The sequence below is a fragment of the Schistocerca americana genome, chromosome 10, assembly GCF_021461395.2.
Source record: "Schistocerca americana isolate TAMUIC-IGC-003095 chromosome 10, iqSchAmer2.1, whole genome shotgun sequence".
Taxonomy (NCBI): domain Eukaryota; kingdom Metazoa; phylum Arthropoda; class Insecta; order Orthoptera; family Acrididae; genus Schistocerca; species Schistocerca americana.
The window spans coordinates 184606032-184678120 of record NC_060128.1 but is presented as its reverse complement, the minus strand read 5'-3'; the positions used below and the strand labels follow the sequence as shown (position 1 = coordinate 184678120).

Below are 72089 nucleotides of genomic sequence, written 5' to 3'. Positions count from 1 at the left end.
ATGTGCCGGACATCCATCATGTTGGAAGTACATGGCCATTGTGCCATGCAGTGAAACATCTTGTAGTAACATCGGTAGAACATTACGTCGGAAATCAGCATACATTGCACCATTTAGGTTGACATCGATAAAATGGGGGCCAGTTATCCTTCCTCCCATAATGTCGCACCATACATTAACCCACCAAGGTCGGTGATGTTCCACTTGTCGCAGCCATCATGGATTTTCCGTTGCCCAATAGTGCATATTATACCGATTTACGTTACCGCTGTTGGTGAATGACGCTTCGTCGCTAAATACAACGCGTGTAAAAAATCTGTCATCGTCCCGTAATTTCTCTTGTGGCCAGTGGCAGAACTGTACACGACGTTCAAAGTCGTCGCCATGTAATTCGTGGTGCATAGAAATATGGTACGGGCGCAATCGATGTTGATGTAGCATTCTCAACACCGACGTTTTTAAGATTCCCGATTCTCGCGCAATTTGTCTGCTCCTGATTTGCGGATGAGCCGCGACAGCAGCTAAAACACTTACTTGGGTATCATCCTTTGTTGCAGGTCGTGGTTGACGTTTCACATGTGGCTGAACACTTCCTGTTTCCTTAACTAACGTAATTATCCAGCGAACGGTCTGGACACTTGGATGATGTCGTCCAGGATACCGAGCAGCATACATAGCACACGCCCGCTGGGAATTTTGATCACAATAGCCATACATCAACACTATATCGACCTTTTCCGCAATTGGTAAACGGTCCATTTTAACACGGGTAATGTATCACGAAGTAAATACCGTCCGCACTGGCGGAATGTTACGTGATACCACGTACTTATGCGTTTGTGACTGTTACAGCGCCATGTGTCACAAAGCGAAAAAATTGGTCCAACTATAACATTCATATTTCTTTACGTACTACACGAATATGTAATAAAAAATGGGGGTTCCTATTTAAAAAAAAAAAAAAACACAGTAGATATCCGTTTGACCTATGGCAGCGCCATCTTGCGGGCCAACCATAACGCCATCTGGTTTCCCCCTTCAAGCTAGATGAGTGTCGTTCTTTGTAGTTTTTTCGTTTGATGCTTATTTCGTGAGATATTTGGCCCGGTCCCTATCAGTGGGCCACCCTGTATACTATCTTATTAAAAATGTATGTGTAAGTTTCGTATGAGGTTCATATAAATGAAAATGAAATTATCCTATGACATTTTTTGGCCGGGATATCCCCTTTGGGGTTCGGCCGCCCTATTTCAAGTCTTTTTAGTTGACTCCACTTCGGAGACTTGCGTGTCAGTGATGATGAAAAACACACAACACCCGGGAATCGAACCGGGGCCACCTAGCGTGGTAGGCGCCAACGCTTCCGCTGCGCTACGGAGGCGGACGACATTCGGAACAGTCGGATTATACAGCACTGTTAAGAGAATGACGTCCATTTCACGTAATAGTAGGCCTACACGTAGTGAAAGTTGGCGTCTCACGACAATTACTATTGGCTTAAAGCCGTGGCTAGCTACATAATAGACTACGACTATTCTCTTAAATAGCAGATTACATAGGAGAATGTGAGCTACCTTATTTTCAGGATAAACATGGTTCCTGCATGTACGGCTGCTGAACGAAGCGTAAATGAGCGCAATGGAGAGCAAATGAGAGAAGCGTTCAATGGCTTTGAAAGTAAGACGTTGTCGACCGACCTGAGTAAAAATCCTAAGTGATTTTCGTCGCATTAAAATCAGTATGTGGGTCAAAATTATCTATTCATTCTCTCAGCGACTACACCGGCGCCGAAACGGAAGATAACAGAGAGAAGGCCGAAGTACTGAATTCGGTCGTCCGAAGTTGTTTCACCGCGAAAGATCGTAACACTGCCCCTCCTTTCAATCGTCGTACGAACATCGAAATGGCAGATATTGAGATAACCGATCATGGAATTGAAAAACAGCTACAATCGCTTAGTAGTGGAAAGGCGTCAGGACCAGGTGAGATACCTGTAAGATTCAATAAAGATTATGCGAAAGAACTTGCTCCCCTTCTAGCAATAATTTGTCGTGTATTGCTTAAGGAACGAAAGGTACCTAACGAATGGAAAAAAGGGCAGGTCACTCCCGTTTTTAAGAAAACCTGTAAGACACAATTATAGACCTATGTCGTTGACGTCAATCTGTTGTAGAATTATGGAAGCTCTAGAAAATGGACATCTCCTCTTTAAAAAACCAACATGGATCCCGTAAAGAGAGATCCTGTGGAACTCAGCTCGCTCTGTCTCTCCATGAGATCCTGGATTCAACACTTTCTTGCAGGTAGAACTGAACACGTCGTTCTTAACGGAACTAAATCGACAGATGTAAAGGTAATATCCGGAGTACCACAAGGAAGCGTGATAGGCCCGTTGATGTTTACAATATATACAAATGATCTAGTAGAAAGCGTCGGATGCTCTTTAAGGCTATTCGCAGATGGTGCAGTTGTCTATACCAAAGTAGCAACGCCAGAAGATGGTAAGAACTTGCAGAACAACCTGCAGGGAATTGATCATCGGTGCAGGCCCTGGCAGTTGACCCTGAACGTAAATAAATATAACATATTGCTCATACATAGGAAAAGAAATCCACTACTGTACAGCTACGCTATTGATCACAAACAGCTGGAGATAGCGTCTGCCCTAAAACATCTAGGCGTAACTATCCAGAGCGAACTTAAGTGAAACGAGCATATAAAACAGATAGTGGGAGAAGCAGACACCAGATTCAGATTTGTCGGAAAAATCGTGACGAAATGTAACTCAGCCAATAAAGAAGTGGCTTATAAGGCGCTTATTCGTCCAATTCTTGAGTACTTTTCTTCTATCTAGGATCCCTGTCAGGTAGGACTGATATCGGAGATAGAGGTCCAACGAAGAGCGGCGCGTTTTGTTAGGGGATCGTTTAGCTGGCGAGAGAGCGTTACGGAGATGCTAAACAAACTCCACTGGTAGATGTTGCAAGGGAGGCGTTGTGCATCACGGAGAGATTTACTATTGAAATTTCGGGACAGCACTTTTCAGGAGGAGTCGGACAACGTATTACTTCTCCCCACATACATCTCACATATTAACCACGAGGAGAAAATTCGAGAAATTTTTTGAGCCAATACAGAGGCTTACCGACAATCATTCTTCCCACGCACTATTTGCGAGTGGAACAGGGTTGAAGGGAACAAATAGTCGTACCGAAAGTACCCTCCGCCACACACCATTTGTTGGCTTGCGGATGTAGATGAAAACATTTCTAAGGGGCTGAAAATAGTAAAAGAAAATGAGCTGCGTCGTTGTTTAACCTACGCAGATGACTGCTTCCTGGTGTACCTGAAATAATTTAAAATTCTGACCATATGTTCTCGTATTGCTTTCAGATTTTACTTCTCTTGATTAATGAAGCCATTGTTTAGCGAATATGTGGGCGCCACGCCCAGCTTTAGGTGAATTTAGAGAATTTAGCAGCAATAGTAGCCAACAATTAACGTACATCTGTTACTTAAAATGGCAGTAAATCGGAGGAAAGGTGCTTTACATCCATATGAACATGAAATAAAACCAGTTATTTTACGTTAAAGAACAATAATTATATTCTGAGACAACAAATAGAAATTGTCACATTACAAACCTTTCCATCCACGTAATACAAAGTTAGTGCAGAAGTTCGAGTCATAGTCTTCCAAGGACTCGAACAGAAGTAAGTTTTAGTAGTATCACAGTCTTTACACAATTAGTGTTAACAATGAACATTGTATTTTCTTTGATTTTATTGCGTCGCAGATACGACTGTCAGTTTATTGGATTTTGTGCTTTTGTCACTGCGCGTCTTTTCACACGCAAGGAAATATCTATCTTTCCATCCCCAGGCGACAATACAGTCCTTACCGCACTGTGTACCAGTTACGGCATATATCAGTATAAACTGTATAGATACGGGGAGACATGAGAAAGAAAATACATACGTCGTCCCATGCTAAGGCCGTCGTGCAAAACAAGAGCGGCGCATTGTCTGAAGACAGTACATGTTCCGGGTTTCCTGCGAAGACAGTTCTCCTGCGGTATGGATAACAAGTGTGTCACAGCGTGCAAGAGAAACGGTGTGGCACTAGATACGTACTCCAAAGCTGTAAGCTGCACCCGAGTTTACCGTGAAATACAGGCGGTATGTGGGACAAATGGAGAATCTCGTCCGGCCGTGGTTAAATGGTGCCAACACTTTGACCAAGATCGCACAGGTCTGGGTGAAGCTGATCCGGAAGTTATGATCTTGAACCGTGCGATTTCCATGTTTTCGGCAAGGTTCAAGAAAATCAGGACAGGGAAAAGGTTTTGCAACGACGAGGGCAAGGTTCAACAACATCCGGCCAGGGAAAAGATTTTGGAACGACGAGGAAGTTCGCACAGCTATTCCAGGAGCGGACGTCTTTCTTCGAGGAACTGAACGATTCGAGGAAAGTTCCATCAATTCTTTACAGGGACTCGGTCACTCATGTCCGCAGCTCGTGGTCTAGTGGTTGGCGTTGCTACCTCTGGACCACGGGGTCCCGGGTTCGATTCGCGGCCATATTGGAAATTTTTCTCTGCTGGGGAATTGGGTGTTTGTGTTGTCCTCATCATTCCATCATCATTTATGAAATTGACTAGATTGGATTGTGTACAGATTGGGACCTTGTACGAGCGCTGATGACAGCGCAGTTGAGCGCCCCACAAAACCAAACATCACATCAGTCACTAATTTCAGAGGTAGTGTCTTGTATCTGTGTCACTTTGACGTGTTCAAAATGGCTCAAATGGCTCTGAGCACTATGGGCCTTAACTTCTGAGATCGTCAGTCCCCTAGAACTTAGAACTACTTAAACCTAACTAACCTAAGGACATCACACACATCCATGCCCGGGGCGGGATTCGAACCCGCGTCCGTAGCGGTCGCACAGTTCCAGACTCGAGCGCCTAGAACCGCTCGGCCACTTCGGCCGGCTTTGACGTGTAGTGCAGAGATCTGTGAAAGTTACTTGGCCTGCCATAATAATGTGGAAGCCGGCCATTGCGGCCGAGCGGTTCTAGGCGCTTCAGTCCGGAACCGCGCGACCGCTACGGTCGGAGGTTCGAATCCCGCCTCGTGCATGGATGTGTGTGATTTCCTTAGGTTAATTAGGTTTAAGTAGTTCTAGGGGACTTATGACCTCAGATTTTAGGTCCCATAGTGCTCAGAGCCATTTGAACCATAATAATGGGGAACTTACTGTTTGAAGTCTCACAGTGTACAGGGTGTAGCTACGTAAATAACCTTTACAGACTTTGTGGACTGGCTCGTTCCCTCTACAGCCTTCAGCAGCGAGAGCTTTGCAGCGTACTTCCTCGTACACAAGGTGCGTGTCAGTGGGTTCTGAGAAACGGTGCCGGTACTGCCCCATCGTATTGTACTGTACGCCTCTGAACAGCAGTGGCTGATGAATGGCTCTGTCGTCGATGCATAGCACCTTCTGTCATGGGACAACGTAAATACGGTACGACAGAGCCACCTTATGGACAAGTAAAGTAAACAAAAACTGCACCGTGACTTCCTAGTAATCAGGCACGTCCTCCGCGTTTCCCTGCAGGGTATAAAAATGCACATTCAAATAAACAGCACAGTACGTGTAAATTTTTACGCATTTTACTTTTAAATAAGCTGGAAAACAGTAATGTTAGACGAGGCGGTAGACAAGTTAATTTCCAGAATGAGATTTTCACTCTGCAGCGGAGTGTGCGCTGATATGAAACTTCCTGGCAGATTAAAACTGTGTGCCGGACCGAGACTCGAACTCGGGACTTTTGCCTTTCGCCGACAAGTGCTGTACCACCTGAGCTACCCAAGCACGACTCACGCCCCGTTATCACAGCTTTACTTCCGCCAGTACCTCGTCTCCTGCTTTCCAAACTTGACAGAAGCTCTCCTGCAAACCTTGCAGAACTAGCACTCCTGGAAGAAAGGATACTGCGGAGACATGGCTTAGCCACAGCCTGGGGGATGTTTCCAGAATGAGATTTTCACTCTGCAGCGGAGTGTGTCCTGATATGAAACTTCCTGGCAGATTAAAACTGTGTGCCGGACCGAGGTTCGAACTCGGGACTTTTGCCTTTCGCCGACAAGCTACCCAAGCACGACTCACGACCCGTAATCACAGCTTTACTTCCGCCAGTACCTCGTCTCCTGCTTTCCAAACTTGACAGAAGCTCTCCTGCAAACCTTGCAGAACTAGCACTCCTGGAAGAAAGGATACTGCGGAGACATGGCTTAGCCTGGGGGATGTTTCCAGAATGAGATTTTCACTCTGCAGCGGAGTGTGCGCTGGTATGAAACTTCCTTGCAGATTAAAACTGTGTGCCGGACCGAGACTCGAACTCGGGACCTTTGCCTTTCGCGGGCAAGTGGCGCTGGTAGAGCGTGAGTCGTGTTTGGGTAGCTCACATGGTAGAGCACTTGCCCGCGAAAGGCAAAGGCTCCCGAGTTCGAGTCTCGGTCCGGCACACAGTTTTAATCTGCCGGGAAGTTTCAAGTTAACTTCCGTATCTCCTTAAACTGGCTTCTCCGACACTAGGTTCCATACTCCAAATTCTTCAGTGGAATATTCTCTATGCCCTGTTACATTTTTGCACGCTCTTACGGAAACATCTGCATCTATATCATACTCCGCAAGCCACCTAATCGTGGTGGAGGATAGTTTCGGTACCACTATCTGATCCCTCCAACTCTGTTCCACTCACGAATAGTGAGTGGAAAGAATGATTGTCGGTAAGCCTCTGTATTGGCTCTAATTTCTCGAATTTTTTCCTGGTGATCAATACGCCAGATGTATGTGGGGGGGGGGAGGGGGGGCGGGGGGGGGGGAAGTAATACGTTGTCCGACTCCTCCTGAAAAGTGCTGTCCCGAAATTTCAATAGTACATCTCTCCGTGATGCACAATGCCTCTCTTGTAACGTCTGCCAGTGAAGTCTGTTTAGCATCTCCGTAACGCTCTCTCGCCTGCTAAACCATCTCGTGACGAAACGCGCCGCTGTTCGCTGGATCTTCTCTATCTCTTGTATCAGTCCTCCCTAACAGGGATCCCAGATAGAAGAACAATACTCAAGAATCTGGCGAATAAGCGCGTTATAAGCCACTTCTTTCGTGGATGAGTTACATTTCCTTAAGATTCTTCCGATGAATCTGAGTGTGCTGTCTGCTTTTCCCACTGTCTGTTCTGTGTCGTCATCCCACGTTAAGATAGCTCTGGATAGTTACGCCTGGATATTTTACGGTAGACGCTGCTTCCAGCTGTTTGTCATCAATAGTGTAGCTGTACAGTAGTGGATTTCGTTTCCTATGTATGCAAAATATGTTGTATTTATTTACCTTCAGGGTCAACCGCCAGAGCCTGCACCATTAATCAATTCTCTGCAGGTCGTTCTGCACATTCTTACCATCTTCTGGCGTTGCTGCTTTCGTATAGACAACTGCATCACCTGCGAAATGCCTTGAAGAGCATCCGACGCTTTCTACTAGATCATTTATATGTATTGTAAACGGCAACGGTCCTGTCACACTTCCCTGTGGTACTCCGGATATTATCTCTGCATCTGTCGATTTAGTTCCGTTAAGAGCGACGTTTTGAGTTGTATCTGCAGAAAAGTCTTGAATCCAGTCGAAGGTCTGCTCCGATACTCCGTGACCTCGTATTTTTTTTTTTCATTAAACGTCCATGTGGGACGGTGTTAAATGCCTTACTGAAATCAAGGAACACGGCATCAGCCTGGGCGTCATTGTCCAGTGCGCTGTGGAACTCATGGAGGGACAGAGCGACACCCGCATAATCGTATAAAAGTAGACTCCATAAAATATAATTTGTATAAAATACTGTTCCGTGTCAATTATGAGGTCATTTACAGTGTGTCCAGAAAACCTGATTTCAAAATTAAATATCTCGAAAACAAAGATCGATAGAGGAATGCAGTAAACGGTATGTTTATTGTGAAAGCTGTAAGAAGTTTATACAGCAGTTTGAAATAATAGTTACAAAAGCTGCTAACAGATGGCGCTGTAATCGCCATCCGTAATGCCTAGCATAAATAGTGATCCGAAGCCCAGAGCGATCAGTTCCACTATTGAAACGTGAAAGGAGGTTAGCGTACCGAAGGAAGAGATTAAAACCATGTACTCCATTGAACAACGCGTTTTTCTGGTGCTAGAGTACCACAGGTTAGAAGAGGGTCCTACGGCAACAAGACGAAGTTTTCAAGCACGATTTAATGTTCCAAAAGGACCCGATGCGAAAACCATTCGTACGCTCTTCGCAGAATTTCAACGAACAGGCAGCGTAACTGATGATCTAGTGGGGCATGTTGGCCGCAAGCAAACCGCAGTTACGCCTGAAAATATCGCCACAGTTTCTGGAATTATTCAGCGAAATCCAATGTCATCCGTCCGTAGAATTGCATCTGAGACTGGTTTGAAGCGTTCCAGCACGCAGAAAATACTGAGAAAGAGCCTACACATGTTTCCATTCAAAATTCAAACGCACCAGGCCATACCCGTACGAGCTGTGCAACAAAGGGTTGCCTTTGCTAATCAGATGCTCACAATGATTGATAGTGAAGGATTTGATGTTGGCTGCATCTGGTTTACAGTTGAAGCACACTTCCGCCTGAATGGATACGTGAATAAGCAGAACTGGCGATTTTGGGGTTCCGAAAAGCCATATTGGTGTGAAGCGAAACCCCTGTATTCTCCTAAAGTTACTGTGTGGGCTGCAGTATGCAGCAGAGGCATTATTGGCCCTTTTTTCATTCGAGAAACGGTCACTGGTGCACGTTACGTTGCAATTTTGAACAATTTGTCGCCACACAGCAAACGTTAGAGGATCGACCAGGTACTGAATGGTTTATGCAAGATGCAGCCCGACCACATCGGACCGAACAAGTGTTTCGCTTTCTTGAGGAAGACTTCGGGAATCGAGTCATTGCTTTGGAATATCCCAAATTTATTGGTGCAGGCTTGGATTGGCCTCCATATTCGCCGGATTTGACTCCCTGTGACTTTTTATTGTGGGGCACAGTGGAAGACATGGTCTACCCGAAGCATCCCGCCACGTTGGACGAGCTTGAATCGCCGATCTCTATGGCATGTGAATCCATTCCTGTTGAGACACTACGAAATGTGATGGCGAATTTCATTCTTCGTTTGCGCCACCTCTGTAGTGCCAATGGCGAACATTTTGAAAACATGGTGATGTGATTGTTTGCAAAGATTGTTTTCATACGATTATTTCACTTACGTATGCTGATATCAGCTGTACAGCGTACAGCGCCATCTGTTAGCAGCTTTTGTAACTATTATTTCAAACTGCTGTATAAACTACTTACAGCTTTCACAATAAACATACCGTTTACTGCATTCCTCTATCGATCTTTGTTTTCGAGATATTTAATTTTGAAATCAGGGAGTCCATTTCTGGACACGCTCTAATATCTTGACGAGGTCTTTATGTAGGAGGTGTCGTAAAGATCGTGCACTACAATACGATGGAGCAGTGCCGGTGTAGTTCCGCAAAACTCACTGACATGCGCCTTGTGTTTGGGGAAGTACGTTGCATTGCTCTCGCTGCTGAAAGGCTGTACAGGGAACGATTTCCTAACACGCATCATCCGTCACGAAGAGTGCTTATTTCTGTCGATCAACGAATGCGAGAGACTGGCTCACTGGGAAGAAGAAACGAGGGACCTGGCAACGCGAGAAACACTCGCACACCTGATTTCGAAGATGCTGCCACCAGCCACAAACAAGAGGATTGCCGTGCGCAACCGCCTCCGGAAGATTCATGATCGGAAGATGATCTGATAAAAAGATCGAAACCGGACACCATTAAAAAAGTTAAAGCGATCAAGACTGCTTCCAGTTTATTTATACCAATATCCTTATTATGGAAATGGAAGAGGATGTAGATGAAGATGAAATGGGAGATACGATACTGCATCAAGAGTTTAACAGAGCACTGAAAGACCCGAGTCGAAACAAGGCCCCGGGAGTAGACAACATTCCATTGGAACTACTGACGGCCGTGGGAGAGCCAGTCCTGACAAAACTCTACCATCTGGTGAGCAAGATGTATGAAACAGGCGAAATACCCTCAGACTTCAAGAAGAATATAATAATTCCAATCCCAAAGAAAGCAGGTGTTGACAGATGTGAAAATTACCGAACTATCAGTTTAATAAGCCACAGCTGAAAAATACTAACGCGAATTATTTACAAACGAATGGAAAATCTGGTAGAAGCCGACCTCGGGGAAGATCAGTTTGGATTCCGTAGAAATGTTGGAACACGTGAGGCAATACCGACCTTACGACTTATCTTAGGAGAAAGGTTAAGGAAAGGCAAACCTACGTTTCTAGCATTTGTAGACTTAGAGAAAGGTTTTGACAATATTGACTGGAATACTCTCTTTCAAATTCTAAAGGTGGCAGGGGTAAAATACAGGGAGAGAAAGGCTATTTACAATTTGTACAGGAACCAGATGGCAGTTATAAGAGTCGAGGGGCAAGAAAGGGAAGCAGTGGTTGAGAAGGGAGTGAGACAGGGTTGTAGCCTGTCCCCGATGTTATTCAATCTGTATATTGAGCAAGCAGTAAAGGAAACAAAAGAAAAATTCGGAGTAGGTATTAAAATCCACGGAGAAGAAAAAAAAAATCTTTGAGGTTCGCCGATGACATTGTAATTCTGTCAGAGACAGCAAAGGATTTCGAAGAGCAGCTGAACGGAATGGACAGTGTCTTGAAAGGAGGTTATAAGATGAATATCAACAAAAGTAAAACGAGGATAATGGAATGTAGTCGAATTAAATCGGGTGATGCTGAGGGAATTAGGTTAGGAAATGAGTCACTTAAAGTAGTAAAGGAATTTTGCTATTTGGGGAGCAAAATAACTGATGATGGTCGAAGTAGAGAGGATATAAAATATAGACTGGCAATGGCAAGGAAAGCGTTTCTGAAGAAGAGAAATTTGTTAACATCGAGTATAGGTTTAAGTGTCAGGAAGTCGTTTCTGAAAGTATTTGTATGGAGTGTAGCCATGTATGGAAGTGAAACATGGACGATAAATAGTTTAGTCAAGAAGAGAATAGAAACTTTCGAAATGTGGTGCTACAGAAGAATGCTGAAGATTAGATGGGTAGATCACATAAGTAATGAGGAGGTACTGAATAGAATTGGGGAGAAGAGGAGCTTGTGGCACAACTTGACTAGAAGAAGGGATCGGTTGGTAGGGCATGTTCTGAGGCATCAAGGGATCACTAATTTAGTACTGGAGGGCAGCGTGGAGGGTAAAAATAGTAGAGGGAGACCAAGAGATGAGTACACTAAGCAGATTCAGAAGGGCGTAGGCTGCAGTAGGTACTGGGAGATGAAGAATCTTGCACAGGATAGATTAGCATGGAGAGCTGCATCAAACCAGTCTCAGGACTGAAGACCAACATCATCCTTGACTACAAAATACGAGGGTCATTCAATAATTAGACAATTTGGTCTGGGAAAAAAACTGTTAGTAGGGCACGTTTGGTACTTTTATGGCTTTAAGTTGGCACCACTGGGATGAGCCCTGATCAACTGCTGTATCAGCAATACATTTCAAGATGGCGAGTCCGCTTGAAACGTGCACATTTGTTGAACAACATTCAGTCATTCGTTTCTTACTTGCTGAAGGCGAGAAACCAGCGAATATATACTGCAGATTGTCTATAGTTTATGGTCAAGGTTGTGTGAATCGTGCAAATTTTTACAAGTGGGTAGAGCAGTTCAAAAATGGTTGCGACTCAGTGACTGACGAACACCGTTCTGGCCGACCAGTTGCAGTTTCCACTCCCTCACTTGGATATCGAGATGACATTATTCGTGCCGACCGCCGTGTGACTGTGAAAGTGATAGTTGATAAGGTTCAAGTTAGTACTTGAGCTGTGCTCACTCCGATCTATGCGTTTCCTTCAACTTGGCTGTCTGTGTTTGGTTTCCCGCCGTTGTTGCGGTTATGCTGTGGTTCTTCCTCCTTCTACGAGTGGCAGCAGCGATGTGTATCGATATTTGCACTGTGTACGATCTTTGGCCTTGTGCGTGTAGTTTCCGGCTAGGGGGTGTGCGGGCAGTCGGTCGGTTGGTGCGGACCAGGGAGGACATCTCCGTGTGGTGCAGTCGGCTGGGTCCGCTGACGGTCCCTGCGCAGTGTCGGAGCGTGTGTGGAGCTGTTCGATCGCTACGAGCTTCGTGGTTCACCGACCCAGGACGTCAAAGTTGAGTGGTGTCTAAAGTACCCAAGCCACGTCCATTCATGTTGTGTCGTTCGTTTCGGTGGTTCGCTGTTGGGGAGCTTTTCCTGTGAGCAACACCAAGTGTTTGTAGTGGTGAAATCGAACCGCCATGCCGTGGTATTAACTATATTGGTTCACTACATTTCAAGTGCACCAGCGGAATTTTCTAGTACTCCGGTTACCTGCCCTGGCAACTGACTTAATTTCAGGCAGCATCCTTTCCTCACCTGTTGTCGCCGTCTGACATGGTGTGTAGTTTTGACAGGTTAATACATATTTCATTGTGGATAATCATGTACGTAACAGTTTGGTCTTTGAGTTTTTATGTACCAATTGGTGGCTAGCGAGTCGTTTGGTCGCTCGGTCCGTGACTGTCTCTTGGTTGGGTTACCGACGGATCAAGTGTAGTTTGGCCCACCACCTGTGTCACCTAAGTGAACGTTAATGTTTCGAGGGCAGGACCCCCCCCCCCCCCCTAGAAGGCGTCTGACTGCCGTTGTCTATACTGCCCTTTTCATGGGTGTTTAATGGTCTGTTGGTAATCTATTATAGCCAATGCATTAAAAGAAAATGTTTTTATTGTGTTTTATGTAAATAAATTGTGGGCCTTCAGCCGCTTAAAACCTTATTCTTAAATTTAGTTATTGTCGTTGCGTGGCTTTTTCATTTAGAGGGCGTTCGGCCATTGAAAACTTAAACGTTAAGGTATTTTTGAATTTTTGGAAAATCAACTGTGGAGCTTTAGCCGCTTAAAGCCTTATTCTCATAATGTCCCCTTAAGAGAAAACTTTGCGGCCTTCTGCCGTAAAGGATTACGGTAATATATTTTAAAATTTTGACACTTTATTGTGGCCTTCAGCCGTTTGTATTGCACCTTGTATACTGTATGTTTGTTCTATCCAGTTTTGCCTTGAGGCTCTCCGCCTAGCTGTGATATATATATATATATATATATATATATATATATATATATATATATATATGTGCAATTTTAACTCCATATCTTCAGTCACTTGAAATTTATCTTGTTGCTTTTTTAAGATTTCTTGTTTGGAGGCGTTCAGCCAAGAAAGAACTGGATTTTGAAACAAGTTGTAAAGGTGCTATGTGCCGGTTGGTTTAAAAGTGGTATTAAATTACAACAAATTACAGTTTTGAAGTGAAACTGACCGGCACCTTATTTGACCCTTTCCACAATCCTGATCGCCTGTTCTGCCCAGCGTTTTAGCGGGCGTTTCAGTACTGGTACAGTCATAACATTGTCTGTAACAAGCTGAAGTACCGCAAAACATGTGCAGGATGGATCCCAAAGGAGTTGACGCGGCTACACAAGGAAACAAGGTTGAGAGTGTGCACAGAGCTAAAGGAAAATTACAAAAGGCAAGGTGAGCACTTCCTCAACAAAATTTTGACTTGCGATGAAACTTGATGAGCCAGAATCAAAAACACGAAGCATGCAGTGGAAGCACACCAACTCACTTGTCAAGAAAAAAATTCAAAATCCAAGCATCAGCAGGAAAAGTCATGCTGCCAGATTTTTGGGATGCTGAAGGTCCAGTTTTTTTTGTGATTATCTCGAAGAGCAGCTTACAATGAACGGCCAGCACTACTCGCCTTTGCTTTTGAACAAGGTCAAGCCGGCCATGAGAGAGAGACATCGTGGATCTCAGAGAAGGTGTGAGCCAGCCTTGGTGGCCGAGCGGTTCTAGGCGCTTGAGTCCGGAACCGCGGTACTGCTACGGTCGCAGGTTCGAATCCTGCCTCCGGCATGGATGTGTGTGATGTCCTTAGGTTAGTTAGGTTTAAGTAGTTCTAAGTCTAGGGGACTGATGACATCAGATGTTAAGTCCCATAGTGCTCAGAGCCATTTGAACCATTTTGAGAAGTGTGATTCTCCAGCAAGACAACGCACATCCTCATATTGCTCAACTAACCCGTGAAACTATCGACAAAATGCCTCATCTCCCTTACAGTCCTGATTTAGCACCTAGTGATTTCCATTTATTTGGTGCACTGAAGGAGGCACTGCGTGGGAAGAGGTTCTGGGACAATGAGGACGTGAAAAAATTTGTGAAAAATTGGTTCAAACATCAAGATAAAGACTTCTTTGCAGCCGCAACAAAAAGGCTTGTAGCCCGTTGGAACAAGTGCATAAATGTTCAAGGAGATTATGTTGAAAAATAGAAAAAGTGTTCCCAGAATGAGATTTTCACTCTGCTCTGAGTGTGCGCTGATATGAAACTTCCTGGCGGATTAAAACTGTGTGCCGGACCGAGACTCGAACTCGGGACCTTTGCCTTTCGCGGACAAGTGCTCTACCAACTGAGCTACCGAAGCACGACTCACGCCCCGTCCTCACAGCTTTACTTCCGCCAGTACCTCGCCTCGTACCTTCCAAACTTTACAGAAGCTCTCCTGCCAACCTTGCAGAACTAGCACTCCTGAAAGAAAGTGTTATTTTGTAAAAACAAACGCTTTTTTCTGCGGAACAATTTGTCTCTTTAATTATTGAATGTCAACGCTCGTACTGTAAAGCATACAGCTCCTATCTGTAACAGAAGAACTGCCCAACTGAAGTAAGTATTGTAATTGGACGAGGACAGGTTAAAGGGTAGCTAGAAGTCAACTTACTGCGAATTTTTTTTTAAAAAAAAGAAAAAAAAAAGAACGGAAATTCTGATGATGGTACAAGAGTCAGTTACATGCAAGTACTGGGCAAAGTAACCCAAAATCACGTAGTAAGCTACACACGAACACACAGCGTAAAATACAGGCCCTTATGAAAACTACCTGAGCGCCAGTATTCACGAAAGGCGGACCTGCCACTATAAAAGGAAATGGGGAGTGTTCTGTTATGAGTAGAGAAGCGGTAACAAATGGTTCAAATGGCACTATGGGACTTAACAGCGGAGGTCATCAGTCCCCTAGAACTTAGAACTACTTAACTAACCTAAGGATATCACACACATCCCTGCCCGAGGCAGGTTTCGAACCTGCGACTGTAGCAGTCGAGCGGTTCCGGACCGAAGCGCCTAAACCGCTCGGCCACAGCGGCCGGCTGAAGCATTAACAGCTGAATGGGTTCGTCAGGATAGCTTAGCGCCTTCAATCGTCTTCTAGTGGTTGGATGTCAACTGAGTAACAAATCCATCAGCGATATCTCATCGGAAACTGCTCAAGTTGCCTGTTGTGATTGTGAAGTAGAAACGCGAAGGAACAACCACTGCTAAACCGCGACCAGGTACATCTCAGGTAGTGACGGACGGCGACCATCAAGCATTGCGGAGGGTGGTTGTAGCAAATGACATAAAATCAGAGGAAGAAATCACTCCTGAGGTCCAAAGCGCTACCAGCGGTCTAGCTAGTACAGGAACTGTGCGTCGGTACCCGAAAAGAGTGGGGTACGACGGTGAACCAGATCTTCAAAAGCAACATACATTTAAGCGAAGCCGGCCGGTGTGGCCGAGCGGTTCTAGGCGCTTCAGTCCGGAACCGCGCTCCTGCTACGGTCGTTCGAACCTGCCTCGGGCATGGATGTGTGTGATGTCCTTAGGTTAGTTAGGCTTAAGTAGTTCTAAGTCTACGGGACTGATGACCTCAGATGTTACGTCCCATAGCGCTTAGAGACATTTGAACTACTTGAACTTATTCGAAAAAGAAACTGGTATAGGCATAAAAATTCAAATACAGAAATATGTAAACAGGCAGAATACGGCGCTGCCTATACGGCAACGCCTATATAACACAAGTGTCTGGCGCAGTTGTTAGATCGGTAACTGCTGTTACAATCGCAGGTTATGAAGATCTAAGTGAGTTTGAAAGCGTTGTTATAGTCGGCGCACGAGCGACGGAACACAGCATCTCCGAGGCAGCGATGAAGTGGCGTTTTTCCCGCACAATCATTTCACGAGTATACCGCAAATATCAGGAATCCGGTAAAACATGAAATCTCCTACATAACCGCGGCCGGAAAAAGATCCTCCAAGAACGGGACCAACGACGACTGAAGGGTATCGTTCAACGACACAGAAGTACGCAAATTTCTGGACCATCAACAAGTGTCAACGTGCGAACCATTCAACGAAACATTATGGACATGGGCTTTCGAAGCTGGAGGCCCACGCGTGTACCCTTGATGACTGCACGAGCCGGCCGCTGTGGACGAGCGTTTCTACACGCTTCAGTCCGGAACCGCGCCGCTGCTACGGTTGCAGGTTCGAATCCTGCCTCGGGCATGGATGTGTTTGTTGTCCTTTGGTTGGTTAGGTTTAAGTAGTTCTAAGTCTAGGGGACTGATGACATCAGATGTTAAGTCCCATAGTGTTTAGAGCCACTTGACAATTTGGCTGCACGATACAGAGATTTACGCTTTGCCTGGGGCCGTGAACACCGAAATTGGACTGTTGATGACTGGAGACATATTGCCTGGTCGCTCGACTCTTGTTTCAAACTGTATCGAGTGGATGGACGTGTACGGGTATGGTGACAACCTCATGAGTCCATGGACCCTGCATGTCAGCAGGGGACTGTTCAAGCTGGTGGAGGCTCTGTAATGGGAAGGGGCGTGTGCTGTTGGAGTGATATGGGACCCCTGACACGTCTAGATACGACTCTAACAGGTGACACGTACGTAAGCATCCTTTCTGATCACATGCATCCATTCATGTCCATTGTGAATTCCGACGGACTTGGGCAATTCCAGCAGGACAATGCGACAGCCCACACGTCCAGAATTGCTACAGAGTGCCTCCAGGAACACTCTTCCAAGATTAAACACTTCCACCGGCCACCAAACCCGTCAGACGTGAACATTATTGAGCGCCGCGCGGGATTAGCCGAGCGGTCTCAGGCTCTGCAGTCATGGACTGTGCAGCTGGTCCCGGCGGAGGTTCGAGTCCTCCCTCGGGCATGGGTATGTGTGTTTGTCCTTAGGATAATTTAGGTTAAGTAGTGTGTAAGCTTAGGGACTGATGACCTCAGCAGTTAAGTCCCATAAGATTTCACACACATTTAAACATTTTGAACATTATTGAGCATATCTGGGATGCTTTGCAACGTGCTGTTCAGAAGAGATCTCCACCCCCTCTTACGGATTTATAGACAGCCCAGCAGGATTCATGGTCTCAGTCCCCTCCAGTACTACTTGATATACAGGGTTATTACAAATGACTGAAGCGATTTCACAGCTCTACAATAACTTTATTATTTGAGATATTTTCACAATGCTTTGCACACACATACAAAAACTCAAAAAGTTTTTTTAGGCATTCACAAATGTTCGATATGTGCCCCTTTAGTGATTCGGCAGACATCAAGCCGATAATCAAGTTCTTCCCACACTCGGCGCAGCATGTCCCCATCAATGAGTTCGAAAGCATCGTTGATGCGAGCTCGCAGTTCTGGCACGTTTCTTGGTAGAGGAGGTTTAAACACTGAATCTTTCACATAACCCCACAGAAAGAAATCGCATGGGATTAAGTCGGGAGAGCGTGGAGGCCATGACACGAATTGCTGATCATGATCTCCACCACGACCGAGCCATCGGTTTTCCAATCTCCTGTTTAAGAAATGCCGAACACCATGATGGAAGTGCAGTGGAGCACCATCCTGTTGAAAGATGAAGTCGACGCTGTTGCCAGTTGTGGCATGAGCCAATTTTCCAGCATGTCCAGATACACGTGTCCTGTAACGTTTTTTTCTCAGAAGAAAAAGGGGCCGTAAACTTTAAACCGTGAGATTGCACAAAACACGTTAACTTTTGGTGAATTGCGAATTTGCTGCACGAATGCATGAGGATTCTCTACCGCCTAGATTCGCACATTGTGTCTGTTCACTTCACCATTAAGAAAAAATGTTGCTTCATCACTGAAAACAAGTTTCGCACTGAACGCATCCTCTTCCATGAGCTGTTGTAACCGCGCCGAAAATTCAAAGCGTTTGACTTTGTCATTGGGTGTTAGGGCTTGTAGCAATTGTAAACGGTAAGGCTTCTGCTTTAGTCTTTTCCGTAAGATTTTCCAAACCGTCGGCTGTGGTACGTTTAGCTCCCTGCTTGCTTTATTCGTCGACTTCCGCGGGCTACGCGTGAAACTTGCCCGCACGCGTTCAACCGTTTCTTCGCTCACTGCAGGCCGACCCGTTGATTTCCCCTTACAGAGGCATCCAGAAGCTTTAAACTGCGCATACCATCGCCGAATGGAGTTAGCAGTTGGTGGATATTTGTTGAACTTCGTCCTGAAGTGTCGTTGCACTGTTATGACTGACTGATGTAAGTGCATTTCAAGCACGACATACGCTTTCTCGGCTTCTGTCGCCATTTTGTCTCACTGCGCTCTCGAGCGCTCTGGTGGCAGAAACCTGAAGTGCGGCTTCAGCCGAACAAAACTTTGAGTTTTTCTACGTATCTGTAGTGTGTCGTGACCATATGTCAATGAATGGAGCTACAGTGAATTTATGAAATCCCTTCAATCATTTATAATAGCCCTGTATTAGTCGAGTCCACGCCATGTCGTGTTGCGGCATTTCTGCATGCTCGCGGAGGCCCTACACGATATTAGGCAAATGTACCAGTTTCTTTGGCCCTTCAGTGTATTTCTGTATTCAATGTTAAGCGACGCCTCTGACAGTGGATGCTGGTAGCGAGGGGATTTGAACTGATGAGTCACCAATACATGGCGCTATTGCTTGTTTTTAACTCAGTGACAGATGCATTTTTGGAAATTAATCTCAGAATTAAGCGCCAAAATCTTCTCACTACCAATACAAACTAACAGTGAATTTACTTGCCAGGGATATATGGATTTACAAATCTCACTTTGCGTATTAAAAACTCAGCCAATTTCTTTTCTTCTTTGTACAGGTTTTATTTATGTTCGACTCCTCCGCTAGCAAAATCGATTTTTTTGAGGTTGCTTTGTGACTTGGGTGTCTAATTATGTTTTTTTATTTTTGTTTGGAAATAAAAATGTCTATAAAGCGGTCGAGTGTTTCTCAGTACAAAAGGAAATGATAAAAACTGATTATGCATTCTCAAGAATCCAATGAAAATCGTGACGCGAGACTTGCTGCAGTTCGAGAAAGTCAGGGTTTAACTCGCTGTTTGAAAATTCCTTCCGAAACTGAGATGCGACGTGACTACGATAGAGAACCGTCATACATTATCTCGCTCCACAGAACCCTTCACTCACCTAGGCTTAAAGTTACTTCTCTCCAAGATAAGATAACATCTTAGATGTTATTTTGACAGGAAGTGGTGCAGCCAAGAGAGTTTTTATACGTTGAATCCCATTTATTGCTAAAAATTTACCGTTTCGCTTTGAACGTGTGCGATTCCTGGCGAGCTTACGTTATGCCTTGACCGTAAACAAAGCACAAAGCCAGGCGTTGCGTGTTAAGGGCGTGGACCATACTACCTGTTGCTTTTCGCGCGGCCAGGTCTATGTGCCTCTCTCCCGTGTTAGTGAAGCAAACAAACTCTTCGTTCATGTCCCCGATCATACCACTTGAAACGTTGTATACAAAGAGACTTTATAAGTAAAAAAAGAAATGTCCACGCATATGTAGTCTCGGGCACAGCTATCAATAGCTACCAAGGCAACAACGGGTTTCTCAGGTTTCTCAGCCAGTGAGTAATAACGGTATGGAGTACCCTTCGCCATGCACTTCGCAGTAGTTTACTGAGACTACGTAAATGCAGACATTTCCAGCGCCCCAGCCCACTGGATTTCCGCCTGTAGACTCTTCCTGTGGACGTTACCTAACAGCTTGCAATCCGTATCTGAAGTGACTCAGATATTTGTATCTTGAGAAGGTGTCTGGGATTTTCCCATTGTTCACTAAGTTATCACGTACACATCACAAGAGTTTCTGCATCTGACGCCAGCCTCTTGGCCAAGCTCAGGAAATTCGCATTTCGTTTGTGGTGTCACTTCATCCACGCGGGCACTGTACAGTGTGGAGCAGAAGCTATGGGGAAAAATGTCATGAAGCAAAGAACTAATTGCATTTATTCCGCCCTCTTCCCTGCAAGTCCTCTTGTTTACTTCTTTAGCTTACGCTGTTCGTCCTATTATTGATCTCACAAGACTGAGTGAAGAGAGGTGTAACCTCATTTCCAGCAAAAGCTTCCTTAGGGAAAACTTTGTTCAATGTTGAATACGCTCTTTGAATTTCCGGAGGTGTCGGTGCTATGATGTAATCACTCATCAAATAGTACAGGCTATAAAAATAAAATATGGCCAGTTGGTAGTTTTCGTGATCTTTCCAATGCACCTGATTGTGTACATGATAATACTCTCTTAGAAAACTCAAGTTTTATGGAACTGAGGACTTTACACACAGCTGGGTTGAATCATAACAAACATAATGCAAATAGTTATGTTGAATAATTCAGGCAATGTCGGGGTTGGCTGGAGAGAACTAAAAAAGGAAGCGCCATAGTGTACAATTTGGCTCCGCTCATATTCCTTATATAAATCAATAACCGTCCATTTAAAATTTAAAAACAGAATTCGTACTTTTTTCAGACGGTACTAGTGTTATAGTAAATCATATTAGAGAGACAGCAACAGAAGATATGGTAAGTTCTATTTTCCAGAGAATTATTAAGTGGTTCTACGAAAATACACCTCCTCTAAATTTTGTAAAAACACGCTTCATTCGCTTCCATACAACAAATTGAATCTCACCAACATGAGATATAGTACATGAGCAGCGTAGTAAATAGGGTAGTAAGGTCCAAATTTTTGGGTGGATGTATTGATGTAAACTTGAACTAGAAGAAGCATATAACTGAGCTCCTCAAACAGTTTGGCTGCTTTTGTTCTTCGCATCGTTGCTCAGCTACAGTCTGGAACCGCGCGACCGCTACGGTCGCAGGTTCGAATCCTGCCTCGGGCGTGGGTGTGTGTGATGTCCTTAGGTTAGTTAGTTTTAAGTAGTTCTAAGTTCTAGGGGACTGATGACCTCAGAAGTTAAGTCCCATAGTGCTCAGAGCCATTTGAACCATTTGAACCATCGTTACTCATCTTGGAAACAAAGGAATCAACCTCCTCACATGTTTTGCTTATCTCCACTCAGTAATGTCTTATCAAATAATTTTCTGAAGTAAGCCACAACTTAGAAAAAAAGTATTGACCGCACAAAAGCGACCAGTGGCAATAACATGTGGTGTTCACGTGCGATCGTTGTGTACGTACCTCATCAACGAGCTATGCATTTTGATTGCATCGTCACAATATGAGCATAGAGCACTATGGGACTTAACATCTGAGGTCATCAGTTCCCTAGAACTTAGAACTACTTAAAGCGCACTAACCTAAGGACATCACACACTTCCATGCCCGAGGCAGGATTCGAACCCGCGACCACAACGATCGCGTGGTTCCAGACTGAAGCGCCTAGAACCGCTCGGCCACATCGGCCGGCCGAATTTCACCATAAATAATTAATACAAATTGAGAAGTGGTGTTCATACTTAAAATAGTAGACCAAAAAATGACCTTGATTACCCATTATTAAAGCTATCATTGCCTAAGGAAAGAGTTCAATATGTACCAACAAAAATTTTTCATCATTTGCCCAGTAAGACAAAATGTCCGACAGGTAACGTAGCAAATTTTAAATCTAACTCTAAATCATACCTCCTGGTCAACTCCTTATACTCTGTCAACGAATTTCTTCTCGAAAAATAGTAGCCAGTAAATAAAACTCTTGTTTTTAAGTGTAGCTTCATGATGAGGAATAAGAAAATAATGAGTTCTTGAATGTTAACACTGATCCTGTATACACTCCCCGTAAACTAACTCGTTCCACATCATTTCGATAAGAGAATCAGATAATCTACGTAACACGTAACTACCCACCTAACTACACTCATGCTCATAGATTAAGGATAATTACAGAATGTTGTGCCACACAACGTGGCACTACACAAAACTGACGCTAATAGCATAGGCATGTAGGGAGCACACAGGACACATATCTGTAAGTCCGCGGTATTAGTGATAAGTTGAGAAAACTGTCCCGAAAAACATGTACTACAAAACGCCACTGTCTCCTGCGCATGTACCCCGACATCAATATGGGATATGATCACCATGCACACGTACACTGGCCGCACAACTGGTTGGCATACTATGGATCAGGTGGTCGAGCAGCTGCTGGGGTATAGCCTCCCATTCTGGCACCCGTGCCTGTCGGAGCTCCTGAAGTGTCGTAGGGGTTTGAAGGCGTGCAGCGTTACGTCGACCGAGAGCATCCCAGACGTGCTCGATGGGGTTTAGGTCTGGAGAACAGGCAGGCCACTCCATTCGCCTGATATCTTCTGTTTCAAGGTACTCCTCCACGATGGCAGCTCGGTGGGGCAGTACGTTATCATCCATCAGGAGGAAGGTGGGACCCATTGCACCCTTGAAAAGGCGGACATACTGGTGCAAAATGACGTCATGATGCACCTCACCTGTTACAGTTCCTCTGTCAAAGACATGCAGGGGTGTACGTGCACCAATCATAATCCCACCCCACACCATCAAAGCACGACCACCATACAGGTCCCTTTCAAGGACATTAAGGGGTTGGTATCTGGCTCCTGGTTCACGCCAGATGGAACCCCCTGTGAGAATCACTGTTTAGACTATACCTGCACTCGTCCGTGAACCTGGGACCACTGTTTCAATGACCATGTACTGCGTTGTTGACGTGAGCCTTTACGGGCTCTCCTGTGACCAGGGCTTTGAAACTGGGAATGTAATAAATGTGTATAATGTTTCACTTTTCGACAACGGTCTTGCCGCAGTGGATAAACCGGTTCCCGTCAGATCACCGAAATTAAGTGCTGTCTGGCGTGGCCAGCACTTGGATGGGTGACCATCCGGGCCGCCATGCGCTGTTCCCATTTTCCGGGGTGCACTCAGCCTCGTGATGCCAATTGAGGAGCTACTCGACTGAATAGTAGTGGCTCTAGTCAAAGAAAACCATCATAACGACCGGGAGAGAGGTGTGCTGACCACACGCCCCTCCTATCCGCATCCTACTATGAGGATGACACGGCGGTCGGATGGTCCCGATGCGCCACTTGTAGCCTGAAGACGGAGTGCTCTGTAATAATAATATCACAATGTTTCATTTTTAAATAATGAAACCTGGCTTATCTAATCTTAAAAATCTCGTAATGAAATATTAATATTAGCAGACCTGCGAAATGAATTATCCCGAAAAATATCTCTAATTTCTCGCCTAGCGCAAAGTCTCTAGTGACTCGAAAAAAGCGCATGTGACTCCTGTATATAAGAAAGGAAAAAAGAATGGACCCCCATAATTACAGACCAATATCCCTAACATCGATATGGTGCAAAATCTAGAATACAGCCTGAATTCGACTACAGTAAATTTCCTTCAGGGGGAAAAGCTTCTGTCTATATATCTGCGCGGCTTTAGGAAGCAGTGCTCGTGCGAAACTCAGCTTGCCCTTTTGTCAAATGATATACAGCGAACCATGGATGAAGGTCAGCAGGCAGATCCCATACTTCTAGATTTCCGGAAACAATTTGACGGTGCCCCATAGCAGGCTGTTAACGAAGGTACGAGCACATAAAACAATTTCACATATATGTGAATAGCTCAAAGACTTCCTAAGTAATAGAGACCAGTATGTTGCCCTCTACGGCGAGTGTTGACCAGGGAGAATGGTACCTTCAGGAAAGCCCAGGGGAAGTATAACAGGACCGCCGTTGTCCTCTATATACATAAACGATCTGGCGAGCAGGGTGGGCAGCAATCTGAGATTGTTTCGCATGAAAGTTCTGTACACGAAGTTCTATTGTCATCGTATTTCTCAGAACCTTGAATAGATGAAAGGAACTTAATCTGGATCTCAATCAGTTTATGAAATTCACTGCAACTTACATTTTTCATATTGTACTGTATTTGGATCATTGCATTAACTGATTTTACTGTTAACCTATTCCTTTCTTCTGTCCACTGAGAATTCATGAGGGAAAAGACTCTCTCTACATTGGCGTCATGACTGGCAATCGAGAAACAAAATTCCACAATTTTCAGCAACTCTGAATACTGCTCACTAGAAATACAATTATGAATGAAGAACACCCATTTCTTATGTGACATCATATTCTCAAAACTTTCATCTTTGACCTCCCCCAAAACAGACTTTAATTTCAGTACTTGGTCAAAGAGAAGGGACTCATTCAATTAACAGCTTGTGTTTTCATGCAAAGTTGAGTGACTGTAGGAAGATACAAGACGGCTTAGACAAAATTTCCAATTGGTGTGATGAATGGCAGCTACATCTACATCTATATTTACATGGATACTCTGCAAATCACATTTAAGCGCCCGGGAGAGGTTTCATCGACCCACCTTCACAATTCTCTATTATTCCAATCTCGTATAGCCCGCGGAAAGAACGAACACCTATATCTTTCTGTATGAGCTCTGATTTCCCTTACTTTGTCGTGGTGATCGTTTCTCACTATGTAGGTCGGCGTCAACAAAATACACTCACTCTCATAAATTAAAGATAATGCTGAGCGGTTTGCGAGTTTAAATCACCTCGGTGTATGACCATGTGGTGCATTTGACCTGCAGTCGTCGCACGGTGGCGCTGGCAGCAGTCCACATACGCAGAGGTGTGTTGGTGCATGTCAGAGTACGGTGCAGTGAGTAAGTGTAAAGATGTTTTCAGACGTGCTAAAGGCGACTGTGTGTTGAAAATGGCTCAGAGAACACATATTGATAAACGTTATGAGGGGTAGAATACTAGGGCGACCGGAGGCTTGTCAAACAGAGCAGGTCGTAGCACGGGCCCCCCGTGTGCCACGAAGTGTGATCTCTGATTATGGCAATGATTCCAGCAGACAGGAAACGTGTCCAGGCGCTACAGTACGGGACGTCCACAGTGTACAACACCACAAGAAGACCGGTATCTCACCATGAGTGCCTGCAGACGGCCACGGAGTACTGCAGGTAGCCTTGCTCGAGACCTTACCGAAGCCACTGGAACAGTAGTCTCCAGACACACAGTCTACAGACGATTGAACAGACATGGTTTATTCGCCCGGAGACCTGCAAGGTGCATTCCACTGACCCCTGGTCACAGGAGAGCCCGTAAAGCCTGGTGTCAAGAACACAGTACATGGCCATTGGAACAGTGGTCCCAGGTTCACGGACGAGTCCAGGTATAGTCTGAACAGTGATTCTCGTTGGGTTTTCAGCCCATTAATATCCTTGCAAGGGACCTGTGCGGAGGTCGTGGTTTGATGGTGTGGGGTGGGATTATGACTGGAGCACGTACACCCCTGCATATCTTCGACAGTGGAGCTGTAACAGGTGAGGTGTATCGGGAAATAATTTTGCACCAGTATGTTCAGGGTGCAGTGGGTCCCACCTTCCTCCTGATGGATGATAACGCACGGCCCCAAGGAGCTGGCTCGAAACAGAAGATATCAGGCGAATGGAGTGGCCTGCCTGTTCTCCAGACCTAAACCCCATTGAGTACGTCTGGAATGCTCTCTGTCGACGTATCGCTGCCCGTCTTCAAACCCCTACGACACTTCAGTAGCTCCGACAGGCAATGGTGCAAGAATGGGAGGTTATAACCCAGCAGCTGCTCGACCACGTGATCCAGAGTATGCCAATCCGTTGTGCGGCCTGTGTACGTGTGCATGGTGGTCATACCCCATACTGATGTCGCGGTACGTGCGCAGGAAACAGTGGCGCTTTGTGGCACATGCATTTCGGGACGGTTTTCTCAACTTATCACCAATTCCGTGCACTTACAGATCGGTGTCGTGTGTTCCCTATGTACCTATGTGTTAGCGACAGTTTTGTGTAGTGCCACGTTGTGTGGCACCACATTCAATCCTATCTGGTAAGGATCCCACTCTGCGCAGCAGTATTCTAAAATAGAACAGACAAGTGTAGTGTAGGAAGTCTCCTTAGTAGGTCTGTTACATTTTCTAAGTGTCCTGCCAATAAAAGGCAGTCTTTGGTTAGCTTTCCCCTCAACATTTTCTGTGTGTTCAGAAATGGTTCAAATGGCTCTGAGCACTATGGGACTTAACTGCTAAGGTCATCAGTCCCCTAGAACTTAGAACTACTTAAACCTGACTAAGGACATCACATACATCCATGCCCGAGGCAGGATTCGAATCTGCGACCGTAGCGGTCGCGCGGTGCCAGACTGTAGCGCCTAGAACCGCTCGGTCCACCTCGGCCGGTTTTCTGTGTGTTCCGTCCAATTTAAGTTGTCTGTAATTCCCAGGTATTTAGCAGAGGTTGAAAATACCGCTTTAGTTGTAAATTACTTTATTTTCACACGTCCGGTTTTGGACTGTTATAAGCCCATCCTCAGGTGTCGTGTTCTGCGCTCATAGGCAGCACACCGCGCGTGGTACACTCGGCGCTCAGAGACCACAGCACAGTTTCGACACCTCAGGATGGGCTTACAACAGTCCGAAACCGGTCGTATGAAAATAAAGTAATTTACAACTGAAGTGGTATTTTCAACCTCTGCTATAATGCTCAGTTGCGGATGTTCTGCCAACAGGATTGTTCGTCGGTACTTAGTTGAATTTACGGCCTTTAGATTTGATTGATTTATCGTGTAACCGTAGTTTAACGAATTTCTTTTAGCACTCATGTGGATGACGTCACACCTTTCGTTAATTAGGGTCAACCGTCAATTTTCACACCATTGTGATATCTTTTCTAAACCGTTTTGCGATTGGTTTTGATCTTCTGATGACTTTATTAGTCGATAAACGACGGCTTCATCTGCAAACAACTTAAGACGGCTGCTCAGATTGTTTCTCAAATCGTTTATACGAATAAGGAACAGCAATGGGCCTATAACACTGCCTTGGGGAACGCCAGAAATTACTTCTATTTTACTCGATGGCTTCTCGTCAATTACTACGGACTGTGATCTCTCTGGCAGGAAATCACAAATCCAGCCACATAAGTGAGACGATAATTCATAAGCACGCAATTTCTCTACAAGCCGCTTGTGCGGTACCGTGTCAAAAGCCTTCCGGAAATCCAGAAATACGGAATCGATCTGAAATCCCATGTCAACAGCACTCAACACTTCATGTGAATAAAGAGCTGGATGTGTTTCACAACATCTGCATCTATATCTACATGGATACTCTGCAAATCACATTTAAGTATCTGGCAGAGGGTTCATCGAACCACCTTCACAATTCTGTTATTCCAGTCTCGTATAGCGCTGAAAGAAACAGCTATATCTTTCCGTACGAGCTCTGATTCCTCTTATTTTATCGTGGTGATCGTTTCTCCCTATGTAGGTCGGTGTCAACAAAATATTATCGCATTCGCAGGAGAAAGTTAGTGATTGGAATTTCGTGAGAAGATTCCGTCCAACGGAAAACGCGTTTCTTTAATGATGTCCAGCCCAAATCCTGTGTCATTTGTGTGACACTGTCTCCCAAGGACGATGTTTTCTAAATCTGTGTTGGCTCTGTGTCAATAGACTGTTCTATTCGAGGTAATTCATAATGTTCGAACACAATATATGCTACAAAATTCTGCTGCATATCGACGTTAACGATATGGGCCTGTAATTAAGTGGATTACTCCTACTAACTACTATAGCAGACAAAATCAGTATGGGACTTCTAAACAGCCCGTCACCTTCGCGTTATTTAACAGCCAGGTACTACATTTTTCTGTCAGTACAACCTGACATGTTATACATTTAACAGGAACTGATGGGAAACAGAACTGTAAAGATTCTACTTAAAAAGGTTGTTATATCAAGTACAAGACAATAGAGATACTGATCCTGATTTGCGAGTGGAATTGGTGGCTAGAATAGTTGTCTAATAATCGGCTTGGGTATGAATCTTGAGAGGCATTGGTCTGACAAGGTCACGTGAGGACGCTAACTTGTCGAGGAATGAACTGCCGTAGTATTTCTCATCATTACGAATAACACTCTGAATGTAGTTGACCAGTTCGGAAATAGACACTGGGTTTCAGTTTGACGTATTTGTGTTGTTTCTGATAACTGCTGAATTTCTTAAGTTAACGTTTACATTACACACGTACACTCCTGGAAATTGAAATAAGAACACCGTGAATTCATTGTCCCAGGAAGGGGAAACTTTATTGACACATTCCTGGGGTCAGATACATCACATGATCACACTGACAGAACCACAGGCACATAGACACAGGCAACAGAGCATGCACAATGTCGGCACTAGTACAGTGTATATCCACCTTTCGCAGCAATGCAGGCTGCTATTCTCCCATGGAGACGATCGTAGAGATGCTGGATGTAGTCCTGTGGAACGGCTTGCCATGCCATTTCCACCTGGCGCCTCAGTTGGACCAGCGTTCGTGCTGGACGTGCAGACCGCGTGAGACGACGCTTCATCCAGTCCCAAACATGCTCAATGGGGGACAGATCCGGAGATCTTGCTGGCCAGGGTAGTTGACTTACACCTTCTAGAGCACGTTGGGTGGCACGGGATACATGCGGACGTGCATTGTCCTGTTGGAACAGCAAGTTCCCTTGACGGTCTAGGAATGGTAGAACGATGGGTTCGATGACGGTTTGGATGTACCGTGCACTATTCAGTGTCCCCTCGACGATCACCAGTGGTGTACGGCCAGTGTAGGAGATCGCTCCCCACACCATGATGCCGGGTGTTGGCCCTGTGTGCCTCGGTCGTATGCAGTCCTGATTGTGGCGCTCACCTGCACGGCGCCAAACACGCATACGACCATCATTGGCACCAAGGCAGAAGCGACTCTCATCGCTGAAGACGACACGTCTCCATTCGTCCCTCCATTCACGCCTGTCGCGACACCACTGGAGGCGGGCTGCACGATGTTGGGGCGTGAGCGGAAGACGGCCTAACGGTGTGCGGGACCGTAGCCCAGCTTCATGGAGACGGTTGCGAATGGTCCTCGCCGATACCCCAGGAGCAACAGTGTCCCTAATTTGCTGGGAAGTGGCGGTGCGGTCCCCTACGGCACTGCGTAGGATCCTACGGTGTTGGCGTGCATCCGTGCGTCGCTGCGGTCCGGTCCCAGGTCGACGGGCACGTGCACCTTCCGCCGACCACTGGCGACAACATCGATGTACTGTGGAGACCTCACGCCCCACGTGTTGAGCAATTCGGCGGTACGTCCACCCGGCCTCCCGCATGCCCACTATACGCCCTCGCTCAAAGTCCGTCAACTGCACATACGGTTCACGTCCACGCTGTCGCGGCATGCTACCAGTGTTAAAGACTGCGATGGAGCCCCGTATGCCACGGCAAACTGGCTGACACTGACGGCGGCGGTGCACAAATGCTGCGCAGCTAGCGCCATTCGACGGCCAACACCGCGGTTCCTGGTGTGTCCGCTGTGCCGTGCGTGTGATCATTGCTTGTACAGCCCTCTCGCAGTGTCCGGAGCAAGTATGGTGGGTCTGACACACCGGTGTCAATGTGTTCTTTTTTCCATTTCCAGGAGTGTATTTGACAGTATTCGGTTTACAAGACGAAAATTACACTCCATCTAAAGTGGGAGCAATTTGCAACCATGCCTAACCACGTCTGTTCTCTACGACCACATACAAAATACTCCTACATAAACTCTTACAAGACACACTGTAAGCAAATACAGCACGACCCGTTGGCGTAGTGAGTCACAGACGAATATTTACACAATGTTTATGTTCATATCCACCGAAAAAAACGATATCAAGATCTAAACAGATTTTATAGTACTAGTTCAATTAAATAACCTTGGGTATAATTGTTATAATGTATTAAGTGCATAAGTTCGTAGATATTTGTTTTCCATGTTGGTATTTCCTTTGCTATGAGTTTATCGAGTGCCATTTTTTATTTGTAGTTGACTGTTGTTATTCAAGTTTACATTTTGTCATTTGGAGATAATGTATGGAGTTGCCGTCTCTAGAAAATGGCGTTGCAAGTGGAGAAATCGGAACGTTTTGCGACACATTCTTGTGTTTGAGTTCTATAGAGGCGCGACAGCAGGGGAGGCAGCCAGAAACATTTTCGCCGTATATGGGGATATAGCCATTGGACAGAGGGCGACAAAAAAATTGTTTTCTTGTTTTAAGGAGGATCGTTTTGACATTGGTGACTCCTGCTGTTCAGGAAGAGCTTCAGGCTTTGATGAAGATCGTTTAAACGTCTTGCTCCACAATAATCCGCATCAGCGTACTCGAGAACCGGCAGATGTGATGAGGAGTGATCATTCCACCATGGAGCGACATTTCCAACAGCGGGGCAAGTTTCAAAAATCAGGTGTTTGGGTACCGCACACTCTAAGCCATAATCACAAAAATCAGCATGTAGCCATACGTGCGTCTCTGCCTGCGCGTCATCTATTGGCTCGTGAGCGTCACCGACCATTCCTCTCACGTACCGTTATTGGTGACGAGAAATGGTGTCCTTATGCTAACGCAAGGACAAGAAGGGAATGGTTGATCCCAAACAACGCAGCAACTCCCCTCACTAGGAATTGGTTCTCCGAGGTGTAGCATCGCTGCTGACATTTATCGTCAGCTACTGAGACGCCTTGCAGACGCAGTCCGAGAACAACGACTGAAACATCCCCTTAGAAAAATTTATGAATTACTGTGCTGATAAACCTCTTACATTATTTGATTTTCAAACAGCTGAGCAGAACTGAACGTACCCAGACATTTCTCTCTTTACTTATTCTGATCAACACTAAACTGACACACAATATTTTTAGCGCAACGCAATCTGACTTTCAAAAATCCCTACAAAAGAATGGCCCTGACTAACAATAACCTATACCTTTCACAAATCACTTACCTGACAAAAATCTTCGTTACTCGAACTACTGCAATACTGCGAGCGCCAATACTGCCAGTTCACTAAAAGATTCTACTGAAGGCACTAACTACTGATAGGCATAGTCAGCAAATGAAAGATTTTGATAGCGATCAAACAATGTATTTACCTTAATAGTGTTCAAAAGTCATAATATATATATAGCAGTTCATGACATCCAGTCTTACAAATTTACTGTCTCTGATGGACACACGTCCAGATCGTTCGCTCTCAAAACTCCGCCATCTCTCTCCCCACATCCACCACTGCTGGCGGCTCACCTCCAACTGCGCAACGCTACGCGCTGTTAACAGCCAACTGCCCAACACTACAATAGCATATACTCCAACAATGCAAACCAGCCACAGACTGCACACAGCACAGTCAGCGATTTTCATATGGAGCGCTACGTGGCGTTACAAACATAAAAACCTAAACAGCCTACTTACACGAGTCCCAGGGATACCGCGTGAAGTGATGCTACTCCAAGACAACACCCGCCTGCGTTCTGGTTTGCTGGCAAAAAACATTCCTCAAAATCAAATGATTTCTGCAGCCCCGGAATCGAAAAATTACCCAGCGTTAACAGACTATTGTAAGCAGTGAAGGTGGATATGTTATTGATGACTTAAGTCTCAGTTACGTGTATCCGTTGTGTTTATTAAATTTGTGGAAAAACGTTGCAGACTTATGCACCAACCCAGCAGTTTTTGTTGCTTAAATAGTTGAATGCTCAAACGACAGCCAGTTACTGACGAAGAAAGCAGATGTGATTTCATACGATAATTAACGTTTTCATAAGTAGCACAAAAGTGAAAGTAATGAATTTTGAAAACATGATGGAAAAAATTATAATAAATTACGAAATTTCAAACATTACTCGCCAAACAATATAATGCTCCCGAAAATTCCCACAATGAAATTGAGATTTGCGATTTTCAAAGAGAAATAGCCAGAATAAAACTAGTATCGAACTGTTCGTTTAAGAGAGATGTATCGTCAGCTCCAGTTGGTCAGGTGACACAGTGGTGCAGATTCGTTTCGGACTCAACACATAGCGGAAACTTTCAAACTGCTTTTCCGGATTACAAAGGCAGCCGGCTGGGTGGCCGTGCGGTTCTAGGCGCTTCAGTCTGGAACCGCGTGGCCGCAGCGGCCGCAGGTTCCAATCCTGCCTCGGGCATGGGTATGTGTGATGTCCTTAGGTTAGTTAGTTTTAAGTAGTTCTAAGTTCTAGGGGACTGATGACCTCAGATGTTAAGTCCGATAGTGCTCAGAGTCATTTGAATCATTAAGTCGCGGAAGTGGCGTCAAATCGAAAGACTTGCATTCGGCGAACGGTCTACCCGACGGGAGGCCCTAGTCCCACGACATTTACATTTACGTTTTTGCTGCCGTTTTGACTCTGGTGTGTAAGGAAGGATGGATCCTGGTTTCATCAACAGTCGCAAATCGGCGCGAAAAGTCTTGCAGGTTGAGATTAAACATCGCCAGACGTTGTGCCGAAATGTTGTGCCGGACGCGTTTTTGGTCGACGGTGAGCAATCGCGGCACAGAGCTGCTTCACAGCGGAGTACGATATTATGCACTCGCTCAGCTGAGATGCCTACAGTCTGAACAATCTCACGAATTTTTATTCGGCAGTTTTGCGTTACCATACTAAGGATTTTGTCAATGGTTTGCTTTGTGGTGACCTCAATTGGACGCATTTCGTCTTCAGCGCGTGTCCGACGACGTCTGAATTCACAAATACAAAAATAAATTACCTTCAAAATGGTTCAAATGGCTCTGAGCACTATGCGACTTAACTTCTGAGGTCATCAGTCGCCTAGAACTTAGAACTAATTAAACCTAATTAACCTAAGGACATCACACACATCCATGCCCGAGGCAGGATTCGAACCTGCGACCGTAGCGGTCTCGCGGTTCCAGACTGCAGCGCCTAGAACCGCACGGCCACTCCGGCCGGCTAAATGATCTCCAATTATGGTGAAGACTCCAAGTAAACTTTATCCAATTCGGTATTGATCTGTGAGGCAGTCAAACGCTTCAAATGAAAATGTTTAATAACAGCACGAAACTCGCATTTCTTCATTTTCAGTCGCAGTCGAGACTGTGGACAATTTAGGCGGTTGTCAACAACCAGCCCTATGTTGGAACTTGTTGAATTTCTTTATACGATCCTCGGAATGAACAAGCTTACTAGGTATGAAGACGCAACAGAAACGGTCTATTCTTTCACGGAAATTTACCAGAAGTATCAAACCGCCGGCACACGTCGACGCACCGTAAAGGAGCGGTTTCCTTGGCGCGTACACGCTCCCGAAAGATGAAACTGCCATTTCACATTGAAGTTTCATTAAGTGGCGTTAAGCTTTCGTTCGAGTTACAAGCACACAGACTGAACTTGACTGTTCCGATTAAAAGGGGCTTCGCATGTTGCCAGAGTCAGGGGTCGACTTATAAAATATCCTGTCTCATTAAATAAAATTCTCGTGTGTGCCTTGGGGTGCACAGTGCTTTTGCGCGGATCAACATAACGCGCTGTGTCGGTCGGCCATCTTGCTCCGTTTCGTCCATGCTTTCCATTGCACTCCAGTTGACACAGACTGCGTCGCCCGGCCACCAACAGCTGTTGCATAGCGATTTGATTCACGGATCCAGTTATATGGCTCCTTCCGTTTACAGCGTTTTTACGACTATTGCATGTGCGGCCTGAAGATGGCATCAATGTAATGCCGAAACTGGTAGCACATAAGAAGTTCATAAAGTAAATTTCTACAATACATACGGCTGTTGGTAAATCATTGCATCAAGAAATACATGTCAGCCGTTGTCTCACGGTCCATAATGGATCAAAGAAGAATTATTTTTTATGTCGCACAAATGCTTCGCGCTGTTGCCATTTTTTTAGGTCAGTACATATTCTACAAATACTCTGACTTGCAGGTTTTTGAATTCGTGTAGTAATCAGTCGTTATTAGCCAAAACTGAGCCCTGTCAAACGTGTGGTTAACTGTGGCTAACTCCCTCTTCAAATGGCTCTGAGCACTATGGGACTTGACATCTATGGTCGTCAGTCCCCTAGAACTTAGAACTACTTAAACCTAACTAACCTAAGGACACCACACACATCCATACCCGAGGCAGGATTCCTTCAGTAGGCAAACCAAAAACAAAACTCCGTGGTCTGGTCTTGATAGGCCAATCAGGACACTGCAACCCTTTCGTGAGCGCTTTCTTCTGCCGCAACTGTCTGTTTTGTTCGTTGGCGACCAGCATCCGGCTCTTGCGCGTGGGAGGAGCCAGTTTCACAGAATCCGCGATGACGGGTGGCGAATAATGTGAGGCACGGAATCTTTCCATCGGGACATATCACACCATGGAATTGCAAAGCTTCTGGAGGCGGGGGTGGTGGTGAGTTCCTACGGGACCAAACTGCTGAGATCATCAGTTCCTAGGCTTACACACTACTTAATCTAACTTAAACTAACTTTCGATAAGGACAACACGTACACCCATGCCCGAGGGATTACTCGAACGTCCGGCGAGGGGGGGGGGGGGGAGGGGGGGGGAGCCGCTGCAACCGTGGCAAGGCGCCTCAGACCACACGGCTACCCCGCGCGTTTCAGCTTCTAGAGTCTAGACCACCGCAGTTGCCCGCGCCATAAATCAAATTCATCTCAGCCATTTTGCGGTACATGTAGCTAGCCATGTTATTCCCAGTGCTTCCACAAATTGAATGACGAATGTTTCAATGTGCTCTGCCTGTGCTGGGAAAGCAACGCCCTCTCGTCAACATAGCCCCTTCTCGTGGCGTTTGCGACCTCCGATTCCTAAGTGATTACTACATCGACGTGATTACTCTGCTATTGACAATAAAGTGCCTGGCAGAGGGTTCAATGAACCACCTTCAAGCTGTCTCTCTGCCGTTCCACTCTCGAACGGCACGCGGGAAAAACGAGCACTTAAATTTTTCTGTGCGAGCCCTGATTTCTCATATTTTATCGTGATGATCATTTCTCCCTACGTAGGTGGGTGCCAACAGAATGTTTTTGCAATCGGAGGAGAAAACTGATGATTGAAAATTCATGAGAAGATCCCGTCGCAACGAAAAACGTCTTTCTTTTAATGATTGCCACTCCAATTCACGTATCATGTCTGTGACACTATCTCCCCTATTTCGCGATAATACAAAACGAGCTGCCCTTCTTTGTATTTTTTCGATGTCATCCGTTAATCCCACCTGATGCGGATCCCACACCGCACAGCAATACTCCAGAATAGGGCGGACAAGCGTGGTGTAAGCAGTCTCTTTAGTAGACCTGTTGCACCTTCTAAGTGTTCTGCCAATGAATCGAAGTCTTTGGTTTGCTCTACCCACAATATTATCTACGTGATCGTTCCAATTTAGGTTATTTGTAATTGTAATCCCTAAGTATTTAGTTGAATTTACAGCCTTCAGATTTGTGTGACTTTTCGCGTAATCGAAATTTAGCTGATTTCTTTTAGTACTCATGCGAATAACTTCACATTTTTCCTTATTGAGGGTCAATTGCCGCTTATCGCACCACACAGATATCCTATCTAAATCATTTTGCAAGTCGTTTTGATCATCTGATGACTTTACAAGGCGGTAAATGACAGTATCATCTGCAAACAATCTAAGACAGCTACTCAGATTGTCTCCTATCTCGTTTATATAAATCAGGAACAATAGAGGGCCTATAACGCTTCCTTGGGGAACGCCGGATATTGCTTCTGTTTTACTCGATGACTTTCCGTCTATTACTACTGTGACCTTTCTAAGAGGGAATCACGAATCCAGTCGCACAACTGAGGCGATATTCCATAGGCACGCAGTTTGGATAGGAGACGCTTGTGAGGAACGGTGTCGAAAGCCTTCTGGAAATCTAAAAACATGGAATCAATTTGACATCCCCTGTCGATAGCACTTATTACATCATGAGTATAAAGATTTAGTTGTGTTTCACAAGAACGATATTTTCTGAAACCGCGTTGACTATGTGTCAATAAATAGTTTTCTTCAAGGTAATTTATAATGTTCGAATACAATACATGTTCCAAAATCCTATTGCAAATCGACGTTAGTGATATAGGCCTGTAATTCGGCGGATTACTCCTACTTCCCTTTTTGGGTATTGGTGTGACTTGAGCAATTTTCCAGTCTTTAGGTACGGATCTTTATGTGAGCAAGTGCTTGTATATAATTGCTAAATATGGAGCTATTTTATGAGCATACTCTGAGAGGAACCTGACTGGTATACAATCTGGACCGGAGGCCTTGCCTTTATTAAGTGATTTAAGCTGCTTCGTTACACCTAGTATATCTACTTCTTTGTTTCTCATCTTTGCAGTTGTTCTTGACTGGAATTCAGGAATATTTACTTCGTTTTCTTTGGTGATCCTTGTTGTATGCCCGGTGTGTCAATTCAGTTTGTACACTTTTTGTTGCATCACCCTGTATATATAGCGTTTGCTCTGCGGAATTGTCGTGCACGGACCAGTGTCTTGCCCTTCAAAGTTGTCACCAGGCAGAGTTGGAACTGACGTTTTCAATTTCGCTTGTCATATTTTGCAAATTCTCTTGTCATCCATACAGACTGAACCATAAACACCCTAACCGAATGTGGCTGATATTTTACTGTGCTACTGCCTAATCCTAAAAGAATTAATGTCTTCATAGTCAAGAAAACATAACTCGTATTGCATTAGGAAACATATCTACATAGTTCGAAATTAGGATCCAGATAAGTAAACTCCATTAAAATAATTTGATTGAATCACTCATTTATTGCAAAAATAAATAAATAAATAATAAATCTACAAAAGTACAAAAGTAGTTCAAAGTGTTAGTAAAAATGAACATTAACGTTTGGCAGTGATGCGAACAACTCGAAAGCATATTAAACAGCAAAACCACCTTACAAGAATCTTGGGGACTTCTAAAGGTAGCTTATTGTGACAAATATGTAAGATAACATTTTGACACACTTAAGAAAATGTGTTAAAATTTCCACTGAAGCATTCCGAAAAAAATGGAGTGAAATTCCTGAAATGCGGAAACATAATATTTGCTGTCATAGTGAAATTTCCCATTCATTGGCATATGAAATCGTAGGGAGGAACCTATACCATAAGTCGTGGTCTTCATTTATAATACTGTTAAGTGTGTTTGTGGTTCTCAGGAATCATGCCATTAAACTGACTGGCACAGGCATTTTGTGTATTTCGATTGGCGATCACAGCAGTCAAACACAGACGAGAATAAAAATATTTGCGTTCAATGAAAAATAGGTATTTACACCGAGAGGTTTTTCTGGTCTTCTTGCTCAGCAATAGCTGCACAAGTGATAAATAGGTAACTACAATGTCTTATGCACTAACAGCACACTGATTTAAAATAAATATATCGAACCAAAGCACTATTTACAAGCGTGTGGAAGATTGTGGAGGAAAAGATGAAACGATAAATTAAAACAATGATGAGTTGAGTAGTCATGTAAAATTGTAGAGGAGATGGAGAATGACATGATGAAACGATAAATTAAAAGCGATGATGAGTAGAGTTGTGGTATAAAATTGTAGAAGAGGTAGAGAACGAAATGATGAAACAATAAATTAAAAGTGACAATGAGTGGAGTTGTGTAAAAGTGTAGAGAAGCTAGAGAACGGAATGATGAAATGGTAAATTAAAAGTGATGCTGAGGGGAGTTGTGGTGTCAAATTGTAGAGGAGGTAGAGAACGAAATGATGAAACGATAAAATAATAGTGAAGACGAGTAGAGTTGTATTCAATTGTAGAGGTAGATAATGAAATGATGAAACGATAAATAAAAAGCGACAGTGAGTTGTGATGTAAAACTGCAGAGGGGGTAGAGACGAAATGGTGAAACGATAGATTAAAAGCGATGAGAGGAGTTGTGTTGTGGTAACGATGACACCGCCCCGGATGCCGTGGTGCGTGAAGCTGACATCACTGTTGAACGGGACGGCGAGATCACAGCAGCTGATCCGCTTCGCGCAGCGGTGACGTCACAGCGACTTGTCACGGTGACGTCATCAGAACTCGGCTGTGGCGAAACGCTGTCCGCCCATAGCCAGGGGAACCAGGAGCGGGCGGGCGTCAGACAAGCAGCTGCTGTTCCAGTGCTGGTCCAGGGCTCCAGCCGGGAGGGAATTCTCCACTGCAGTTCCATTGCGCCGGCAGGTTGCTCCAGCTTCTTCACTGAATTCGTCTGTCGCACCCCTGTAACAAAAATAAATACGTTACTATCGAAAAATCCATAGTTTTACACTTTTATTGTCTCATTTCCTAACTTAACTCTCTCATCAGCGTCTGATTTGACTGAATATACTCCAGCACCCACTTTTATTGATGTGCAATTTAAACCTTTGTGTCAAGACAGTATCTTACAACCTCTGTGTCAAGGCAGTACCCTTTCCATTCAACTGATCTTTCAAGTCCTTTGCCATCTGTGACAGAATTACAATGTCATCGGCAAACCTTAGTATTTTCATTTCTTCTGCCTGAGCTTTGTTTCTTTTTCCAAATTCCCCCTCCGTATCCTTTATTGGTTTTCAACTACTGAGTCTTGATATCTGCAGGTTGCTTTCTGTACAAATTGCATATAACGTTTTGCTCACAGTATTTTTTCCCCTCTTACCCTCAGCATTCAAGAGAAGGTGTTCCACTCAACGTTGTCTAAAGATTTTTGTAGCTGCGCGAATGCTGTAAGTCTTGGGTTTCAATTCTCTCAATAGCTAGACGGAAGTGAGGATGCGGTTATAATTTGACAGTTTAATATTTCGGCTCCATTGTACTTAACAATTTTTTTTTTGGTCATCAGTCTACTGACTGGTTTGATGCGGCCCGCCACGAATTCCTTTCCTGTGCTAACCTCTTCATCTCAGAGTAGCACTTGCAACCTACGTCCTCAATTATTTGCTTGACGTATTCCAATCTCTGTCTTCCTCTACAGTTTTTGCCCTCTACAGCTCCCTCTAGTACCGTGGAAGTCATTCCCTCATGTCTTAGCAGATGTCCTATCATCCTGTCCCTTCTCCTTATCAGTGTTTTCCACATATTCCTTTCCTCTCCGATTCTGCGTAGAACCTCCTCATTCCTTACCTTATCAGTCCACCTAATTTTCAACATTCATCTATAGCACCACATGTCAAATGCTTCGATTTTCTTCTGTTCCGGTTTCCGACAGTCCGTGTTTCACTACCATACAATGCTGTACTCCAGACGTACATCCTCTGAAATTTCTTCCTCAAATTAAGGCCGGTATTTGATATTAGTTAACAATACGACCATGTTAAAACTGAGGTGCTTTAGAAAATCAGCCTTTCGTCTTTAGACACGCACCCCAAGAATCACGGTGCCTCATAAATAATTCTGTGCATCAGTTCATAAATAAATAAAAATTAATTTTTCTAATCCAAACGTCTTTTTCTAGCTCCATTATTTAGTTCTTCCCACGCCCATGAGCCCATACAAACACAGTTCAATACCACTTAAAAATCTAATGATCTAAGTTTGTATACCAATATCGAGATCAAAAATAGTTCACCTACAGCGCAAAAAACAATACACATTGCCATGAAAATGTGATTAAAATACAGCAAGTTTTCATAAGAGCGGGCATAAATGTAACGGGACATAGAGAATGCTCCACTGAACAATTTGCGGTAGGGAAGCTGCGGCCAGAGAAGCCTCCTTAAGGATATATGGAAGTAATCTTGTCTAGCAAAACCGTTTTCTAGCTTGCTTACAATTAACATGTGTACAAGTTTACACGTACTGTGCTGTTTATTTATATGTGTGTACACTGTGTGATCAAAAGTAACTGGACACCCCCCAAAACATAGGTTTTTGATATTAGGTGCATTGTGCTGCCACCTACTGCCAGGTACTCCATATCAGCGACCTCAGTAGTCATTAGACGTCGTGAGAGAGCAGAATGGGGCGCTCCGCGGATCTCAAAGACTACGAACGTGGTCACGTGATTGGGTGTCACTTGGGTCATACGTCTGTACGCCAGATTTACACACTCCGAAACATCCCTAGGTCCACTGTCTCCGATGTAGTAGTGAAGTGGAAACGTGAAGGGACACGTACAGCACAAAAGCGTACAGGCCGACCTCGTCTGTTGACTGACAGAGACCGCCGACACTAGAAGAGGGTCGTAATGTGTAATAGGCAGACTTCTATCCAACCATCAGACAGGAATTCCAAACTACATCAGGATCCACTGCAAGTATTATGACAGTTAGGCGGGAGGTGAGAAAACTCGGATTTTATGGTCGAGCAGTTGCTCATAAGCCACACATCACGCCGGTAAATGCCAAACGACGCCTCGCTTGGTGTAAGGGGCGTAAAAATTGGACGATTGAACAGTAGAAAAACGCTGTGTGGAGTGACGAATCACGGTACACAGTGTGGCGACGCGATGGCAGGGTGTGGGTATGGCGAATGCCAGGTGAACGTCATCTGCCAGCGTGTGTAGTGAAAACAGTAAAATTTGGAGGCGGTGGTGTTATGGTGTGGTCGTGTTTTTCATGGAGGGGCCTTGCACCCCTTGTTGTTTTTCGTGGGCCTATCACAGCACAAGCCTACATTGATGTTTTAAGCACCTTCTTGCTTCCCACTGTTGAAGAGCAATTCGGGGATGGCGATTGCATCTTTCAACACGATGAAGCACCCGTTCATAATGCAGAACCTGTGGCGGAGTGATTACACGGCAGTAACATCCTTGTAATGGACTGACTTGCACAGAGTCCTGACCTAAATCATATAGAACACCTTTGTGATGTTTCTTAACGCCGACTTCGTGCCAGGCCTCACCGACCGACATCGATACCTCTCCTCAGTGCAGCACTCCGTGAACAATGGGCTGCCATTCCCCAAGAAACCTTCCAGCACCTGATTGAACGTGTGCCTGCGAGAGTGGAAGCTGTCATCAAGGCTAAGGGTGGGCCGACACCATATTGAATTCCAGCATTACCAGGTGTCCGGTTACTTTTGGTCACATAGTGTATAAACAAGGAATTGCCAGAATATTAGCTGCCCGTGATGTAATTATAAACACATCAGGGGTATTTATCAGGGTGCTTCAGAGTCTTATTCGGCGATGTTACGCTTGCATTGAGGTTTCTGGCCGTCAGGTTCAGCACATTTTGTAAGATACAGTACATATGGTACGTTCACTGTGCCAGTGATGGCATTTGCAGTTAACTAATGTAAATTAAAAAGTTCACAGTAATATGATTTTAATCTTATTATTTCCTTAAGGGGACTGTTATTGCAGAGGCGGACGTGTGCGGGTCACTACACTCCGCAGAATGAGCGCCGTTACAACGTCTCGCTCTCAGGTCGATGCTCGCCCTCTGCGGCGTGCTTACCGCCAGCTGTTCGTGGCACGCTCGGCCTTCCTGGGGACCCTCCCGTCTCTTGTCGCACGACGCACAAAGGCCTGCTGACCTTCACATGCGCTATGAATGAAGTGCGCGATGCGGCTTACCTTGCAATCGGGTTTTCCTTGCGAGCCGGCAGCAGAGAGCCGGCGGTGTGTGCGTGCTTGTGGGCGCCTTCATCCCAGAGTAGAGACTTCACGCCGTCTGCAAATACACAGAGGAGTGACGTCAACATTGGAAGTGCTTCGAAAAAAGTCCGTGATAAGTTTGTCATGTACGGTGGTACAATAAAGTGCTCTAAATTCAGAGTGTATGGATCTTCCATACAAGCAAACTGGCACACACACACACACACACACACACACACACACACACACACACACACACAGAGAGAGAGAGAGAGAGAGAGAGAGAGAGAGAGAGTAAGAGTGAAATATGGTGGAACTGGAAGAAGACATAGAAAGGAAAGACAATGAGAGTAAGATAATCAAATATTAAAATGAAAAGATGAATATGAGGAGGGAAATGAAAAGCTAGAAGTACAGTAAAGTAACGAAGAGAGAGAGAGAGAGAGAGATTCAGAGACAACTAAGAGCAGAGGAAGAGACAAATATGTTATAGATGAGGAATACACAATAAGATATTGATATGGAGAAGGAGGAACAGAAAAAAGAGAGAGGTGTATAGAGAAAGAGGATCAGAAGTGAATGAAAAGTATTGAGAAAGTGGAAGAAGATGAATAGAGGCAGAAAAAATAGCAAGACGAGCAAGAGAGAAAGATATAGAGAAAGAAAAATGAGATGAGAGAAATATATGGAGGATGAGAGTAGAGAGCAAGAGATATTTACAGAAAGAGAAAAAGAGAGAAATATATGGAGAATAATGAACTGAAAAAGATTAAGATGTGACGAAAGAGAAAGAAGAGGAGAAGATAAATCTACAGTACGAAATAAGTAGAGAGAGGATGACGCAAAGCCATTACATAAAATGTTGATAATTGCGTGAATATTAGTGAAACTGTGGAATTTGACTTGATACGCGTTGATTTAGAGCGACGCCGATTTCATTCTGCAAAAATTGTAAAAACTTGTATGTCCAGTACTTCTCTAGGAAAGCTGCAAGCGACTGTCATACTTTTTCATACATTAAAAAAAGAAGTTATTTCTCGACCTATCAGTAGGAATAAGATCTCCCGATACCCGAGTAATTGAATAAACTGCGTTTAAATCCACAATCGTTGTCAGAAATTTTGCAGAAACTGCTTTGAGTAAGAAAGTGGGAACTAAAAATATGCATTTTTTGTGATGGATGCCAAGTTTAGATCCCACAGAACCCTGTAGAGAAATGCTATAAAAACAATTATTTTTTTGTGGTAATGTGATGATAACTGAGTTAAAGCTGGTACGCCATAAGCAACCACATTTGGTGCAAGTATAACGTACGGTCTGGAGAAATGCAGGTTGTCCCAGGAGCAATGCTCGGTATTCAGGAATACGGCAGGAACGATCGTTGGAGGCGAAGAAGTCTACTAAACATGGGCTCTAAAGAGCGTACCCTAGTAGCATCTTCGATGATGTGAAGAAACATCTCCTACTGCAAGGTCTTTGCTTTGCTTATTTTGGAAGGAGATTGTATGGACTAAAACAAGAAAAAATTGTCGAGTAAACAGGGACTCCAAAACGCACATTTCAAGAGCTGTGAACACTTACTCAGTAGAAGCGACGTGTTTCACAGTAGCGAACACGAATAGAGCCCCTCATAGTATTTAAGGCATGTGTTTTACAGCCCTTGCACGCTGGACATTTTTCTCCCAAAATACGGAAACCAAAGAGCTTGCAGCAGAAGAGATTCGTTTGATACTACTGAAGATGAAGAAACATTCACAGCTTTGGGGCATGCATTTCACAGCCCATGTTTACTAGACATTTTTTGCCTCAAATGTTAGTTCCTGTCAATAATTTCATTTTGAAACTCCTCCATTGCTCCGTGTTAGCCTACAAAAACAACAAGAGACTATGAGTCCGTCTTGATTTTTTAAGGTCGTAAAACTATTTTGAGACGTATAGTAAATAAGAATCAAAGAACCCACTGATGATGGCGGTATTTGTATTTGTTGTTGAAACTAGGTTGGAAATAAATATTAATGCGGACTCACAATCCCAGGCTGTTGTATCATACTTGTCATATCTCTGAATATTGATCATTCCTTCTGGGACACGCTGTAGAATTTGTGTAGAACATTCCTAGCACACTTAAGTATGGGGTGCGAGATTCAGTACACATACGCCTTGCTACCGAACCAAATATACCGCTCCGTAAAACACCCCAAGAACCCTTGTCCCATGTGGTAGGGGCGTAAAAGTGTTGACATGTAAAAATAATAGAAAACAACTGATGATTTTGACGAATCCATAGTGTGAGAGAAATAAGCGACAGGGAAAAGGTCGGGCAGTTGCGATACATCGCTGCTTCAGAACCTGGTAGCTTCAATAACCATCGACAACAAACGAACTGCAGATGAATTTACTGGGTAATTACATTTGATACAATCTCTTGAGAGGCATAATATGTCATATTACGACATATTGTATTACCACGTTTTCAGTATTTGTCGGCGGGACGTGCTACTACATCCACGACCTGGCACATGACAAACAATATACGAGATTGCGGTACTCACCGAGCAACAAGTTGACGTATGACAAGATCTGCGACTGCAGGGTTCTGGGTTCTCCTTCCGGCAGAGGTGCGGAAACTGGGACGCACCGCCCCTCGGAGTCCCTCTCGTGGCCCTCTGCGCATTCACACCTGAAACATTGGTTCCTGTCTCAGCCTTGTGCCTGCAAAGCGTCTCACCTAGTGAAAGAACTTTGGAGCGTGAGAGAAAAACGAAAATAGCGCCTCTAAATTCCATGAATCTTTTGTGGAGTGTGTACTTCGAAGTAAACATTCCACAAAAACATCACGGAGTCCAGTTATTGATGGCCCTATTATGCATGCATCGATATGCACTAATCAGCCAAAACACTGCGACCACTGAAAACCGCTACGTTTGATGCCGGCTGGTTGCGTTGCAGGCACGTGACGCGGTAGCAAAAGTATGTAAGCGGTGCAGTCACGGACGGGGGATCACCCTAGCGAAGATATGTTCTGCAAATGGGGAAATCCATTGAGAGAAGTGACTTTGACAAACGGCAGATTTCAAAATCTTGAACATGGCTGCGAAACAGCGTCTTTGTAAATTTGAAGAAGTCGAAAAAATCAGCCAAGCAGTTGCAAAACAAAGGTTTATTATCTCTTGACCTAGGTTCCGATATTTCTAAAAATATCTTCTTCGGAAGTCCCCTGTTGTATCTGCGAATAATCTAGTCTATTGTGAGCTGTTTTTTGGTTGATTAGTAGGTGCGGTCTCTATATCACTTTACAGTCTAAAGTCAGTCCGAGGTATTTTAGTGTGTTAGTAAATTGGAGAGGAAGTTTGTAAAAATGATGAGCTAGAAAAGAAAAGAACAAGAGTGTTACGTGAGGAAAGGGGGAAGTGCTGTAGTAGAAGAAGAAGATGGTGATGAAGAGGAAGGAAATGGATCGAAGGCGACTAAAATGGGAACTGAGTGGAGGTGTGTGAAAGGAAATCATGAGGAGATTGAGATGGGGCTTTGTTGGATAACAGTTCCTACCGACTCCTTTGTCGTATTCAGCTCGTACTTAAAGCCACTCTCGCTATGTCGAATGAGCCATCGCAGCAGAACTCTAAGGAGTGCGTGTATTGTTTTGTTTGTTACGGATCTGCATTGACTGACAATGAACCAATGAAACAGCAATCGCGTTATTGTTGCACGTGTGTTGCACTGAGTGTTGTGTGCATGTTTTGAACTGTCTCATAAAAAGAAAAATTCGGATCGACGTGTATACTTTTTACCATTTTAGAAGTTGTTGACTTCAGTGAACGAATAAACAGGCTATGGAGCGATGAGGGTAAATATACTTATGGGGAATCATCGGCACAGGAGTCAGTTATCCACGTTGCTCCACTGCCTTCTTCCATGGCTTCCTACGAGAGAACAGGACTGCCAGTCACTGAATATATGGAGACATTCATCCCACAGCAACTACATTTGCCGAATGAAATGAAATGATCGCATGGCATTTACTGGCCGGGATATCCCTTTCGGGGTTCGGTCGCTGTACTGCAAGTCTTTTTAGTTGACGCCACTTCGGCGACTTGCGTGTCAATGATGATGATGGACACACAACACCCAGTCCCCTGCCGGGAATCGAACCCGGGCCCCGTTGCGTGGTAGGCGGTATCGCTAGACGTGTAGCTGGTCTCTTGTTACTCGTTATTTTTTAAATAACGGTGTTGCCGTTCTAAATGTAAGGAAGTACGACTGTTTTTAAATTTCATGTAATCCTCTTGTCTATAAATTCTATTGAAACAGTGGTTCAGAATCCATAGTTCGTCAGCACAGTAGCTGAATCTTCCCGCCATCTTACATCTATGTGCTGCAAATTATTCAATAGCAAAGCTGGCTCAGACTGCTTAACTGCCCCTTGGTCTATTTTCATTCGCCCCACACACCCCTAACTTACTTGACCAATGTTCCGTCTCCATACCGCAACCCTTTCCTCCATCCCTTTCGGCACTCTCATCCCCTGGAACATTACATCCCACTTGACTCACCCCTTACAGGGGAATCTGCAGCTATGAGTGTCCTTATTTCTGCCTTGACATCGTTAACTTTTGAAATTTCGGAAATTATCGACGGTGACACCAAGTTAAAATGATCAACAGACCCGAACAGGAGGATATGGGATGCCACATATAATAGTGTTCAAAGAGGAGTCTTAAGAAAAGATTGATGCTACAGATGCTTAGTACTGCCGAATCAGCAGTTCAGAACTCACACCTCATAGCTGATTTGTACGTGTCAGTATTTAAAAAAGAATCATCTCTAGATGACCTTTGTAACGAAAATAGTGAAATACATCTGAAATGAAAACAAATTATGTAGTTAGCGCCTGAAACCAGAAATTACCAGGTGAAAGTGCCTGTATGAGTGAAGAGGTACTTTGATTACCGAGTGTTTCCGAAAATAAAATTAGCAATGTTAGCATTCGAAACAAGAACCCCTCACATGCAGACTCCTGCGTGAGTCAGAATAGAGTTTTCACGGTCCACAGGGTACAGGTTGGATCAAGTAGGCGGCGATGTACAGTATTCAGGCCAAGTGGAGAAAGGTACTGCTAAGCAATCTGAAATAAACCAGCGTTCTCTAACTGCTACTGCAGCAATACTGCTACCTGTTACGTCACATAGAGTCGCCTGTTGCTGTGTAATGGATATGGAAATGACACACTTCGCTATCATACAAGTAAGACAGAATCTGAGTAATGATGGTCCCAGGATGGTGCCCTAAGGTACCGCCAAGTCATACATATTTTCCGAAGGGAGAAAGAGGGGTAACTGCAGTAGATGGAAAGCAGTACGTTTCCAATGAAGGAAGGACTTACCTGTTGGGTGCGGTGCAGCTTTCTCCTTGAGGACAGCCCCTGGTGCAGATGGGAACGCAGGCGTCTGGTGTGTCTGGGGACCTCTGGTAGCCGGCACAGCAGTGCCTCTCTGTGCGGAACACCACCTCAGTCTGCACACACATACCATCCACATGGTTACATACAGCAGACAGTGGTATAGCATTCATTTCAACAACAAAATGTAAATGTCGAGTGACTAGGGCCTCCCGTCAGCTAGGCCGTTCGCCAGGTACAAGTCTTTCGAGCTGACACCGCTCGGCGACTTGCGCGTCGATGGGGATGAAATGATGGTGATTAGGACAACACAACACCCAGTCCCTGAGGGGAGAAAATCTCCGACCCTGCCGGTAATCAAACCCGGGCCCTTAGGATTGACATTCTGTCGCGCTGACCACTCAGCTACCAGGGTCGTACATTTCAACAATATACAAATGGAACAACACAATTTCAGAGACTTTACTACCATGCAGATAAGGTTTTACGTACACAAACTGAAGCTGCCAATGAAAATTTGTACCAAGGTTGGGAATCAAACATCCTCTCCTACTTACTAGGCAGGTACGTTAGCCACAAAGCCACCTTCGCACAGGCTGACCCTGGCACGCCTCCCTTCTCAATCCAAAGAGGCTTAGTGACTAATGGAACTGCCTAGTAAGCAGAAGACCCAGGTTCGATTTCCAGATCGGTACAAACTTTCACTCGCGACTCAAGTCTATATGCATAAAAGCATACGTACACCATGTAATACCACACTCTTGCAGTATTTTCAAAGTGCTGTTGTTGTGCGCACCTTTCGACTAGACGTTGTAATGAAACTAATCAGTGCCCCTTTTCACCACATAGCGTAGTATTTGATATGTGTGATAAATTCGCGACATGATGCCATAGAGTTAAAATTGTGACACTGGATTTTGTACAGTTTTAACAATAGTAATGAGATGCTTTTGTACACTTACATCCAAAATGTGTGTGTTGTTGTTGTAGTCCTCAGTCCTGAGACTGGTTTGATGCAGCTCTCCATACTGCTCTATCCTGTGCAAGCTTCTTCATCTCCCATTACCTAGTGCAACCTACATCCTTCTGAAACTGCTTAGTGTATTCATCTCTTGGTCTCCCTCTACCATTGTCACCCCCCCCCCCCCCACACTTCCTTCCAGTACTAAATTAGTGATTCCTTGATGCCTCAGAACATGTCCTACCAACCGATCCCTTGTAGTCAAGTTGTGCCACAAACTCCTCTTCTCCCCAGTTCTACTCAATACCTCCTCATTAGTTATATGATCTACCCATCTAATCTTCAGCATTCTTCTGTAGCACCACATCTCGAAAGCTTCTATTCTCTTCTTGTCCAAACTGTTTATCGTACATGTTTCACTTCCATACACGGCTACACTCCATACAAATACTTTCAGAAACGACTTCCTAACACTTAAATCTATACTCGATGTTAACAAATTTCTCTTCTTCAAAAACGCTTTCCTTGCCATTGCCAGGGTAAATTTTACATACTCTCTACTTCAACCATCATCAATTATTTTGGTCCCCAAATAGCGAAACTCCTTTACTACTTTAAGTGTCTCATTTCCAAATGTAATACCCTCAGCATAACCCCTACTTAATTCGACTACATTCCATTATCCTCGTTTAGCTTTTGTTGATGTTCATCTTATATTAACCTTTCAAGACATTGTCCATTCCGTTCAATTGCTCTGCTAAGTCCTTTGCTGTCTCTGACAAAATTACAATGTCATCGGCGAACCTGAGAATAACAGAGTGACGACAATGGAAATTTATGCTGGACCAGGACCAAAACCCAGATTTCTCGTTTATCATGAGCAGTCACTTTACAATTAGCCTATACAGGCATGACTCACAGGCAGACCCAAAATTCCATGTGTTGTCAACCATGTGTCTACAACCCGTACTCGTACATCTATTATGTGTATTTCCGTACAGGCGAGACATTCTACTTGAAAGTCGCACGCATGGTGTCGGTGGTTAAATACGCAGTTCAGAATAACACAGGCGCTGAAGTATCGTATCGCGTAATAATTAGAGGCGAACATGTTAAATATATATGTTTTTCAATTAATACTTCATAAATACATGTTGTAGTGTTCACTAGCTGTTGTATACATGTGTATTCCTGACTATGTACTGAACAACACAGAACATAATTAACCGTGTACATTAAATACGTTTCTTCTCCGTAACTATTTGGAAGAGGACATATGTCCATATGAAGTCTTCTGCTTCGAATGACCGTTCCTGTCATATCCCTGAGTAGTGCTGACTATTTCTCTGGGACACCACGCATATAACTAGAATATGAGTGGTCACAGAACTGAACCCTGCAGAACGTCAGTAGTAATTTGTCCCCACCGAGAAGAAGATTTATCATGCGACCTGCTTGACTATCTAAGGTAATTCTTTGCTTCTTAAGAGTTAAACATAAAGCGTACTGACCTTGTAGTGTGTGACCGGCCTGGCCTCTGCGGCGTACTTCACACATGATGGTCCTTCACAAGACTCGTCTCTCACCGTCCTCTGCACATGCTGCGTCTCCCCGTGCTTGCGCGTGTACCTGAAAATACACAACACCTACTTTGAGATTTGATTTCGGTTACACAGCACACTGATAGAGCTGTGTATCATCGCACAGCCTGTGTCTTCGACTCCAATGGAGACAACTTACACCTAATTATACGCTCAGTTTTCTCGTACATAGAGCGTCCTCCTTGTTGATGTCTTCTGAATTTAGATCCATACCATGATAAACAACTGGGAAGTGTATGGTAGAGGGCATTTACCATTCTTCCACATACATGTTGGACAAAATAAAAATTGTCCTAGAAAATGGACTGACTCGTAATTGACATTTGTCAATCAATAATAGAGCTGCTGACCACAGAAGGACCTGGAGGAGCAGTTGAACGGAATGGACAGTGTCATGACACGAGGATATAAGATGAACATTAACAAAAGTAAAACGAGAATAATGGAATGTAGTCGAGTTAACTCAAGTGATGCTGAACGAATTAGATTAGAAAATGAGACACTTAAAGTAGTAAAGGAGTTTTGCTATTTGGGGAGCAAAATAACTGATGATGGTCGAAGTAGAGAGGATATAAAATGCAGACTGGCAATGGCAAGGAAAGCGTTTATGAAGAAGAGAAATTTGTTAATATCGAGTAAAGATTTGTCAGAAAGTCATTTCTGAAAGTGTTTGTATGGAATGTAGCCTTGATTGGAAGTGAAACATGGGCGATAAATAGTTTGGACAAGAAGAGAATAGAACCTTTCGAAATGTGGTTGGAGCTACAGAAGAATGCTGAAGATTAGATGGGTAGATCACATAACTAATGAGGAGGTATTGAATAGAATTGGGGAGAAGAGAGATTTGTGGCACAACTTGACTAGAAGAATGGTTCGGTTGGTAGGACATGTTCTGCGGCATCAAGGGATCACCAATTTAGCATTGGAGGGCAGCGTGGAGGGTAAAAATTGTAGGGGGAGACCAAGAGATGAATACACTAAGCAGATTCAGAAGGATGTAGGTTGCAGTAGGTACTGGGAGATGAAGAAGCTTGCACAGGATAGAATAGCTTGGAGAGCTGCATCAAACCAGTCTCTGGACCGAAGACCACAACAACAACAACCACAGAAAAATCTGGAAGTCTCGGTTTCGATGCACCAGTGTGTTTCTGTCATGCATTTGCTAATACCCGTTTCCTGCATGTTCTGTCCAGACTACTTCACTGTGTCATTACGTTCGAGTAAGTGAGATGAGCAGACGTGTTTCGTAAGGAGATGAATGCAACAGAAAATGGTGCACACTATGAAACAGTGCGCGTTCATCGATGAGACTTATGTTCTTATGTGAAGCACAGTTCATGGAAAATGTGTGCCGAACTGGGTGTATAAGAGTTTGAGACTGGAATTATTTTGGCAAAACCTCCAGCAAAGTGTCCAGCATTTCATGGCAAAATCTGAGAAAGCATTCAGTTCAGCAGTATGTATTACATGCCTCTCAGCCCATTTTCTGGGCCATCTTCATTCTAAATATTGTCTGGCCCAGTTTTATTTAGAGATTCTTCCCATTTGTTTCATGTACACTATGTGTTCCAAAGTATCTGGCAGCAGGTGGACACTAGTACGGGGAGTGTCCACCATTCGCCTTTGTGATGGCCTGATCTCTGCTGGGGACGCTTTCAATGAGGTGTCTGAATGTCTCTGGAGGTAAGGCAGGTCATTCTTCCCGGAGCGCCGAAACCAGAGATGATAATGATGCTGGACAATGGGGTTTGGACCCCAAAGGTGTATCACTGGATTCATGTTGGGATTTGGGCAGGTTAGTCCATTTCAACAATGTTTTTGTTCGCAAATCATTGCCTCACAGATGCTGTACCCTACACAGTATACCATGCTATAAAATGTCTTCAACTCGGGGACCACGAAATGGACCTCTGCACAATAACACCACCTCCTTCGTCCATCACTGTTGGCGGTATACATGATATCAACAAGCGTTTTCCATGCGTTGGCCAACCCAACCGCTGAATCGGATTACCACAGGGTATACCGTGATACATCACACCAGATCCCTCGTTCCCAGTCATCCACTGCCCAGTGACACCGCTCTCACACCACCTCAAACGTCGCTTACCATTGGCTACAGAATTGTGAAGCTTATGAAGAGCTGCTCGACCACTGTATCCCATTCTTTTGAACTCCCTACGCACAGTCATTGTGCTAGTTGGACTGCTGGCAGCACTCTGGAACTCACAAGTGATTCCTTCCCCTGATTTCATGCGACTTTTTATTCTGACCCTCAGTAGTGATCGACAATCCCTGTCCGACATTATTGAGGGCAGCTTGGACTGGGTTTAGCTGCGGTTGATCCTTCAGAATCACATCACCAGCTGTCGGGCAGTTTTAGAAGGGTTGAAATGTTCCTGGTGAACTCGTTACTCAGGTTGTAAGGTAATCAGACGTTCGATGGGGGTTAGTAGCGGAAAAAGAGGTGTACAGCGGGTAACTTCGAAAAATGTACGAGGGTCACTCCAAAAGAAATGCACACTATTTTTGTAAAAATACAGTTTTCATTCTGCATGTATGAAAGTTTTACAGTGTGTAGATACATCCTTCCCGCTTGTTTTCAAACTTAGTTCAGCCTGTTCCCGTGAGTGGCGCCGTCACAGCATGTCTTCAAGATGGCTGCTACATTTGACGTTCGTCAGAAGCAACGTGCTGTCATAGAATTCCTGTGCTGTGAAAACGAGACAGTGAGAAACATCCACAAGAGGTTGAGAAAGGTGTATGGAGATGCTGCTGTCGATCGCAGTACAGTTAGTCGGTGGGCAAGCAGGTTACGTGATGAAAGCGGGCACGGCAATATTGAGGATTGTCCTCGCAGCGGCAGGCCTCGTACTGCACACACTCCCGACTATGTGCAGAGAGTTAACGAATTGGTGACTGCTGACAGACGCATCACAGTGAACGAATTGTCACGCTACGTTGGGATAGGGGAAGGAAGTGTTTGCAGAAGACTGAAAGTGTTGGCGTTAAAAAAGGTTTGTGCCAGGTGGGTTCCCAGGATGTTGACAGTGGCTCACAAAGAAACAAGAAAAACGATATGCAGCGAACTTTTGGAACAGTACGAGAATGGTGGAGATGAATTTCTTGGCATAATTGTGACAGGTGATGAAACGTGGCTCCATCATGTTTCACCAGAGACGAAGAGGCAATCAATGGAGTGGCATCGTGCAAATTCACCCAAGAAAAAAAAATTCAAAACCACACCTTCTGCTGGAAAAGTTATGGCTACGGTGTTTTTCGATTCCGAAGGACTCTTGCTTGTGGACATCATGCCAAGTGGAACCACCATAAATTCTGATGCATATGTGACGACACTGAAGAAACTTCAAGCTCGACTGAGTCGTGTTAGACCACATCTGCAAAAGCAGGATGTTTTGCTGTTGCCCGACAATGCAAGGCCACATGTCAATCAAAAAACCATGGAAGCAATCACAAAACTCGGATGGACAACACTGAAATACCAGCCTTACAGTCCTGACCTGGCTCCATGTTTCTTTGGGAAACTGAAAGACTCTCTTCGTGGAACTAGGTTTGAAGAGGATGACTCCCTTGTGCACGCTGCCAAACAGTGGCTCCAACAGGTTGATACAGAATTTTACCGTGCGACTATACAGGCGCTGGTTCCAAGATGGCGTAAGGCACTTGAGAGGGATGGAAATTATGTGGAGAAATGAAAATATTGTTCCTAAAGGATGTATCTACACAGTGTAAAACTTTGAAACATGTAGAATAAAAGAAGGATTAAAAAAAAAATAGTGTGCATTTCTTTTGGAGTGATCCTCGTACATTTACCAAGGTAAGGAGGAAAAGAAAAGAACCAGCAAGTAGTCTGAGTAAAGGAAGAAGAAATACACTGAAACAACGAAGAAATACCGGGAAGAAAGAAGGGAAGAACGAAGCTGCAGTAGGGCCATGTTCGACTGGTAACACTTCTCACCGCAGCTCGTGGTCTAGTGGTTAGCATGGCTGCCTCTGGATCACGGGGTCCCGGGTTCGATTCCAGGCCGCGTCGCGGATATTCTCCGCCCGGGGACAGGGTGTTTATGTTGTCCTCATCATCTTATCACAATTTGGGGAGTGCTGAGACTGGAAATGGAAAGAGTTTGTAACTTGTACATGCGCTGATGACGACGATGTTGAGCGCCCCCCAAACCAACCTCAACATCATCACCGACCTTCGATTTGAGGACGTTACTGTTTCTCTGAACGGGTCCCCGGAAATACGTGCTGGCGACTGTCCGGTTTCCACCGGATTGCGCGAAAAGATAAACGCCTGCTTCCTGAAACGTGGCCGGTGGTTTGCGCTGCTGTAGTGGCCACGTTCTCCTCAACCGACCGCACGAGGAAACCGACAACGGCAGGCTAGGTGATAAGTGCCCGAATCACACAGCTGGGCAATGCCCTGGCCACAGTGCACACGTGACACTGTGGTAGCGCGTTCTGCCACGGAGGTAGCAAGCAAGTGTTGGAACATCTAGATTCAAACGCAGTGCAATGCATCTGACTTGGGTTGACCACCTCAAACAAATTTCCTGTCCAAAATAAAAAGAAATTGGCGAAGTGCGAATAGGACTAGCGCACTGAGCGTTCCGTAAAAACTTAAGAATGTATACAGGGTGTTCGGAAATTTCCGTTACAGACTTCTTGGACTTTTGGGGGAGGGGGGAGTGAGTATACAATTATAAAACGTCCCTTTAGAAAAATTTATGAATGACTGTGCTGATAAACCTCCTACATTATTTGCTTTTCAAACAGCTGAGCAAAACTGAACGTACTCAGACATTACTCTCTTTACTTATTCTGATCAACACTAAACTGACACACAGTATTTTTAGCGCAACGCAATCTGACTTTCAATAGTCCCTACAAAAGAATGGCCCTGACTAACAATAACCTATACCTTTCATGAATCACTAACCTCACAAAAATCTTCCTTACTCGAACTACTGCAATACTGCGAGCGCCAATACTGCCAACTAAATAAAAGATTCTAACTACTGACGGCGCTAACTACTGATAGGCATAGTTAGCAAATGAAAGATTTTGATAGAGAACATACAAGGTATTTACCTTAATAGTGATCAAAAGTCATAACATATATAGCAGTTCATGACATCCAGTCTTACAAATTTACTGTCTCTGATGGACACACGTCCAGATCATCCGCTCTCAGAACTCCGCCATCTCTCTCCCACATCCACCACTGCTGGTGGCTTACCTCCAACTGCGCAACGCTACACGCTGTTCACATCCAACTGCCCAACACTACAATGGCGAATATTCCAACAACGCAAACCAGCCACAGAGAGCACACAGCACAGACAGCAATTTTCATACAGAGCACTACGTGGTGTTACCAATATTGAAACCTAAACAGCCTACTTACACAATATTTTAAATAGGAACCCACCTTCGGAGCCGGCCGCTGTGACCGAGCGGTTCTAGGCTCTTCAGTCTGGAACGGCGCTACTGCTACTGTCGCAGGTTTGAATCCTGCCTCTGGCATGGATGTGTGTGATGTCCTTAGGTTAGTTTAGTTTAAGTAGTTCTAAGTTCTAGGGGACTGATGACCTCAGATTTTAAGTCTCATAGTGCTTAGAGTGCTTAGAGCCATTTTTAACCACGTCTGCAAACGTACCATTTCCGTTCTACAACGGTTTCAACTCAGATGTTTAACTCATCCACTGAGCGAGGTGGCGCAGTGGTTAGGACACTGGACTCGCATTGGGAGGACGATGGTTCAAACTCGCTTCAGGCCATCCTGATTTAGAAACTTCCCGACAGATTAAAACTGTGTGCCGGTCCGAGACTCGAACTCGGGACCATTGCCTTTCGCGGGCAAGTTCGAGTGTCGGTCCGGCACACAGTTTTAATCTGGCAGGAGGTTTCATATCAGACCACACTCCACTGCAGAGTGAAGATCTCAATCTGGAAACATCCCTCAGGCTGTGGCTATGCCATGTCCCCGCAATATCCTTTCTTTCAGGAGTTCTAGTTCTGCAAGGTTCGCAGGAGAGCTTCTGTCAAGTTTGGAAGGTAGGAGACGAGGTACTGCCAGAAGTAAAGCTGTGAGGACGGGGCGTGAGTCGTGCTTGGGTAGCTCAGTTGGTAGAGCACTTGCCCGCGAAAGGCAAAGGTCCCGAGTTCGAGTCTCGGTCGGGCACACAGTTTTAATCTGCCAGGAAGTTTCATACCAGCGCACACTCCGCTGCAGAGTGAAAATCTCATTCTGGCATCCTGATTTAGGTTTCCCAATGATGTCCCTAAATCTGTTCAGGCAAATGCCCGCATGGTTACTTTGCAAGGGCACGGCCGACTTCGTTCGCTATCCTTCCCTAATCCAAAAGGACCGATAACCTCGCTGTATTGTCCCCTGTCCCGAATGAACCAACCAACCAACTCATCCACTTTTGCGTGAGGAATTGAATTAGGCTTGATGCACTACAGTAATTAGGTAACAGTTTCCAAGGAAACGTAACGAAACATCCATTTACCACTCAAGGCCATTCGTTTGTGTTAACACTTCAACATTACGTGTTTACACTATTCCAAAAAGAATCCAGCATACTGTACGTTCAGAGCAGTACTGATGCATTTCAACAGCAGCTCGATGCGGCGACTATCAACATTGTACCTATGAACCATTTCCTAGTACACACGGTCCTTCCCATCTGGAGTGTCTTCAGTTTCTAGCGAAGCGTCCAGAACTCGAGCCAGCAGATATTCAACTGTCTCTATTCCCCTGCCCGTAAATTAAACTTACTTACGATTCCACAAGAAGTAGTCCATAGAAGTAAAACCCGACGGTCACGGCAGCCACGCTTTTGGTTCACCTCGGCCTAACCATCTTTGACCATATCGTCCGTCTCCGACCTACTCGTCAGAAGAGAAGTGGTGTACCATTATGCTGACAGATACGCCGCGCGCGGTGGGCGCGCGGTCTCAGGCGCCTTGTGACGGTTCGCAGGGGTCCCCCTGTCGGATAGGCATGTGCGTCTGTGTTGCCCTTAGCGTAAGTTTAAGTTAGATTAAGTAGTGGGTACCGATGATCTCAGCTGTTTGGTCCCATAGGAACCTACCACCAATCCAAAAAATGGTTCAAATGGCTCTGAGCACTATGGGACTTAGCTGCTGAAATCATCAGTTCCCTAGAACTTAGAACTACTTAAACCTAACTAACCTAAGGACCTCACACACATCCATGCCCGAGGCAGGATTCGAACCTGCGACCGTAGCGGTCTCGCGGTTCCCGACTGAAGCGCCTAGAACCGCTCGGCCACACCGGCCGGCTTACGCCAATACAATCCGACTGATATTCAGTGGCACAGCCTCCTAGAGTGGGTCCTGTACGTTTTGTACGAAGATCGTGATGCAGGACCAATAAGCTTGAAGGGAAGGATGAATGGCATATCTGAACTGAACCGCCGTAGAGCGCAAACGGTACGTTTCCGGATATGCTTTCCCAATCAAAATATTACGTGCTCACTCCCTAGGAGTGTAGATAGTACCCTGTGTAGATAATACATCCATCACGGGAATCTACAATATCGACGATATCGGGCTGTTATCGATACGACACTGGCAAGATATCGGTCCAGGGAATTCCAAGACCGTATCAAAATGTTTACAGAAATTCCTCATACTAGCGTGGACATAGAAAAAGAAGCGAACAGGTGAGTTCAGTTCATGTACGATGTGTAAAGAGAGAAGGTTCAATAAAATATATTTTATTTACTTACTAAAACATGACTACAACTTACATGTCATGTTTGCATGCACAAATATTTTTCTATATTTATTTTGATGGGTGATGAATGCAGCGTTAAGTTCTAATGACGAAACGAATTTTTCCTTATGTGACATAATAAGTTCCACAAATTCCGGATTTTTTTCCTTTACTTGTACTGCGATACCTTGCTTCCAGCCAAATTTCCTATAGGTTTCAATGAGGATTCAGTTTTTACCCACTGAGGAACGGAACACTAAAAATATATCAAACAAATGTTGACCCACCAGAGAAAGACTAACCAGCATGACTGATATATTGTAACTTTGTTCGTCAACAAGATATGAATGGCACTACGTCTGTTTTAAATGGCAGCCTGTATTATGTGTTCGGTAGTCCACTTCCTCTCTTCGAGACCTCTTCAGAAAGGTATCAACCAATGGAAACCACAAAAAAAAACATAAAAAATGCACACCCGTCATGCGCTTACCCGTCTTCAGATGAAGATTTGTGTCTAGACTGTACACGAACGAAAGCAAGGTGGAAATGCTGGTCATCTATGCCGAATGTAAACTATCACAACAGTAACTCCAAGACGGGTGCAAGTAGCGCAGAACTGTATTACTATTAAACGACGTATTGTGTACAGTAACGGCGGTCCTTGATTAAAAAGTGCACAATTATTATGTTTCTTGTACTGTGGTTAAAGGTTGGTGTAAAGCTAGTCAGGTGGGAGTACTCTGCAAAGGAACCACTTCCTCGACGAATGTCTTCTCGTCTTCTGAATATTCAGGAAACGGGAAGTTTCAGCCCGAGACAACACAGTCGTTGTAGAACTCGTACAATCGTACAAACGAAGACGACAGAGTTACTGTACTTGCTTCAGTAGGGATCAATTCACACATGAGCATTGTACAGCCTCAACAAGCGACTGGCATTCACAAAACTTGTCTGCATCGTAGTCTAACGCGTGACCATAACCGTCCACGCTTACCATGTACTCTTACATCAGAAATTGCGTGCAATCCACTTCCAGAAACGTGAACAGTTTCTGTCAGAAGGAAATCCTCGTCAACCAGAACTACTTCTCCGATGTTCTTTTTACTGTCGGCGCTCTACACCTTTAGATGAAGACCGTCAAACCCGCGTGAGATTAGCTGAGCGGTCTATGGCGCTGCAGTCATGGACTGTGCGGCTGGTCGCGGCGGAGGTTCGAGTCCTCCCTCGGGCATGGGTGTGTGTGTTTGTCCTTAGGATAATGTAGGTTAAGTAGTGTGTAAGCTTAGGGACTGATGACCTTAGCAGTTAAGTCCCATAAGATTCCACACACATTTGAATATTTTTTTTAAGACCGTCAAATCAGTGACCTGCCTATATTTTCTTGGTGCTTCAATTTGTGTTCTGTCGTTTCGAGCTAGGAGACGACTTAATGTTACGCCGGATACCTGCACTGTGTCCAAGCACAGGAGACTCAAAGTCAGTTTGGTGTTACGTTCTTAATAACTAAATGTCCACGTGGACGGTACACTGCGATACGATTTTGAACATGTCTTGAGGAGAGAAGGTCATTCCCGAATAAAAAATGTACAATGCTATTCACAAAAGACGTACCTCAGTTCATATCTCTGTGACGAAGAAAGTTACACGGAAGACAATCGTGTTGGTTGATTTACCCCTGGTAGCCATACAGCGCTTGCTCGATATATTTTTCTATCTTTCTGCGTAAGATGTTATTTGGGATGGTGAGGTTTGCTTGGGACATACTGCATAATATACAGTGTGGTCAGAAACAGTCTGAGGAGCTTATAAGGGTGTTGCAGGATAGGTTATGCTGAGCGGTAATTGTTAAGGAAAACCGAAATCCGTTACGTTGCGCCCTTTCCGAGTTGAGTGGCGTCGAAGTTAACTCGGTGCTTGCCAGTGCTTTCCTTTTTTATTTTCTGTATTTTTTTTTTTTTCTAACCAAATGAAGAACACGATTGACAACACCGTCTGTTGCAGGTTGCTTGATTTGCTCACAAAACGACCTGATTAGCCAACGTCAATGTTAATTAAACCAGAAACGGCTCACCGTATCAATTTTTTTATTTTTTTATTTTTTTCCTATCAACTCTTTCTCGGCATAGATTACCTTGCAATAGCCTCCCAAGCTTTTTGGGCTGTTTCTGACCACCCTGCCTACTTACTTTCCAGACGCTTTTCATTTTGAAGGGATTCTCAGGGTAGTAATACAGTTTGTGTTAAGACGCGAATCTTCAAAGTTCGAAACTGTTTCATCATAATATTTACTAAAGTGTTACACGCATTTACTCGTTTGTTGGTTCAAATGGCTCTGAGCACTATGGGACTTAACTGCTGAGGTCATAAGTCCCCTAGAACTACTTAAACCTAACTAACCTAAGGACGTCACACACATCCATGCACGAGGCAGGATTCGAACCTGCTATCCTGCGGTCGCGTGGTTCCAGACTGTAGCGCCTAGAACCGCTCGGTCACCCCAGCCGGCTACTCGTTTGTTCTTCCGAAATTTGTGACCAGATGAGAGAAAACATAGGCTATTCCTGCACAGACGAGTAACATTTTATTCGTATAAATACTGTGGTGTGAAATGTTCCATGTCTCCAAGTATCACACCTAAATACAAAACTGTATAATTTCTGAGAAAAACTCTATAGACACCTTTAGTTTAAAAGGTAAAACGCATCTGGAACGTAAATAAGCGTCACATTGCAACAAGAAAAAGGCTCTTTAGTTTGTAAAACGAATATTTATATGCTGACATCGGAAAACGGTCGTATCAACAAAATTGCTAGATGGAGTACTGTTCAAACTTCTCCATACATGAGTAGGTATAATGAAGCCCAAACCTATGAATACCTTGGTGTTGGATACTACAGAAATGTCACTGACATTTTCAGTGGTCATAATCGCAGAAAAACTTCTCGTTAGTTGAGCAGTTGACCTTCCTGAGAAAGTCGAAAAGCTGGAGAAGGTAAACACTCCAAATGTTCCACATCCGTCTCCGCATAAAGGTGGCTACGCATACAAGTTTTGTACCGCTGTTGCACATGGTAAACAACTTGCAATGCACTCACCAGAACGTCTTGTAGCAATACTCTTCTCAGCGCTAATCTACATCTGTACAGTATCTACCTGCCACATAGGATAGTATCACATACAGAATGGCAAATGCGAAATATTACCCACGAAAACTACCAAGACATCTATGATGATGATGTTTGGTTTGTGGGGCGCTTAACTGCGCGGTCATCAGGGCCCGTACAAAGTCCTAGTTTTTACACAGTCCAATATTTTTACTCAATCCAGTCTAGCCACTGTGCGAATGATGATAATGACGATGATGATGATGAAATGATGAGAGCAACACCCAGTCCCCGGGCGGAGAAAATCACCAACTCTGCCGGGAATCGAACCCATGAGCCTGTGATCCAGAGGAGGCAACGCTTGCTACTAGACCACCTGCAGCGGACAAGATGTCTATGAAATTAACACTCACCGAGCAAAATCTCTGGACAGAAACAACATAGGCCTACTTTATGCTATTTTATGAAGAAACACTAGGCATCAACGTCAATTTTTCCTTCCCAAAGAAGCATTTTTCTCGCATAGGGAAGCTTCTAAGAATATGAGGTACTAGCAAGAGTATACGTCAGTCTCTCACATCGTACGTCATCATACGCGACACTTTAAACACTTCCAGCGACAAATCAAAACATCATGACCACCTTCTTTAGCGTACTGGTTCAGCCGGACTCGGATTAGGCGAATTTAGTGAGCAAAACATTAACGTGAGTTGACCATCATGCTCCTCAAAACACTATATCACGATTCTAGCTTGGTGACACGGACATTGGTGTCAGAGTGGACACCGAGCATGTTCGGATGCAGGTGGTCCTCAAAATTGTTACTAATGTTCACGTAGTGCACAGAATGGAAAAGAAAGTCGAGGGTCGAGGTGCTGTGAGTTTGGTCTTCGAAAGGCATCAGAGGTTCTTGATAACCGAAGCAAGTCATAAAAAAAAAAAAAAAAAAAAAAAAGCACATCCAAGTGTTCGACATTGTGAGATGGTGCAAGATATTCGAAATTCTGAGAAAAACAGGAGTGATCTATAGGGAAAGACACGTAATTTATGTATGTACAAGACCGGGAGGGAACAATAAATGGCCAAAAACGAAGTGCTCGCTTTATAAACGATGTAAAAGAGGGTGGAGTGTTTCACTCCTAGTGTTCAATCTAAACAATGAAGAAAGGATGACGGATAGAAAGGAAAGGTTCAAGAGTTGGATTAAAATTTCCGTGTGAAAGGATATAAACGGTATATTAACTGATGACATTGCTATCCTCACGGAATGTGAGGAAGAGTTACAGTATCTGTTGAATTGTATGAGTACAGAATATGGATTGAGAGTAAGTCGAAGGAAGACGAAAGCAGTGAACAGTAGCAGAAGTGGCATTGACAATAACTTAAAATGAAAATTAGTGACCTCGAACTAGAGGAAGTGAAGGAATTCTGCTACCTTGGAAGGAGAATAACCCGCGACAGATGGAGCAGAGAAAACACAGAAATTCGACTAGGGCAGGCAAAGTAGGCATTTCTGGGCAAGACAAGTCTCCAGTATCAAACATAGGCCTTAATTTGTAGAACAAATTTCTGAGGATGTACATCTGCAACACAGCATTGTATTGTAATGAATCGTGGACAGTGGTAAAACCTAAACAGTGCAGAGTCGAAGGGTTTCGTATGTGGTGCAATAGAAGGATAATGAGAATTACTTAGTCTGACGAGATAAGGAAAGGTGATATTCCCCACAGACTCGGTGAAGAAAGGAGTGTACGAGGCAGACTGACAACAAGAAGGGATAGGTTACTAGGACATGTGTTAAGAAATCAGGGAAGAGGTTACATGGTACTAGAGAGAGCAGCAGGGGGTGAAAACTACAGAGGAAGACTGCAGTAGATTTTATGCTTTACTTGTGTGGTGAGCTCCACTGCTCCCAAAACATAAGTCTATGCTGGGAGGACGTATACTGGTAAATTATGAAAACACAATTTGAGTGAAACTTCTACACTACTTATACTAAAAATGAATAAATTCCTCCAGTTGTATTTAAGGTGCGATTTTATTTTGGCAACTAGCTTCAACGTTTTAACAACGTCATCTCCAGGCCCAACACTTGTTGAAGTCAACTGCGTGCGGCTGATACTAGACGTCAGTGGTGAGATACGGACGTACTCCGTGTGGAAGGTTGGTAGTAACTCACTGACATTAACAAGTGTTGGGCCTGAAGATGACGTTGTTACAAAGTTGAAACTAATTGCCAAAATAAAGTCTACACCTTAAATACAGCTAGAGGAATTTCTTCATTTTTTAATATAAGTTTATACCATCTTACGTCCCACTGTACTCCATTTCAACTATGGATGTACGAAGATGTACACTATTTAGTGCAAACAGTTCCAAGCACACATACTGCGCTGATATTGTGTACCAAAAGCTCGTCCACCAGCACACCAAAAGGTGCGTATGGTCCCTTTGCCGATTGCTCCAAAAAGCACTGTTGCATAGAGATAATGTTGCATTTATTACACGTATAGGGGCTGTACCCTTACAAGATTATCGTTTTTTGAAATATTTTCTAACAACAGGTTGCTATAGTATCGAATAAAGTTAAAGGCTAACTTCAGGGACAAGTTAAACAAGCAATTATGTTCCATGGAACAGCCTGGTGCCATGGTGCCATTTGAGACCGCTGTTTGGAAAGTCAGACATACGCATAATGCATTTGGATAAAGAAAATCTTGAAATTTACATATATACAGTGTCTTAATATAACGTTCTAAACAATATTTACATACATGTGAAGAAAAAAATTAGTACAGCTCTAGGAGGTATGTGAAATAGAGAAGAAGCAAAACGTGTTGGTAAGAATAGCAGTCTCTGGAAGACCCTCACCATAGGAAGGAAAAAGTCTGTAGAGAATCTGCTATGGTATCCTGTAACTGTTACATGGAGGTGGAAGGAACAGTAGAGGAGATAATAGCAAGCATAATTGTTGGGTAGAGATGGAAAGATTAGCACAGTAAGACAGAAGGCAGCATAAGAGCAGTTGAAGCACCAGTGACTTGAAAAATGTATGGTAGACTTACCCCACTCTCTTGTAGCAAAACCGCTGTCTCTCCCCAGCAGTTACGACGACCAGGCTGGTCAAGAGCAGCAAGACTGTCGCAGATCCCAGCTGCATTTTTCTGTGGTTCGAATTCCGCACGGATGAAACTTTGGTCCAACACGACTGCTCCCCTGTCCTAGACAGACCGGAATGCACTACACAGGACCACTAGAGCCTTCTACAATGACTTTCTCTGGCTCGAGTAGCGTAGAGCGAAGCTTGAGACGAAGTACCACAGGGTTTCGTTTTTGGTCCAGAGAAACTTATCTCTGGCGGAGTTTTGCAGTTTGAGGTACAGAGCTCCGGCTTCTGGGCTACGGCGGAGATCCTGTGCGAGGAACAACTGTTGTAGGACAAGGCAACAGAGCAGAGGCGCGTTCGCGACTGGTCTACAGTGGAGGACTCATCGCCTTGTTAATGGGGCGGCCGCCGGCCTGCTGACGTCAGTGGGGTGTCGAGAGGTGGGAGCAGACGGCGGGGGGCGGGGGAGGTGCACACCGTGTGGTTTCCCTCCCCCTCCCCTCCCCCCCCCCCCCCTCAACCGGCAGAGCACACCTCGCAGACGGTGGGTCGCCGGATACGGCGGGACGGTAGGGAGTCTTATCTGTGACGGCGGTGCGGTCGCAGACCGGGACGCGGATGCTGGGCGTCTGGCGCCGCCGGCGTCGCCCTTCCATTCCGGCTAGCGCCGGCTTCCAGGTAGAGGCGGCCGACCTTTGCGAAGCCGACGCCGTCGTGACGCACCGCGGCGCTGAGCTGGCCTCTGGAACTTCCTCCCGCGCCGCCAGCGTTATTCACCGCGCTTAAGTGATGCAAACGAGGCGTGGCGCGCCGCAACGGCGGTCCGAGTTCTTTTATTTGGCTTCGGTTAATTGAAGCATACTGACAACACTACAGAAAACCATTCCTACATAAATACAGCGGAGAAACAGCAACCTCGCCAGAGATAACTTTTACTGAACCGAAAATGAAACTCTGTGGCATAAATACACTACTGGCCATTAAAATTGCTACACAAAGAATAAATGCAGATGATAAACGGGTATTCATTGGACAAATACTAGAACTGACATGTGATTACATTTTCACGCAATTTGCGTGCATAGATCATGAGAAATCAGTACCCAGAACAACCACTTCTGCCCGTAATAACGGCCTTGTTACGCCTGGGCATTGGGTCAAACAGGGCTTGGATGGCGTGTACAGGCACAGCTGCCCACGCAGCTTCAACACGATACCACAGTTCATCAAGAGTAGTGACTGGCGTATTGTGACGAGCCAGATGCTCGGCCACCATTGACCAGACTTTTTCAATTGGTGAGAGATATCGAGAATGTGCTGGCCAGGGCAGCAGTCGAACACTTCTTTGTATCCAGAAAGGGCTGTACAGGACCTGCAACATGCGGCCGTGCATTATCCTGCTGAAATGTAGGGTTTCGCAGAGATCGACTGAAGGGTAGAGCCACGGGTCGTAACACATCCGAAATGTAACGTCCACTGTTCAAAGTGCCATCAATGCGAACAAGAGGTGACCGAGACGTTTAACCAATGGTACCCCATACCATCACGCCGGGTGATACGCCAGTATGGCGATGACGAATACACGCTTCCAATGTGCCATCAAGGCGATGACGTCAACACTGATGCGACCATCATGATGCTGTAAATAGAACCTGCTTCATCCGACAAAATGACGTTTTGCCATTCGTGCACCCAGGTTCGTCGATGAGTACACCATCGCAGGCGCTCCTGTCTGTGATGCAGCGTCAGGGGTAACCGCAGCCACGGTCTCCGAGCTGATAGTCCATGCTGCTGCAAACGTCGTCGAACTGTTCGTGCCGATGGTGGTTGTCTTGCAAACGTCCCCATCTGTTGTCTCAGGGATCGAGACCTGGCTGCACGATCCGTTACAGCCATGCAGATAAGATGCCTGTCATCTCGACTGCTAGTGATACGAGGCCGTTGGGATCCATCACGGCGTTCCGTATTACCCTCCTGAACCCACCGATTCCATATTCTGCTAACTGTCATCGGATCTCGACCAACGCGAGCAGCAATGTAGCGATACGATAAACCGGAATCACGATAAGCTACAATCCGACCTTTATGAAAGTCGTAAACGTGATGGTACGCATTTCTCCTCCTTACACGAGGCATCAAAACAACGTTTCACCAGGCAACGCAACGCTGGTCAACTTCTGTTTGTGTATGAGAAATCGGTTGGAAACTTTCCTCATGTCAGCACGTTGTAGGTGTCGCCACCGGCGCCAACCTGGTGTGAATGCTCTGAAAACCTAATAATTTGCATATCACAGCATCTTCTTCCTGTCGGTTAAATTTCGCGTCTGTAGCACGTCATCTTCGTGGTGTAGAAATTTTAATGGCCAGTAGTGTGTACAGTTGTAACAACAAAGGCACTCTACGCATCAGAAACAACCACAATCGGAGCCTAACTGCCGCGGGAGAAACAAAAATGCCTCTGAGCACTACGAGACTTAACATCTGAGGTCATCAGTCCCTTAGACTTGGAACTACTCAAACCTAACTAACCTAAGGACATCACACACGTCCATGCCCGAGGCACGATTCGAACCTGCGACCGTATCGGGAGAAACACTTTTTTAAAAAATATATAGGTTGACTCTTACACAGAAGATTACAACAACCAGCCACATTTTGCAATACTATTTACACTACTGGCCATTAAAATTGCCGCACCACGAAGATGACGTGCTACATACGCGAAATTTAACCGTCAGGAAGAAGATGCTATGATATGCATATGATTAGTTTTTCAGAGCATTCACACAAGGTTGGCGCCGGTGGCGACACCTACAACGTGCTCACATGGAGAAAGTTTCCAACCGATTACTCATACACAGACAGCAGTTGCCGGCGTTGCCTGGTGAAACATTGTTGTGTTGTCTCGTGTAAGGAGGAGAAATGCGTACCATCACGTTTCCGACTTTCATAAAGGTCGGATTGTAGCCTATCGCGATTGCGGTTTATCGTACCGCGACACTGCTGCTCGCGTTGGTCGAGATCCGATGACTGTTAGCAGAATATGGGACCGGTGGGTTCAGGAGGGTAATACGGATCGCCGTGCTGGATCCCAACAGCCTCGTGTCACTAGCAGTCGAGATGGCAGACATCTTATCCGCATGGCTGTAACGGATCGTGCAGCCACGTCTCGATCCCTGAATCAACAGATGGGGACGTTTCCAAGACAACAACCATCTGCACGGACAGTTCGACGACGTTAGCAGCAGCATGGACTATCAGCTCGGAGACCACGGCTGCGGTTATACTTGACGCTGCATCACAAACAACAGCGCCTGCGATGGTGTACTCAATGACGAACCTGGGTGGACGAATGGCAAAACGTCATTTTTTCGGACGAATCCAGGTTCTGTTTACAGCATCGTGATCGTCACATCCGTGTTTGGCGTCATCGCGGTGAACGCACATTGGAAGCGTGTATTCGTCATCGCCATACTGGCGTATCACCCGGCGTGATGGTATGGGGTGCCATTGGTTACACGTCTCGGTCACCTCTTGTTCGCATTGATGGCAACATTTCAGATGTGTTATGACCCGTGGCTCTACCCTTCATTCGATCCCTGCGAAACCCTACATTTTAGCAGGATAATGCACGATCACATGTTGCAGGTCCTGTACGGGCCTTTCTGGATACAGAAAATGTTCGACTGCTGCCCTGGCCAGCACATTCTCCAGATCTCTCTGGTCAATGGTGGCCAAGCATCTGGCTCGTCACAATACGCCAGTCACTACTCTTGATGAACTGTGGTATCGTCTTGAAGCTGCATGGGCAGCTGTACCTGTACACGCCATCCGAGCTCTGTTTGACTCAATGCCCAGGCGTATGAAGGACGTTATTACGGCCAGAGGCCGTTGTTCTGGGCACCGATATCTCAGGATCCATTCACCCAAACTGCATGAAAATGTAATCACATGTCAGTTCTAGTATAATATATTTGTCCAATGAATACCCGTTTATCACCTGCATTTCTTCTTGTGGCAGCAATTTTAATTGCCAGTAGTGTAGGTTGTCTTTTACACAGAAGATTGCAACAACCAGACACATTTTGCAATGCTATTTATTTATTTAAACAGCGCCGTTACCGGTTTCGAACCGACAGGTTCATCTTCAAACGGCTAGTTCACGTTTCACATTCGATTTCGCCTTTTGTTTCTTCACCTGACGAAACTTCTTGGGGGTGGTGTTGCCCTACAAGCAAAACAAGAAGTGAGTCAACGTCTTTTTAACTGTAATTGTGCCTCAGAACGATTTTAAGTGATGTAAGGAATTTATTATTGTTAAAGGGAAGATGTTACAGTTACTTATGATGAAGTACCCGCGCCATTGTGTTCCAGTGCAGGTTGCTTATCATTTTGCCGCAGCGGAAACTGTATAATGCACTCTTTGGTTTTTTTATGTATATATATTCTATATATTTTATATTCTAAGGACAAATTCATAGACCCTCATCTTCAAGGCTAACTCACAAAATTTTGACATTCACTGCAAATATGAAGAACATTCCATGGATAAAAATGAAATGAAATGATCGTATGGTATTGTTGGCCGGGAGGCCCCATTCGGGGGAGTACGGCCGTCGTATTGCAAGCCCTCTTTAGTTGACGCCACTTCGGCGACTTGCGTGTCAACGATGATGGACACACAACACCCTGCGCCCTGCCGGGAATCGAACACGCGTCCCCTGCGGGGTAGGCAGTAACGCTACCGCTACGCTACGGAGGCAGTCATTCCATGGTTAGAAGAAGTCAAATGTGACTTTCAAATGTCACAGACAGGAACATCGGATGTACTAGACAGGAAACTTCACCGTCATAAGATAAATAGATTGGTCCCTAAAATATCAGGGACCAAATAGCCAGAAGAAAGGAAGAAAGCACATAGCGAAAGATTGAAAGCTATATGGACGATTATAGAAAGGCGATTCATAAATGTAATGCGTGGTTCGAAAGAGCATTATACAGTTTCCGCTACTCCAAAATGATAAACAACCTGCACTCGAAAATAATGGTGCGGATTTTTCATCATAAGTAACCGAAACATCTTCCCTTTAATAATAATAATTTATTTACACCACTTAAGATCGTTGTGAGGAACAATTACAGTTAAAAAGACGTTGTCTCACATCTTGTTTTGGTTATAGCGCACCACCACCCCAAGGAAGTTTCGTCAGGTGGGAAACGAAAGTCGAAATCGCGTGTGAAACGTGACCTAGCCGTCTGAATGTGAACCTGTTGGTTCGAAACCGGTATCGGCGCTGTTTGAATAAATAAATAGCATTGAAAAAAAGTGGCTGGTTGCTGTATTCTTCTGTGTAAGAGACAACCTGTGTTTTGTACACAACCACAGGCTCAAATGTCAGTTTTTGACAAAACAGCATTTTTTTAAATTTATAAATCTGTTTTCCATTTATGAAGCATACTGACAACAGTACTCAAATCCATTTCTTCATAAACACAGCAGGGAAACAGCGGAGGTGACTTTTACTGGAGCAAAAACGAACCATGTCGTACAAATACGCTACAGTTATACCAAATGCCGCGCTGTATTAGCCGAGCAGTCTGGGGCGCTGCAGTCATGGACTGTGCGGCTGGTCCCGGCGGAGGTTCGAGTCCTCCCTCGGGCATGGGTGTGTGTGTGTGTCCTTAGCATAATTTAGGTTAAGTAGTGTGTAAGCATAGGGACTGATGACCATAGCAGTTAAGTCCCATAAGATTTCACACACATTTGACATTTGAACATTTTTTTTGGAGTTATACCAAAAGCACCCCATGCAAAAGAAACGACCTCAATCGGCACCATAACTCTCACTCGAGAAATATTATGGTCTTTAAGTTTTTTTAAAAATCTTGCTTCGGTTTATTGAAACGTACCTACAGCACCGGTGAAATCCATTCCTTCAGAGATAACTTTTGCTTCACGAAAAACGAAACCCTGTAGTATAAATACACAGTTGGAAGAAGGATTGATGATTGGGTTTAACGTCCCGTCGACATCGTGGTGGGGCACAAGCTCAGATTGTGTGAAGGAGGGGAAGGAAATCGACCGTGCCCTTTCAAAGGAACCATTCCAATATTTGCCTGGAACGATTCAGGGAATACCTGGGAAACGTAAATCTGGATGGCTGGACGCTTGTTTGAGCCGCCGTCCTCCCTAATGCGAGTCCAGTGTGCCACTGAGCCAACTCGCTCAGTTGTACTGTGGGAAGCACCCTACATATCGGCGCCATAACTGTCGCGTGAGAAATATTATCTTTTTTAAAATTTAATTTGGTTTGGTTACTGAAGCATTCTGCCAACACTGCTGAATCAGCAGGATCAGAAAAAAAAAAAAAAAAAAAAAAAAAAAAAAAAAAAAAAAAAAAAAACCAGAGGAACAGCAGCTCCATCAGAGATTACTTTTGCTGGACTGAAAACGAAACCGTGTGGTACTAATACACAGTCGTGTTACCAAACTCGCCTTTCACATCACTAACGACCACAATCTGCGGCATAACTGTAGGGCGAAAAATATTATACATTTTTAATTTTTTAAATTTGGCTTCAGTTTATTGAACGACGCCACCAACACTGCCGAAATCTATTCCTTCAGAAATACAGCACAGTCCTCTCAGAGATAACTTTTGCTGGACCGAAGAGAGAGAGAGAGAGAGAGAGAGAGAGAGAGAGTTGTGCTACCAGAAGGATCTTATGAATCAGAACCGAGCACAACTGGAGCACCAGAGATCACAGAGACAGAAGAAGTGGAAGTATTTTGGAGCAACTCACAGAGATGGTATACAGATGAAGAGACCAACCAAAGAATTATAGGAATGCAAAGACAGACTCGCAGACATGATCACAAAAGACTGACCAACATTTGATGGATACAAATAGAATGACAAATAAAAGACTCAGCTACAGGATTTTCGACGTGGTAAAAAGTTCAATAAAAAAATACTGGATTTAAAAACCAGAAGGTCTGAAACAACAGCAAATGGTAAATGAAAGAGAGAAATTCAGAAGAAAGATATGACAAGAAATTTAAAGCAAAAGAATGGAAGAAAATACGGGAACTATGAACAGAAGGAAGAAAGCAGGGGGACTAAAACATATATATATATATAAAGAATACCACAACTTTAGGAATTTAAAACTCTGCAACGACAAAAGGCAGAGCTAAGCACTATCTGTCGGCGAATTAAGGGAGCTATAAAGCTTCATTTAGTTGTACATTTGTTCGCCATTTCAGCCAATAAAGCTTTTGGTCCCTTTTTCTTCGAAGGTGCTACTGTAACTGGACTACAGTATCTGGAGATGTTAGAGAATTGGCTGTTCCCTCAGCTCGAACAAGAAGCACAACAATTCATATTTCAGCAGGATGGAGCGCCACCACATTGGCACTTATCTGTCCGTAACTACCTGAACGTCAACTACCCGAGGCGATGGATTGGCCGCCAGGCAGCCCGTGACACAGCACTTCATCACTGGCCCCCAAGAAGCCCTGATCTTACCCCCTGCAATTTTTTCTTATGGGGGTATGTTAAGGATATGGTGTTTCGGCCACCTCTCCCAGCCACCATTGGTGATTTGAAACGAGAAATAACAGCAGCTATCCAAACTGTTACGCCTGATATGCTACAGAGAGTGTGGAACGAGTTGGAGTATCGGGTTGATATTGCTCGTGTGTCTGGAGGGGGCCATATTGAACATCTCTGAACTTGTTTTTGAGTGAAAAGAAAACCTTTTTAAATACTCTTTGTAATGATGTATAACAGAAGGTTATATTATGTTTCTTTCATTAAATACACATTTTTTAAGTTGTGGTATTCTTTTTGAATCACCCTATATATATATATATATATATATATATATATATATATATATATATATATATATATATATATATATATAAAAGGTTTGCATCACCAGAGTGGTTGGTGGGTCACATCGTCCATAAACAGCCCTTTTCAAACTATCCCAGGCGTGTTCGATAGGGTTCATGTCTGGAGAAGATGCTGGCTACTCTAGTCGAACGACGTCGTTATCCTAAAGGAAGTCATTCACAGGATGTGCACGATGGGGGCGCGAATTGTCGTCCATGAAGACGAATGCCTCGCCAATATGCTGCCGATGTGGTTGCACTATCGGTCGGAGGATGGCACTAGCGTATCGTACAGCCGTACAGCCTTCCATGACCACAAGCGGCGTACGTCGGCCCCACATAATGCCACCCAAAAACAGCAGGGAACCTCCACCTTGCTGCACTCGCTTGACAGGCATTCAGGCATTCAGCCTGACCGGGTTGCCCCCAAACACGCTTCCGACGTTTGCCTGGTTGAAGGCATACGTGACTCATCGTTGAAGAGAA

At 44.6% G+C, this 72089-nt stretch overlaps 1 protein-coding gene across 1 annotated transcript; it reads right to left on the bottom strand.

Moving 5' to 3' along the window:
• Positions 1–37161: 37161 nt before the first annotated feature.
• On the bottom strand, positions 37162–64056 carry LOC124552641. The gene is made up of 6 exons (XM_047126969.1): positions 63663–64056; positions 49636–49753; positions 47149–47279; positions 44318–44445; positions 41745–41841; positions 37162–38467 (listed from the first exon to the last, which is right to left on the bottom strand). The coding sequence occupies exons 1-6, from the start codon at positions 63755–63757 to the stop codon at positions 38281–38283; spliced, it is 756 nt and encodes a 251-aa protein (XP_046982925.1). The 5' UTR covers positions 63758–64056; the 3' UTR covers positions 37162–38280.
• Between the last annotated feature and the right edge of the window lie 8033 nt (positions 64057–72089).

Coding starts and splice junctions, on each gene's coding strand:
- LOC124552641 (XM_047126969.1), bottom strand. CDS start 63,757: ATGCAGCTGGGATCTGCGACAGTCTTGCTGCTCTTGACCAGCCTGGTC. Junction 49,754..63,662: donor TTTTGCTACAAGAGAGTGGG/GTAAGTCTACCA, acceptor GTGTATTTTCAG/GTACACGCGCAAGCACGGGG. Junction 44,446..47,148: donor AGCTGCACCGCACCCAACAG/GTAAGTCCTTCC, acceptor CCAATGTTTCAG/GTGTGAATGCGCAGAGGGCC.